General features: G+C 30.6%; 1 long non-coding RNA gene and 2 pseudogenes across 3 annotated transcripts; 2 read left to right on the top strand and 1 right to left on the bottom strand.

Moving 5' to 3' along the window:
• Window positions 1-1,723: 1,723 nt before the first annotated feature.
• Window positions 1,724-26,336, top strand: LOC111309129 (BRASSINOSTEROID INSENSITIVE 1-associated receptor kinase 1-like; annotated as a pseudogene). The gene is made up of 12 exons (XR_016330427.1): window positions 1,724-1,826; window positions 2,479-2,611; window positions 2,709-2,780; window positions 3,294-3,437; window positions 22,651-22,722; window positions 22,829-22,900; window positions 23,043-23,119; window positions 23,746-23,871; window positions 23,953-24,265; window positions 24,644-25,038; window positions 25,649-25,894; window positions 25,926-26,336. The product of XR_016330427.1 is annotated as a BRASSINOSTEROID INSENSITIVE 1-associated receptor kinase 1-like (transcript).
• A 342-nt stretch (window positions 26,337-26,678) lies between these two features.
• On the bottom strand, window positions 26,679-28,188 carry LOC149519945 (uncharacterized). The gene is made up of 2 exons (XR_016330429.1): window positions 28,066-28,188; window positions 26,679-27,935 (listed from the first exon to the last, which is right to left on the bottom strand). It is a non-coding gene; the product is annotated as an uncharacterized LOC149519945 (long non-coding RNA).
• A 22,545-nt stretch (window positions 28,189-50,733) lies between these two features.
• On the top strand, window positions 50,734-56,825 carry LOC111309132 (BRASSINOSTEROID INSENSITIVE 1-associated receptor kinase 1-like; annotated as a pseudogene). The gene is made up of 10 exons (XR_016332082.1): window positions 50,734-50,912; window positions 51,003-51,074; window positions 51,588-51,731; window positions 53,398-53,469; window positions 53,575-53,643; window positions 53,778-53,857; window positions 54,330-54,455; window positions 54,537-54,872; window positions 55,260-55,654; window positions 56,269-56,825. The product of XR_016332082.1 is annotated as a BRASSINOSTEROID INSENSITIVE 1-associated receptor kinase 1-like (transcript).
• Window positions 56,826-61,321: the final 4,496 nt, after the last annotated feature.

Raw genomic sequence — 61,321 nt, 5'->3', positions numbered from 1 at the left:
TAAAGGAGATTATTTAAAGTGTTTTTGTTTTAAAATGACTTAAATAAACCAAATAAAAAAATTGAAATGTATTATTTAAGGTATTTTTTGTTTAAAAATACTTTAAAAAATTTGTTGATATATTTTAAAAATGATTATTTAATACATTTTTTAACTAAAAAGTTATGTCATGTATTTGCTTTTTTTTTAAATTTTTTAAATTATTTTTATATATTTAATAAATATTTTAAAGATTTTAATTTTTTGTGTGACTTTCTTGATTTCTAAAATATATCACATCTCAAGTCATTTATTTATTTGTTTATTTATTTATTTATTTATTTTTAATATTTGATAAATATTTTTTAATATTATAAAATTTTGTAATGATCTCTATTTTATATTACTGATTAAAAAATATTTTTATTATCTATATTTCATTATTTAATTAATTTTATATTTATATATGTGTATTTTATTAATTAAATTATTATTTTATAACTTACTTTAAAATATCAACATTTTTAACTTGATTTGAATTTTTATAAAGCAGTTCGCTGATCTTTATTTTCTCTTTTCTTTTTTTTGCTAAATTTTTTAATTTTTAATTAAATGAGTAAATTTTTAATACCTTAATTTAATATATTAACATTTTAAGCTAAAATGAAATGTCATGTTTTAACCTAATAAATTCTATTTTCTTTTCTTTGTTTTCATTTTTCATTTTTTTATTTTTTTCTTTTGTTTTTATGATTTTTCAAGTTAAATTAATTTTACAATAAAAATGAGGATACTATAAATGTCTAAGTGACATTTTTAATTTTTAATTAAATAAATTTTAAAATAAAAAATGTCAATCGATAAAGATATTAAATAATTCTAATTCAATGAATTTTTATTTATCACAATCTAATAAGTAATAATTTTTTTAATCATAAATAGAGTTGAAACGAAATTTAATTTTTTTTAGAAAGAAACAAGATCATGAATGCCTGTTTAGGATATTTTTTCTCAATCATTTTTATGAATATATAAAAGCGTATATATATATATATATATATATATATATATATATATTAGAATGAGGATATCCATCAACACCATTTATAAACTTTTTTTTTGTATTTTTTAATTAAATAAATTTTGTAAAATAAATAAAATCAATTAAAATATTCACATATTCTCTATTTGTTTTTTTATCTTTCATTTTTTATTTTTTTAATTATGTAATTTTTCAATAAATATAAAATTTCCAAAAAGAAAGACAAAAAAAAAAAATTCTATTCTAACCTAATATTTTCGTAGTTGAAAAATCTCTACTCCAAATGTCAAAAACTCCTCAGTCTTCTCTTTCCCTTCTTTTTCCTTCTTTACCCCTTACCAAGCACAATTTCTCTCCCTCTCTCCCCCTCATTCTCTGCAATTTCCTCCAAAATTCAGAGAGAAAAGAAAAAAAAAAAGCATAATTTTGTTGTGTCAGACAAATAGACAGAAAGAAAGATAGCCAAGAATTTTCTGGAATCTTTGATCGAACCTTTTTTTATTCCTTTTTCCCTTTTAGCATTTTAGTTCAGAGAAGAGTCTTTTTGAAGTTTATTGTTTGTTTTCGTTTTGTTTTTGTGCTCCTTGACTTGATCAACGACCAATAGGTGTGTGATTCTGGATGCCCGTTTTAGACCGCATTGATGGCTCAACGGTTCGTCAAAGTGGAAGATTGATGACGATTTTGGGGATTTAGCTATTTAAATCGAAAGTGGAAAAAAAATTGATGGAGCGATTCATCTCAGTTTGTTTATGGTTGATTTTGGTGTTGTATTTGGTTTTCAGATCTGCGGGAAATGCTGAAGGTTCGTTTTTTTTTTTTTTTTTTACTGGGAAAAGAGTGAATGAAATGATTGAGGTTATATAATCATATTATTAAAAAAATTAATTATTTATTGTACTAACTAAATAGTAAATATTTATTTTAATAAATTAATTAATTAATTTATAATAAATAATTAATTTTTTAATAATACGATGATGCGATATAATTTAAATGAAAATATATATATTGAAATCATGAAATTATTTTATATAATTTTTTTTCTTTTTTTTTAGTTTTTTATTTTTGCATTTTGATTTTTTTATGAGATTCAAATTAGAAGAAATTAGTAGCAATTTTGGATTGGTTTAGAAGTGGCATAAGGCTTGACTGCTTGTTTTAAATTTCAATTAGCCTCAGTGCACTAAGTGACTTGACTGAAGGGATAGTTGCACGCTTCGTAATGATTAATTTCTGCAAAAATTTTGGATATGAACGTTCTAATTCTCCATACTTAGTTAGGTGAAATTAGCCAATGCTTTTTCTTCATCAATGTCCGACGTCTGGATAGTATTATGTTTATTGTGATGAACCTTTCAACTTAAGCTGGAGTTTTGGCCCATCCCCTACAGTTTAAATGGTTTCATAATATGATTTGATCTCCATCGGAGTTCTCGGTTTATGTAATGAAACAGTTGATGCTTTAAATGCTTTGAAGACCAATTTGATTGACCCAAATAATGTGTTGCGAAGTTGGGACTCAACCCTTGTTAATCCTTGCACATGGTTTTATGTCACATGTAATAGTGAAAAAAGTGTAACAAGAGTGTAAGTTTTCTTATGATGTACCTTTTTGCTACTGCAGTTGATGTTACTTTCGAGTTTCTAGTTTGGCTTAATAAATGCTTTTCCTTCGTCAATCTAGTGATCTTGGGAATGCGAATCTTTCTGGTCAATTGGTTCCACAGATCGGGCAGCTTATGAATTTGCAGTATCTGTAAGTGGATAGCTTTGGCCCTGGTGATTACATGCTGCCTTACATTGTTAGAATTATTTTAAGCAGCAAAAGATAAATAAATAAACAAAGGAAAAACAGAACACCAGCATGCTTTGCCAAATAATTAATGACTTTTTTTATTGTTTAGGGCTTCCTTTAGATTCTTTTCCAAGATTTGGTTGTAGTAGATAAGTTTCATTGGGAATCATTTTTCTTAAATTTGTAACTGTGTAAAATCAAATAATCATAACTTGCTAGAAAAATACCTGAGTTTAAACTCATGGTGAAATTCTGGCACTCAACCTTAGAAAAAGTAAAAATATTTGAGAGCTCAGATTTTGTGTGCTTTTTTCGCTATGCACTGGTTTTTATTGGTTATGCTTAATCATGAAGATGGTTGCATTCCATTGGATTTGGTTGCACATTTCATACAAAGATACTTGAATTACGTGCTTCTATTGAACTACCTTTGTGACTTTGTCCAAGAATCACTAAGTCAATTTTTTATGACAGGGGGCTTTATCGCAATAACATATCTGGAATAATCCCAGAGGAGCTTGGAAATTTGATAAACTTGGTGAGCTTGGATCTTTCCTTGAATGCTTTAACCGGGAACATTCCAACTTCTCTGGGCAAGCTTCCAAAACTACGTATCCTGTACGAACACATTTTACATTTTCATGTGGTTAATTTATCTAATTTCTTTGTTCTCTTGCTTTCTAGTCATGTGTTTTAGTACATGTAGACAGCTTTTACGTGTTGATATATTGCTTGCTGAATTGTGTAGACGTTCAATTTGATCCAAGTTTGGATTAATTGAACTTAGTTTAAATGGGTAAGATGAGCCCATTTTCATTATTATTATTATTATTATTATTATTATTATTATTATTATTATTTTTGATTTATTTGTTCTTAATTTTGTTTTAATTATTATTGCTTTTTATATATGATTTTTGTTCTAGAAGAAACTTTTTTACAATGAATTTGGGAGTTAGTAGAGTTTGGATTGGATTCAAAGATTAAATTTCAATCTCAGATGAAATTAGGATTGATCAAAAACTCTTTTGATTAATCCTTATAAATAAATGTTGGAACATACAAAAAATACATTGAAAACACACAGAGAGAAAAGAAACGCAAAAAAGGTGTTTAGAAGGTTCAGAAGTGATTTTAAGATTTTTTTAGGAATTTTTAACGAATTTTTTTTTGAAATTTTTTTGAAATTTTTAGATTTCAGTCAACTTTTTCGATGAATTTTGAAGTTTCTGGCGTGTTTTTTCATATTTTGGTTCTTTTTTTTCAAAATCCGATGAAAACTCAACCAGATTCTAGGTTCTATTAGAGAGAGAAGGAGAAAAAAAAAGGAAGAGAGAGAAAGGAGGAATGGAGGTGTCCGAGGGAAAAATCGGATTGTAGCATTTTATACTTGTGTAAAATGACGTCATTTTGGCGTTAAAAAGATCCAGGATCCGCGCATTTTTCATTTGGGCAACCCGACACGATCGCAACCCACGTCTGACTCAAGTGCCAGCCGACCCTTGAAGTCGAGTAGAGCCGAGTCGCGCATTCTCAAGCGACATTTTTTAGCCATTTTTTTTCTTGGAGCCGAGCCGAATCCCGGTCGCGTTAAGGTTTTATTTATTTATTTATTATTATTATTTCTAAATTAGAATTATTTGGTATTTCTTATTTTTTTTAAATTTAAATTTTTTTTATTTTTCTTTTTAATGATTTTTCTAAAATAAAATTTTCAAAAAAAATATTTTTGAGAAAAAATTGAAAGTATCAATTTTTCTTGAAAATAAAATAAAAAAATATTTTTGAAGGAAAGTTGAATGTATCAATTTCTTTTGAACATCAAAATAAAAAATAGGCTTTTGGAAAAAAGTTGAAAGTATCAATTTTCTTTAAAAATAAAGTTTTTAAAATAAAAATTTTCAAAAAATATTTTTGAAAAAAGTTAAAAGTATCAATTTTTTTTAAAAATAAAATTTATAAAATAAAAATTATCAAGAAAAATATTTTAAGGAAAAGTTGAAAGTATTAATTTTTTTTGAAATTAAAATTTCAAAAAAAAATATTTTACGAAAAAGTTGAAACTATCAATTTTCTTTAAAATAAAAAATTTTCAAATGCTTTAAAAAAAAGTTGAAAGTATCAATATTTCTTGTACACAAACAATGAGTTTTTAAATGAAAAGAAAAGGATTTATATCAAAAGCTGAATCATTATTTCTTTCTTTTTATTTTATTTTATTTTTTTTTCTTGAAATTTTTTTAATGTTAAATAATTTGACGATGGAGTTTGTGCAAGTGAAACAATAGTTTTTTTTTTGAATACTTTTGAAGGAAGGAGATTTTTCTTAATTTTTTATCAAAAATATTGGAGTTAATTAAGAATAATTTTTAATAGTTAATTACTTGATAAAATTTTTAAGGCTTATCGGATAACACGAAATCAAGTTCGTACCATCATTCGATGGGCGTTGTGAGGGTGCTATAACTTTTTTTACAGGTAATTGTACTCTCGAATCATATTCTGGTTAATAGATCCGAACATATTTTTTTAGAGACCCTTAAGCTTAGAGGTTCTTTAAAAGGATAAATTCCTTAGATGAGTAATTGCACATAAATAAAAAAGATTGATGACGATTCTTTAAGTCAATGTCTAGCGATAGCTCTTCAGATCTATTTGTTATGAAGTTTGACGACTCTACTGGGGACATCCGAGAGTCAGGCAGCAAATAAATTCGTGTTATCTAAAAGCTTAATAAAATTAAACCTTTTGTATAGATTTTTTATTCATTCATATTTATTTACTTTGTTAATTCTGTCATTCATAAGCATGTGCATAACATGAACTCTATACTCGAGCTTCGTCCTTTTAGGAGAGAGTAAAGTACCTATTACTTTCGTGAGGTTTTAATGCCTCCGCAGTGACTAACGAAATACTCTTACTCAAATTGAATATTTTTCACTTGTAGCCTATAATGGGTAAGGATTGGGGTGCCTTACTAGTCTGTAATGGATAATAATGTCAGGAGCAATTTGGAAACCTTTAGATTTTAACATCGAATCACATATAGTGAAACCTATAAGTGCCAACCTATATATAGAGCCATCTCCTTCCCTTTAGAATTGATCAAAAGCATATGATTCATACATCTTATTGTGTGTGACGTTTTAATTTATTTATTTATTTATTTATTTATTTTTCTTTATTTGATGTACTAACCTCTTCTCTTATTTATGTTTGCATGATCTATATTTATATCATAAAGTTGCATAAAGAACATTGGCTTGAAAGATGGTCTTCAACAACGAGTTTTTCATGGACTCCACAGAACGACTAGTTTGTTCTCGTCTGTATTAGCTCCTTGTGAGTCACCCAACGAAGTCAAGGTCCAGCAAAAAAAGATTCAACTAAAGATGAGGGATTGTTTATCAATCGGTTATACTTTTACCTTGTCTTAAGAGACATCTATCCTCCTCAAACAAAACAATCTAAAAGATTTGATAGATATATGGAAGAAGATGAGTGCATCAAGACAAGAGGAGTTTTGTTAGAGACATATGCATATACCACACCTTCTTGCAGTAAATGTCGACAATCAACTAATTAGAGTTGTAGCGCAATTCTGAGATCCTACATACAAGTGTTTCATATTCAATGAAGTTGATATGACGCCAATCATCGAAGAATATTCGACTTTGTTGGGTTTGCACCTCAAGGCTCTTGACAAGATATATGTAAAAAAACATAAGTTAGGATTTCGTAAGAATTTGGCTCATCTCATAGGGATAGACAAAGAGATTATGGATTTTCATACAAACAAAAAACCAGAACAGGTTTGCCTACCTTGAAAGTTTTTTTATGATTTTTTAATACAACATGCTGATGAAGAGCGGGGGTTAGATGTATTTGCCTTAGTCATATACGGAATGATGATATTTTCAAAGGTTTTAGGTTATATTAAAATAGCAGTGATTGACTTGTTCGAAAGTGTAATCAATGGTTGTAACCCTTCAATGGTAATATTAGCAAAAACTATAAGATCTTTGAGTTAGTCGTTGAAATGACGTTTTATAGGTTGCATATAGTTATTGTACTTATGGATGAAAAGTCACTTTGAGTGGAGAAAATGTATTTTCTCAAAGCTTTATGTCTGCAATCGAGCTTCGATCAAAGAATTTTGTAAAAGTGGGTGGTTAGAACAAAAGTATAAAAAAGAGTAGGTAGCTTTCTTACAAAAATTGACAAGTGCCGAAGTAAGAGGGTTAGTCCCATGGATGAATCGTGAACCTATGCTGTATCATTGTAGAGATAACTCTGTAGTCTCACTTTTGGGTTTATAGAGAGCAACAAGTTATGCGTCATTTCTAGTTATGAGGCAGTTTGGGGTAGAACAGTTTATTCCCATGACGCATAAGCTTCGTCAATTATATTTTTCTTACAGTGAGCCAAAAACAATTCAGAGGATCAATGAGATGATTAAAGCATGAAAAAACTTCTGTGAAGTGAGTCCTGGACCATTCATTGATAAGATCACTTAGGGGTATTTGGTTTGGAGAGCAAGATAAAGACAGAAAATGACATTCACTTATGAAAGCTTTCAACCGTCAACAAGAGAAAAGCTTGAAGAAACACTATCAGAATTGAAGCTTACGACAAAAGAATTCGAGTCTGAAAAAGATAGGCTAAAGCAAGAGATTCAGAAGCTTCAAGAGGTAAAAGATCAGTGGAAAGATAGAGCTAAAAAACAAGAAGTTAAAGTCTGCAAGATCATTAGAGAATGTGACAGCTGTTGAAGACCTAGCGAAGCTGCACCAAGAACATAAATGGTTATGTGTGAAGGTAAAAGCCAAAGAGATAACAATTGCTGAGTTGACAGATGAAAATAAGCGATTAAAACAATAATATGTTGAATTAGAGGAAAAAAGTACCTAAATACAAATAAAAAATAACATATTGAACAGCTACTTAAGCAGGTTGAAACAAAGGTTGAATGAACAAGAAGACTACATTACTGCATTGGTTAGAGAGCATTTTGGTGTGATAAAAAGGAAAACCTAGGAAGGTAGAAGTACATTGAGCACTTAACGTCTCAAATTTACAAAAAGGTATGTGGGTAAAAAAGAGGTAGATGGGGTAAGGCATTGAAACAAGTGGTGGCTCCAATAGGAGAACATGGGCAACGTCTCCTAAATTTCATCGAGGAAGCCAAAGCTTAGTATGAGCAGATCAAACGATTTTATGGTTATAACTCTAGGATGATAGATTTTATGTAAATAAAAGTTCTTTGGAATAAATGAAATCTTTTGGTTAAACACTGTCTTAAGGCAAATGTTCTTTTCATGCATACATTTTCATTCATTGTATTCTCATTCAATAAATTTAACAAAGTAACCATAAGATAGTTATATAAACTTGCTAATTCTAAGATATGATATTTAAGGTTTAAGGATAGCTCCATCCAGTAAGAATCCTACCCACAAATATAACACAAGAGTCAGAGTCAGACAAATTGAACAAGAAAATTTTCATCGATTTAAGAAATTGGAAAAAATAGAGGAAAAGATTGAGAATGAGTTGAGTAAGATTTTGGATGTTCTTAACAAGTTGAACAAAGAAAAAAGAAAAGAAGAGAACATAAGCCAACAGGGCCCTCAATCATAAAAAGACCCTCTATATCCTTCAGGTTTTGGTCTACAACAAGTCTAGCCTACATAGGATATATCGTTACAGCAGTTTACATATCTTGTATACCCTGAAATGCCATCAGCTTTGAACCCAGAGCATTACCATAGCTATATGAACCCTGTCTTTACTGAAAAGGTAGTAGAATCGATCCAAGTTCTTGATTTAGATGACTTGAAAAAGAAAGAAAAAAAAATCAAAAGTGGTGGAATCTCATGAAGATTCGACGATTAGTATGCTTGAATAAAGGTTATGGGCTGTAAAAGGAATTAGTTTTTATGGTTCTGTCGATGCTGCTGGGTTGTGCTTAGTCCTAGATATGGTCATTTCATAAAAGTTCAAAGTACTAAAATTTAAGCAATATGATAGTACAAAGTGCCTAAAAATTCATGTCACCATGTGTTGTCGGAAGATGGTAGACAATGTCCATAATGAAAACTTATTAATGCATGTTTTTTAAGATAGCCTAATAAGTTTTGCTGCTAGGTGGTATGTACAAGTGGATAGAACTCGCATCCATTCTTAGAGCGATATGACCCATAACTTCATTAGTCAATATCGACATATCATGGATTTGGCTTCTGATCGTTTATCTTTACAGAACATGGAGAAAAAGGTAAATTAGTCTTTTAAAGAATATGCCCAGAGGTGGATGGATGTAGCTTCTCAAGTGCAACCTTTTCTAACTGAAAGAAAAATTATAGTATTGTTCGTTAGCATTTTGAAATCATCTTATTATGAAAGATGATAAGGAATACAACCAAGAATTTTATCGATATAATGATTTCAAGAGAAATTATTGAGAGTGCTATTAAGAATGGTAAGTTAAAAGAAAGAGAGGCATTAAGTAAAAGAGCCCTAAAGAAAAAAGAGATTGAAACTCAAGCCGTGAGCTTTGATAGACAATAATTCAGGAGTTATCAATCGTACCCACCATAAGGATACCTTCCATATTATCCTGCTGTGAATAACACTTCTCTTTACCTATACCAACAATTTTCACAATCATCTTATCCCCAAATATATCAACCTTTTTTTAGGCCTCAAAATACCACATACAGTCCTAACATTTAACCTACCTTAAGACCTCAGACCCGTTCAGCTAACCCAATGGGTGTATTACGAGAGCAACGAAATACTCACGAAAAGCTTGTATTTTACCTAATTTCCATGACTTATATAGAGTTATATCGTGAGTTTTATAATAGTCATCTGATTACTCCTAGCAAATTAAAGCCACTCAAGTTGTCTTACCCTAAGTAGTATGATCTCACATTTCATTGTGACTATAACTATGGGATTGTTGGTCATTCCATAAAAAAATACACTATCTTGAAACATTAAGTGCAACGGTTGATCAAAGATGGGATGATTAACTTTGATACAGGAGGGGTAGTTACACCAAATGTTAGTGGTAATCCTTTATCTAATCACATGTGAATGCTCTAAGTAAGGAACATGAGCGTCATTTGAAGAGAAAAGTTACAGATATTAAGACACTTTTCAGTCAGTTATTTGATGCTTTGTGAAAAGCTGACATGATACAACTAATAAGTTCATACTGTTGTCGTGGGGATATATAGCAGGCACTAATTATAAATATCATAGTGGGATAATTGGTCATTTTATCGAAGCTTGTGAGTAGTTTCATCAAGAGGTACAAAACCTCTTGGATTCATACTAGATTAAACTCTATGAAGAGAGAAAAGACTCAAAAAATGTTGAAACATCTATGACTGACAAGCTTATAAAATTATTTTCAAAGTCGGTAATAATTCACTATAGGAACAAGCCAAAGTCTGTCATAAACAAACTCATTCTCAGGTCGATAACTTTTAAAATTCTGACTCCATTCTCATATAAAGATGATAAAGATGCACCGTAAAAATATGGCTGTGATATAGTAATTCAGGGGCAAGCGGAGAATGCTTCTAAGATCGATGCCTCCAATATAACTGGTGTAAGAGGCATTACCCGAAGTGAAAGATGCTTCAATCAAAAAATATTGGAAAAAGCTAGAAGAGAGAAAGCCAAGGTGGGAGAAGAACAAAATAACCCCGAAATGGAACCTAAGGAGGATCATCCGAAACCAATGTCAGAAAAGGAAGCTTATGAATTTTTAAAACTGATAAAACATAGTGAATATTTAGTTGTTGAACAATTGAATAAAATGCCAATACGAATCTCATTATTATCATTGCTATTGAACTCAGAACCACATCGAAATGCTCTATTGAAAGTGTTAAACCAGGCATATATGACGCATAATGTGTCTATTGAATATGTGAATCATTTACCCGAAAATTTGGCTATGCCAAATTATATATCATTTAGTGATTATGAGATTCTTCCAGAGGGAAGGGGAAGTGCCAAGGCTCTGTATATCACGATCAAATATAAGAGCCATATCATAGCTAAGCTCTTTAATGATAATGACTCTGCTATTAATGTCATGCCTATGTCAATTTTGGTAAGGTTATTTATCGACTACTCTTATATGAAGGATAATCAAATGGTTGTGTGAGCTTTTGATGGGATCGGAAAAAAAGTTCTGAGAGATCGATATGCCTTTGTAAATTAGATGTGCACTTTTAATGTGAAATTTCAAGTGATGGATATCTCTTCATCTTACAGCTGTTTGCTAAGAAAGTTATAAATTCACATGGTAGGTGTTGTGCCCTCTACCTTACACCAAAATATCAAGTTTAATGTAAAAGGTCAATTGCTAATGGTATTTAGAGAAGAAGACATGCTAGTGACACAGTCATTGAATGCCCCATATGTGGAAACTGCTGAGAAAGCGATGGAATGCTTTTATCGATCTTTCGAGTTAGTCAACTCTGTAGGTGAAAGATTTAAAAATCAACCATTTTCAAAGATAGTAATATGTCAAGTCATCAATAAGGGCTAGTATCCAGGAGTACGGCTAGGCAAGAATTTACAGGGGATAAGAAAGCCCCCAACAGTGTTGGACAACAGTGAAAGGCTAGGTCTAAGCTATGAAGCAAAAAAATGGGAGATCAAGAGAAGACCAGCAGATAAAATAGTAAGATTAATGATCATCCCACACTTGTACGAGACTTTTAGACTGAGAGGATTCATGTACCCAAATATAAAAGAAAGTATGGAAGAGGTTTTTACCCAGTTAACCATTCATGCTATTGAAGATAAAACAAGGCTTGAACAAAAAGGATGGGTATGCCATTGTCCACCAGATTATGAGCTGAACAATTAAAGTACCATTGAAATACCTTTTATCCTTGAGATTAACTCAATGTAATTGTACATTCTAATAGCTATTGTTCAAGGTATTAGGGTGATCTTTTTTGTTTGGGCCATTTATCTTTTACTATTTTAATAAAAATTAGGAAGGATGTATTTTCATTCATTTTTTCTTGTGCCTTCATTATTGCCATTTTTCCATTTTCCAAATACATCTTGCCCACATCTCTTATTTTATTCAATTTCAAGTCTTTAAATGAACAAGAAGATAATTATGATAACGATCAAGAGGTTAATTTTGAAAATTCAATTAACACTGATGAACTTGATAATGAAGATAATTCTAAAGAGTATGTTATACCTTCGGACCTAATGAGATTGATTGAATAAAAAAGTAAGTCAATTGAACCTCATTAGAAGATAACTAACTTGGTGAATCTAAGAGATGAGAAGAATAGGAAAAAGGTCAAAATTGGCATTTCACTTTCATCAGGAGATAGGTAACGTTTGAAAAATCTACTTTAAAAATTTATAGATGTGTTTGCTTGGTCCTACCAGAATATGTCAGGGCTGAGTACAGAGATAGTATAGCATAGACTGCCTCTAAAGCTAGAATATAAGCCAGTCTAACAGAAACAGAGGTGAATGAAGCTTGAAATGCCACTAAAGATCAAAAAAAGGTGAAGAAGCAGTTTAATGTAGGTTTTTTACAAGTGATCAAGTATCCAGAGTAGGTAGCCAATATAGTACCAATTTTTAAGAAAGATGAAAAGGTAAGAATGTGTGTAGACTGTAGATATTGATTTTGTTTGGGTCTACTATTTTCATTTCAATTTAATATTAATAATTTTAATAATAATAATACAATATATGTAAAAAAATATAATAAAAAAAGAGACAGAAACCAGAAGGCTGGTACGATGTTGCTGTTGCCTCTGTCCAGCCTTTGACCAGCCTCTTGTCTAGCCACCAGACCAGACAGCCCCCTTCCCACGCTTACGACCACCATCTATCCTTTTATTTGAAGCTTTTTAAAACTCCCAGACTCTTTCCCTTTAGACTCTTTCTCGGACACCCTTTTGGCACCAAACACCTAGCTTTTTCCCACCAGACACACTATCCTCAAACACTCTCTCCTCTTAGACATATCCTCTAACACAAACTCAGATACCCAAAACCCCTCATCACCTATACTCAAACCATTAACCATTACCAGAAAACCACATCAAACACCCTCTCATCCCACGTACCCTACAATGCTACCTCTAACCCAAACAGAAAGCAAACGATCCCTAAACACACAAATAGAGAAACAAAAACAAAGCCACATAATCTTTACCTAAGTGGCGAGGAACCCAGCACCGGCTACCTACAAAAATAAAAAATCATCATCCACTTCAATTTTTTTAAAAAAAAATAAAAAACTTTAAACCTCTATCTACGTCGATCGAGGGCATTTTCGACCAAGAGGAAATCAGATCTGGAAAGATCACGGCGAACAGAGCTTCTTGGAGGATTTTAAAGTTTTTCGACCACCGATGACCACCATAGGTAGTGGCCCAGACGGCGATCGACACGACAGCGTGACACCGACGGTCGATCACCGGTGGATCGCCCGAGCTCTCTCTAGAGTTCTGAAATTTTTTTTTTTGGGAACAGGAGAAAACTGAGCTAAAAAAAAAACTTTGGCTTTATGTAAAAAAAAACCCAAAACGATGCCGTTTCGAACCAGGGAGAATCCACGCGTTCCCGTGACCCGGGGTCTGTGTAACTCAACCCGACGATCCGCTTTAGCCAGTCTTGAACCGGTTCAGATGAATCGCCAGTGAACCTATCGAACCGGTCTGAATCGTTGGATCGCCCGAACCGCTGATTGAACTATCGAACCAGTCAGATCGATTCAAACCAACATTGATCGGGCCGTTGACAGGTCCGATTCAAGTAAAATTTTTTTTTTTAATTTTTAATTTTTTATATATTATTATTTTTGTTATTTTAAGTTTTTATATTTATGCACGATAAATGTTTTAATTTATTAGGATAAATATTTAATTATTTTTTTTAATAATAATAAAATGAAAATAATATGGGATAATAACTAAAAAATATTAAAAATGCTTAAATAATAATAATAATAAAGTATTTTTTTATTTTTTCTGCTTAGATGTTGGAGGAAATTAAATCATATTTTAAAAATAATAATTTCGCGTAGATGTTGAGGAATTATTATTATAAAAAAAATACTAAATAAGTTAATAATATTTTTGATAATAAGTTTTCATAAAAAAAGAATTTTTTTTTAAAAAATATTTTTATAAAAAAATTAAGTTTCTTAAATTAATTTTTAAAAAATTATAAAAATTGAATTTGCTCCGAAAGTCCGTCTAGATGTTGGAGATTTTTAGAAAAGTTCGCGTTTTCTTTAAACCTTAAAATCCAAACCTTAAATTTTAAAACTGAAAAATTGAAACCTTAAAATTAAACCCCAAACCTCCAAACCCTAAACTTAAACCCTAGACCTTATCCTAAATCTATTTCAAAATTTTAAGGATACATGTGAAAATCTCACATGAAATGGTTTGTTCCCGAATGCTACCTAAATGATGGGGTATATAGGAAACTCCACTTCATTAAATTTTTCACACGAGTTCTTAATTCACATTAATAATAAGATTAACAAATAAAAAGTATAATAGTAAATTAGATTTTTAAATATAAACAGTCACACCTAAGCTCTGCCTAGATGTTGGAGAGTCAAGGTGGTCTCATTATACTTAAGAACCCAACTTTTAAATTGCATTTCATTTTACATGACATTCATTAGGATATATATAAATTAGCGTGTTATCATCGATAATTATCTGCATTATTCTCTCTTTAATTTTTATTTACTATTTGATGATAAAATATTTTATAAATAAAAAAAAGAATAATACATTTTTTAAAAAAAAATTTGTGATATTATAAAATAAAATAAAAATAACATTTCGAAAGAAATAATTCTTGGTACTCTGTCTAGAGGTTGAAGAGTTACGAACAATTATTTTCTATAAAGATTGTTATTTCATTTTAAGGATTATCGTGTTAAATCTTAAGCGAAAAGAGTTATTTTAAATTTTGCCTAGATGTTGGAGAATTTTAAAATAATTCTTTAACTTTAAGATTTTTTCAATATTCTTAAATAAAGAGCTTTAACAAAATTTTATTTTTTCAAATGAAGGAAATTAGTGTTAAATTTTAAATTGAAACTATTTTTACCCAACACCGAAAATAATGCATAGTTAAATGATATCAATTTATGGGCATTGTGAGGGTGTTAATTTTTTTCTACACGTAATCAACTCTCAAATTCAACCTGATTTTTTTCGTAGATCAAAATTTATCTTTTTGAAAAACTTGAAACTCGTTTTTATAGTTTTATTAAAAAAATAAGTTTTTGGGTGATCAATCACACCTTAACAAAGACTGGTGGTGACTCTTTCATTTATTTCGATTTTAAAACTCCTTTACGTCTGACGATATCAAAACTGTTATGACATAGACTATCATGATTTAAATAGGGCTAGCCCAAAATATAGCTTTTTTTTACCTCATATTCACACACTAGTAGATAACACGGTTAAACATTTAATGTTTTCCTTTTATGGATGAATTTTCAGGGTATAATCAGATAAAAATGGCTGTAGATGATATGAAAAAGATCATTTTCGTGATCATGTGGAGAACTTTTTGCTATAAAGTCATGGCTTTTGGTTTAAAGAATGTCGGGGCAACATACCAAAGACCATGGTGACACTTTTTCATGACATGATGCATAAAGAGATTGAGGTGTATGTAGACAATATGATTGCAAAATCTCATGAAAATGAAGATTACGTCACCAACCTTAAAAAGTTATTTGAAAGGTTGAAAAAATTTTAACTTAAGTTGAACCCAAATCAAGTGCATATTCGGGGTAAAGTTAGAGAAGTTACTAGGTTTTATGGTCAGTGAAAGAGGGATTGAAGTCTATCCAAACAAAATACGAGCCATTCAAAATTTGTCGCCTCTGAGTACACCAAAAGAAGTTTGAGATTTTTTGGGAAGATTGAACTACATTTCGCAATTCATATTTCAGCTTACTTATAAATATGACCCCATTTTTAAGCTTCTCTGTAAGAATAACCTTAGAAAATGGAACGAAAAATGCCAAGTGGCTTTTGATAAAATTAAGTAATACCTGTCAAATCCCTTAATGTTGGTGCCACCTGTTTCAAAGAAACCCTTAATTTTATACCTGACAGTGTGTGAGAATTTAATGGAATGTGTGCTGGGATAGTAAGATGAATACGATAAAAAAGAGAGAGCTATTTATTATCTGAGTAAAAAATTCATAGAATATGAGTCCAAGTATTCTTCTTTAGAGAAAATATGTTATGTATTAGCTTGGACTGTCAAAAGATTCAGAAAATATATGCTTTACCACATCACTTAGCTTATAGTAAAATTGAATCTAATTAAATACATCTTCAAGAAGCCTTCTTTGTCTAAGAGAATTGTTAGGTGGCAAGTAATGCTCTCAAAATATGATATTATATATGTAAACCAAAAAAAAAAAAAAAGAGTGCTATAACTGAGTTTTTCATAAATTGTGCTACTGAAGAATATAAACCAATGAGATTAGAGTTTTTCGATGAAGATTTTATGGTTATTCCCAATTAGAGAAGGGGGAGCATGAAGAAAAATATTGGAAGATGTACTTTGATGGAGCTGCTAATGCATTGGGACATGGAATTAACGTAATTCTGATTTTTTTAGAAGAATAATACTATCTTATAACAGCAAGATTAAATTTTAATTGCACAAATAACATTACTAAATTTGAAGCATGTGTTATGGGTTTACAAGCTACTATAGATAAAAAAGTTAAAGAATTAAAAGTGTTTAGAAACTTTGCTCTAGTTATATATCAATTGAAAGGAGAATGGAAGACGAGAGATTCAAAACTCGTTTTATATCATAAGTATATTTTAAAATTAATAAAAAAGTTTGAAGATATTCAGGTTGATCATTTACCTCAAGAGAAGAATATGATTGTCGATACCTTGGCTATTATGGTTGCAATGATTTGAATTAATGATAATATTGACATTCAACCTATCAAGTTAAATGTCAAAGATGTGCCAGCTCATTACTCTAATTTAGAAGAAGAGAAGAATGGGAAGCCTTGGTTTTATGATATATTACAGTATATTAAGAACCAATAATACCTAGTCCATGCAACGGAGAATGATAAAATAATCATCCGAAGATTAGCTATGAGCTTTTTTTTGAATGAAGATGTTCTATACAAAAGAAATTATGATCAAGTATTGTTTAAATACGTAAAATTGAGGCAAAAAAATCATTGAAGAGGTACATGATGAAATATATGGGAGACATGTTAGTAAACATATGATGGCAAGACAGATCATGAGAACAGGGTACTATTGGTTGACAATAGAGAGCGATTGTATTGATTATGCTCATAAATGTCACAAATGCCAAATATATGCTAATAAGATCCATGCTCTGTCATCTGTTTTACATGTTTTGGCACTACCTTAGCCATTCTTGATGTGGGGTATGGATATCATTGGTCTTATTACTCCAAAGGCTTCTAATTGGCATATGTTTATTTTCGTAATAATAGATTACTTCATGAAATGGGTAGAGGCAACATCATTTGCAAATGTAACACGATCTATGATTTGCAAGTTCATAAAAAGAGATATCATTTTCAGATATGGATTGTCGAAAAGAATCATTTTAGATAATGCTAATAATCTGAATAGTAAGATGATGCAAAAAATATGTGCCCAATACAATATCAAGCATCATAATTCGATGTCATACTATTCGAAAATGAATAGGACAATGAAGGCAGCTAACAAGAATATAAAAAAAATTCTTAAGAAAATGATTGAGACCTCTAAAGATTGGTATGAGAAGTTATCATTTGCACTGCATGCATATCGAATATCAGTACGTACCTCTATTGGGGCAATTTTATATTTTTTTATTTATGGGATGGAAGCTGTATTACCAGTAGAAGTAGAGATCTCATCCTTGAGGATTCTAAAAGAAGTTGAACTGGAAGAGGCTAAATGGATTCAAGAACGCTATGAACAGTTAATTTCATAGAAGAAAAGAAATTGACAGCATTGTACCAAAGTGAGCTATATCAAAGAAGAATGATGAGAGTTCATAACAAAAAAGTTCAATCTTGTTGTTTTCGATAAGGCGAGTTGGTTTTAAAAAGAATTCTTCCAAGTCAACACAATAATAAAAGAAAATGGACTCCGAATGGCCAAAGTTTTCTTGGCCAAAGTTTACCAACATTTTTGCTAATAAAAAATATTCTACTTCATTTTTTGTGTCATTTTTGTTGACTATTTCCTAACTATTCTTATTCTTTTCTCCCTAATACCTTACAATGGAAGAAATGTGTGAATGCATTCTTACTTTTTAAGTTTGAAATAATGATTGATAAATGAATAATAGCATTAAAGATTTCTACATTACATTGGAAAGGTCGAAAGTGATAATGACAAATTTGAGATGTTTAGTTCCTGATAAGAATATTGAATTTGGAAAGAGATTTCTTGTAGAAAGAATGTGAGAATTAAATGAAAGTGATGATTGAGAGTTACGCTGACTTGCTCATCGAAGAATAAAGGGTTCGAGGCTTAAGAAAAGGGCTTGAGAAACTTGAGTACCACAACTGAATGGGAATTAATTAGCAAGCATTTGCATAGCATGCATTGAATTTCGCATGCATTGTATTTCGTATAGCATATTCTGCATTTAAGAAAGTATAGTGCATAAATTCAAAAGGTAGGGGTATTTCAAGATCCCACATAGAGAAAACAGATGTGAAAATTTTTCGATGTAAAAGTTTTAAATTTGAAAAAAAGCTTGTGAGGTAAGATTTTAATTTTTGAAAAAGGATATCTCTCGGTATTAGGATCGATTTGTAAGACCCTTGGGCATAATTTTTTAAAATTTCTTCAAACATGATCTTTCACTCTTCTGGACATGATTGTCAAGATGCAATTTATTTTTTCAAAGTTGTGGTGCCTCTGTTTAGATGAGCAATTTATTTTTCTAAAGTGGTGGTGCCTCTGTTTAGAGGAGCAATTTATTTATTTTTTAAGTTGTTGAGCCTCTGTTTAAAGGAGTTTTGTTTATTTTTTTCAAAGTCGTTGAGCTTATGTTTAGAGGAGCTTAATTTATCTTTTCAAAGTTGTTGAGCCTCTATTTAGAAGAGTTTTATTTATTTTTTTAAAGTTATTGAGCCTCTGTTTAGAGGAGCTTTGTTTATTTTTTTAAAGTCGTTGAGCCTCTACTTAGAAGAGCCTTGATCAAAATTTTAACAAAAAAAAAAAGTCGAGTTGTATCTTGAATGGGTGTCTATGTCTTTGTACAATTCATGTTTCACAGAAAATATGCAAAGAGGGGCAACTGTAGACACCCAATTTGGTCTAGACTCGGAGCAATTGGGTTTGGTCCAAATGGGTAAGATGGGCCCATTTTTATTTTATTATTATTATTATTTTGGTTTATTTGTTTTGAATTTTGTTTTAATTATTATTGCTTTTTATATATGATTTTTTTCTAGAATAAACTTTTTTGCTATGAATTTAGGGGCTGGTAGAGTTTAGATTGGATTCAAAGATTGAATCCCAATCTCAGATGAAATTAGGATTGATCAGAAACTCTTCTGATCAATCTCTATAAATAGATGCTAGAACATATAGAAAATACATCGAAAACACAGAGAAAAAAAAACACAAAAAAGGGTGTTTAGAAGGTTCAAAAGTGATTTTAAGATATTTTAGGAATTTTTGGCAAATTTTTTTTTGGAAAATTTGCCAAATTTCCATATTTCGACCAACCTTAAAGCGAAATTTGAAGTTTCCAGTGTGTTTTTCCAAATTATAACTTTTTTTTTTCAGAATTCGATAAAAATTCAACTGGATTCTAGTTCTGTTTGAAAGAGAAAAAGAGAAAAGAGGGGATGAGAGAGAGAAGGAAGAGAGGCATCTGAGGGAAAAATCGAATTTCAGCCTTTTATACCATGAAAATGACATCATTTTGGCGTTAAAAAGACCTAAGATCCGCGCACTTTTCATTCGGGCAACTCAACCCAATCGTAACCGCGTTTGACCTGAGTGCCAGTCGACCCCTGGAGCCGAGCCGCGTACTCCCGAACTGTGTTTTCAAGCCGTTTTTCTTCCTATAGCCAAGTCGAATCCCAACCGCTGAGCCGAGCCGCGTTAAGGTTTTGTATTTATTTTATTTATTTATTTATTTTTATTATTATTATTATTTCTAAATTAAAATTATTTGGTATTCCTTAATTTTTTTAAGTTTTATTTTATTTTATTTTTCTTTTTAATGATTTTTCTAAAATAAAATTTTCAAAAAAATATATTTTTAAAGAAAAGTTGAAAGTACCAAATTTTTTTGAAAATAAAATAAAATAATATTTTTAAAGGAAAGTTAAATGTATCAATTTCCTTTGAACACCAAAATAAAAAATAGGTTTTTAGAGGAAAGTTGAAAGCATCAATTTTCTTTAAAAATAAAAAGGTTAAAAAATATATTTTTAGGAAAAAGTTAAAAGCATCAATTTTTCTTAAAAATAAAGTTTCTAAAATAAAAATTTTCAAAATGTATTTTGGGATAAAGTTGAAAGTATCAATTTCCCTTGAAAATAAAAAGGTTTAAAAAAAATATTTTAGAGAAAAGTTGAAAGTATCAATTTTTCTCGAAATTAAAATTTAAAAAATATATATATTTTAAGAAAAAGTTGAAAGTGTCAATTTTCTTTAAAATAAAAAATTTTCAAACGCTTTAAGGAAAAATTAAAAATATCAAATTTTCTTATACACAAGCAATGAGTTTTTAAATGAAAAGAAAATGATTTATATCAAAAGCTAAATCATTATTCCTTTATTTTATTTTATTTTATTTTTTTTCTTGAAATTTTTTTTAATGTTAAATAATCTGACGATGGAGTCTCTGCAAGTGAAATAATAGTTTTCTTGCATACTCTTGAGGTGAGGAGATTTTTCTTAATTTTCAACCAAAAGTATTGGAGTTAATTAAGAATAATTTTCAATAGTTAATTATTTTGTAAAATTTTTAAAGCTCATCGGATAACACAAAATCAAGCTTATACCATCCTTCGGTGGGCATTATGAGGATGTTATAATTTTCTCCACACGTAACCGTACTCCTGAATTTTGTTTTGGTTAAAAGACCCGAACCTATTCTTTTAGGGACCCTTAAGTTTAGGTGTTCTTTAAAAGAATAGATTCTTTAGGTGGCCAATTGCACCTAAACAAAAAAAATTTATGGCGACTCTCTAAGTCAATGTCTAACGATAGATTCCCAAATCTATGGATTGGTAAATGGTTTTATTATTAGAAATGTATGTGCTTTATAATATGTTATGTTGCGTATTTCCTCTTCTCTTCCTACGCATGCAGAATGTTCTTTTAGTAGGTTTTTATAGGACAGAATTGATTGGGATACTGAAATTTAGTTCATGTCTTTCAACCCTTCCTCCAACTCAGAACATTTTAGCAATACAGAGAAGAAGAAGGAATTATTTAGGCTCCGTTTAGTTATCCTTTTTGCTATTTGCTTTAAAAAAGCAAAAAGCGCATTTAGATGCAAAAGCAAATAAAAATTTGAAGGATTGTAGACAAAACATATAGTTCTTTTAGATGACAAAATGCATGACCCCACTTCTATATAGACCAATTATATTATAATTGGTTTCACATTTTAAGCTATTTTGTCCATTTAAAATCTATTATGATATTGTGTTTTATCTTTTGCTTTTGTTTAGAAATTTTTAAAAAATAAAAAGCAAATAGCAAAAATATCAAATGGAATCTTAATTTCACAACTTTAGAGCCCTCCAAGAATTTATCAGTATGCATCATTATAGAAGTCTACTAAATCTAAAAAAAAGGGTATAATAATATGTATTTGCATAGACTTAGCTAATCATAATTGGATTAGGACTGCTGAAATTATTAGGTTAGGAATAAAAACCTAAAACTACCAATGACACTTTCCCTGAACTGAGAGGACTTTTTGATTGCTGAAAAACCCATTGGTTTAGTTGTGAACTTCCAGAAAGGATAGCTTTTATCTAACGAACTTGCAAATGGACCATCATGGTACCAAAGACTAGCTAAGGTCCAAAATACCAAATCCCTTCCACTGTGGTGGTTGGTATTAACTCCGAAGTTCTCTGTTGTATTCCTTTCTTCTCTTCTTTATTCATGATCTTGTTTGGACATCAAGTGTAACAACCAACGGGAGGAAAACATTAAACTAAGTGAATTCTAGGTGATGACATTGTAATCCCCCAAATCCCTCGTTGGGTATATGTGAGACTTATACCAACGCTTGTGAGATGCCTTTTCTGGACAAAACCATGACATTCTGGCTCACAGTGGATCATATAACTCACAAAAACTAGCCCGTTGTGGGCTCTCATTTTTGCGCTAGTGAGATCTTGGTATTGTGGGGTGGGTGTTAATTGTGATTGTGATGTGTTGCCTTGACGAGGACATCAAGAATTTGAGTGGTTGGGCTGTGATACCCATCCTACATCTGATGTGAGTGTCATTATTAAAACCCATATAAGGATACAAGTCAATTATTATTAGCTACAGGAGCTTAATCTTTTGGGGGCCATTTGGTTTGGGTTAAAAAGTTGTTGAGCTAGTTATGCTTGGATGATATGGGCTATATAGATATAGAAATAGTTTCTTTAGTGCAATAAACTTTTTCTTTTAATTATATCTGTGCTAATATTATTCACTAAGCATGACTTTTTATCTGTTACATTTCTAGTCATCTCATCAATATGCAATATAATTAATGCTTTCTTTCTGTAGAAAAGGCGTCTCAAAAACAACAAATCGTCTGGACAAATTCCTAGGTCCTTAACTACCGTTAAGTCACTGCAAGTGCTGTGAGTGGCGCTGTCAGATTTTTTTTTTATTTTCGCATTAGCCAGTTCAACCTTAAATTCTAGAACAACATATTAGTTGTGTGAGATGTTATATTATGTGATGCAGGGATCTTTCAAACAATCAGCTAGTAGGTGATATTCCAGTTAATGGTTCCTTTTCAGTATTAACTCCTATCAGGTTTTTCTCCTATGCTATCTCATTTTTCTCTCACCCTATCACCTCTGACTCCTGACCATCACCACCACTGCTTTTTCCCATTTTTTTTATATTTAATACTCTCAGGCCAGTCTCTTAAATTGCTGCATCTTTTTTTTCACAGTTTTGCTAATAATCGACTGAATAATCTTCCACCTGCTCCACCACCTCCTATCTCACCTACAGCTTCAACTCCATCAGGTTTTTTCTTGATTTTATTATTATTATTATCACTGCTAATAACTGTAAACTGTGCCTAACTTCGGGGCCTGCTTCTTTTTTATTAGTATTTATTCTTTTTCTGGAGGTATTCCTTGGAATTCTCCTCTGCATTAACAACTGTTTTGGTATTACCATGTCTCTGTAACATACTAAGAATTGTTGTAGGTTGAGTATATTACACCCTGAACTTCCTTATATCTGCGTCTCTTTTTTAAGAATTTACTTTCAAGAATTGCTGTAGGTTGAGTATATTACATCCTGAACTTCCTTACATCTGGGTCTCTTTTTTAAGAATTTACCTTCAAGAATTGCTGTAGGTTGAGTATATTACATCCTGAACTTCCTTATATCTGGATCTCTTTTTTAAGAATTTACCTTTGAGTTCAGATCAAAAATCTGATGATGTACCTAGGAACGGCTTTAGGTTCCTTAGTGGGCAAGAACATGAGCTCCACCTCTAACACCCCCAGCCCAGAAGTTCTCTCAGTTGAAATGTTGCCTCCTGCATTGGTGTTGTTGCCTGCTGAAATTGCTAGTAATAGTTATGAGTTTTAGCGTTACAGGTGTCTTGGCAGTATCTATATTTATCTAACTTATACTGGCAGGTAATATTGCCACTGGTGCTATTGCTGGAGTTGCTGCTGGAGCTATCCTGCTTTTTGCTGCTCCTGGAATTTTACTTGCTTGGTGGCGTAGAAGGAAACCACAGGATCATTTCTTTAATGTACCTGGTTAGTGATTTTTCAAAAGATAGTTTTAATTGATACCATGCCGTTGTATGCATGTCTTCACTTTTCTAATTTTCTTTATAGTTGAGGAGGTCCTAGAAGTTCATTTGGGAAAACTTCAAAGGTTTTCTTTGCATGAACTACAAGTGGCAACAGATTACTTTAGCAACAAAAACATTTTGGGTAGAGGTGGATTTGGTAAAGTTTATAAAGGTCGCTTAGCTGATGGTTCTCTAGTGGCTGTAAAAAGACTTGCAAAGACTAAAGCTGGAGAGTTGCAGTTCCAAACAGAGGTAGAAATGATAAGTATGGCTCCGTGGCTTTTGCTTGACCCCTACAGAACAGCTGCTAGTCTATCCCTTTATGGTTAATGGTAGTGTTGCATCCTGTTTAAGAGGTACCGGCTGTTGTTTCCTTAATTATTTCTTTAGTCATGTTATGCATTGCATTTATATTATGTGTGTTATTTATTTTATATATTTTTTCTGGTTACCAATTCATTTCAGATGTAAACTATTTATTCTTGTGTGAGCTTCATATATCAATATCTGCTCTATCGTTTCTGCTGTTTGAGAAGAAATTTTGAACTACCGATCACATATCCTAATCTTGTTCTAAAACATTTTGACTTTCTTATGATAATTTCATACATTTGGAAAATGTGGATTGTCTTTGAATCCAAGTAGAATTTTGAGAAATTCATGGAATCCAATTACTTTGTGATCTCTTCTTGTTACAATGGACCATCTATTCATCTGATTTTTACATTCTCTAGAGCGCCCGGAGTCTCAATCACCACTCGATTGGGCTACAAGGAAACAGATTGCACTGGGAGCTGCAAGGGGACTTGCATATTTGCATGATCATTGTGATCCTAAGATTATACACCGTGATGTGACGGCTGCAAACATATTGTTGGATGAGGAATTAGAAGCAGTAGTTGGAGACTTTGGGCTGGCCAAACTGATGGACTATAAAGATACTCATATGACAACTGCTGTTCGGGGCACAATTGGTCATATAGCTCCTGAATACCTATCAACTGGAACGTCATCAGAGAAAACTGATGTTTTTGGGTATGGTGTCATGCTTCTTGAACTCATTACAGGACAGAAGGCTTTCGATATTGCTCGGCTTGCAAATGATGATGATGTCATGTTGCTTGACTGGGTATGTACTGTTTTTCCTATTACATGTGTCTCTATTGTGGTGCATTTCACAGTTTGACTTTTGTCATTCTTGTCAAGTGTTGGAATTATTCAATTCTTGTTTCACTTGGTTGGCCAAAAGCAATAGATAAAAGTACAGTATAGCAGAACTACCCTTATAACAGAGTGAAGCTCTATTTTATTTTCCTTGCAAGGTGAAAACGCAAAAGCAGAAAAGTAGAAATAGTTGAAACTTGAAATTGTTTTCTCTACAAGGTGAAGAGGGAAAAAGAAAATATAAAATAGTTGTTGGGTGATGCTATCTTTTCTTTTCTTTAAGTTGCTAGCAGTCAAGATACGTTGGGTTTCCTAAGATCCATTCTGTTCACTAATTTTGGGTATGCTTATTTTTAAATGAAGTTGGTTTAAAACAAATGGCTTTTGGAAGCCTATGTAATTAACTACTACAATCTTGACATTGATCTTTGCTGCATTTTTTTTTTTAATGCCATTAAGATTCACATCTTTGTCAACCGCAATTATGTCAAATTCAAGTGAAGCTTATCAATGGTACAAATGGTTTCTGTTTCTTGTTTTTCCCCTTCAACTTGACAGCAATGCTGAAATTTCAGGTAAAAGGGCTTGTGAAAGACAGGAGGTTGGAAAGGCTGGTTGATTTGGATCTTCAGGGTAATTACATAGTTGAAGAAGTGGAACAGCTAATCCAGGTGGCTCTTTTGTGCACTCAAGGCTCCCCAATGAAACGAACTAAGATGTCTGAAGTCATCATGATGCTGGAGGGTGCTGGCTTGGTTGAAAGATGGGAAGAGTGGCAGAAAGAAGAAATGTTTGGCCAAGAGCATAACCATAACGGCTTGGCTGAAAGATGGGAAGAGTGGGAGGAGGAAGAAATGTTCAGCTAATTGGAAAATTGCAGACTCCACATCTCACATCCCTCCAGATGAATTGTCTGGTCCTAGATGACCACTTCAGCAAATAGAAGGTCTTCAGGCAGAGTTGGTTTTGTATTTTAGATTTGCATTGTTCACATTTGCGCATATAGTTTTTCATTTTGGTTTCTTTTTCGGCCCCGTTTATCCTGTTTTTGTAATTTACATACCACAGTAAAACTATTTTCTATCATCTCCTGAATTACAGCTAATTTTCAAAAAGAACAAGATGCAACATTTACAAAAAGGCCCATTGTGAGGGAAAAAAAACCTTTTCTTTTTCTTTTTTTTTTAATCTGTAAGTGAGGATTATGGTAGTCACATAAGTTGCACTTGAATATTTATTTATAAAGAATAATTATATTGAATATGTAGTTGTGTGTTGTACAAATTTTTAAAATTAACTCGATGGCCAAAAAAAATTTAAACTTTAAAGCATTTAAACTTTGTTTCATTGAAAAATATATTAGATTGACATAAAATTTATTATTTTTAGATAATAATTATATATCAAGATTATCATCTCTTTGTTTATCTTTTTACATGTAAAAGTGTAAATTTTAAAAATATTAAAAATGATTGATCTAAATATTTTTAAAATTTTAAATTAATAAATTTATCTTGAAACATATAACTTTTATTAATTTATTTAAGTTTAATTTAATCAATTAAAATTAAAAATAGACATAAGTGATTAAAAAGCCCATTCCCGTTGAAAGAAATCCCATCAACATTAGGTTAGCATCATCTTCGGAAACATATACACAAAAGAAAAAGAACACAAGAAAAAGCGAAACGACAGAAAGAAATATAAAAGCAAAAAGCGAAACGACGTAAACAGGAAGAATAACAAAGCCAAAATTTATATATATATATATATATATATATATAATATATATATATGTGTGTATATATACATATAACAACTTTACCCTGCCAATGGCTTCAAAGAGAGAAGTGTTGAAGGATGCTACCGTCAAGATGACCTGAGGAAAGCTTGTAGCTCCTGGAGCCAAGCTGCTAACTTGGTACCGGGACCGACGTTGGAGACTCCGTGTAGAGCCTCGGACCACCATTCATATTTTGGTATTCCAAGCCGACTAACGCTCCCAGCACCATTCATATTTTGCACCAAGTCAGCCACCCTCGTATCTGTCCCCAACGATGCGTTACAAAAACCATAACTTGCAACCTCTGGATTTGTAGTAGTATCACAGGCAAAAGCAGGTGATATTTGAACAAAAAACCCGAACCGAGATCAATGAAAAACAATGCAAAGAAATCAAGAAGCGGAGGAAAACAGAGACCTTTGGTGCTCTGTTTTCAAAAACAGAGGAGAAGAAGGAGGTCATTTTGACCATCCCTTTTGATCCTCGTTACTACTAACTGAAAAATACAAATAATAAAAATAAAGGGACTAAAATCTAGATGAAACTTCAGCATGAAAAGTTGGTTAAGCTTTGGTATTTTTATAAAGGGGAGAGTAGTTAAAAACAAACGTTGTTGTAGTAGCCCGCGATGGAAAATTGGTGGAGACGCATTAAATTTTCTTTGGGAGAGTGTTTTTTGCCAGAAGGGAAACCAACCCAAAATTTTGAGAGAATCTAAGAATTTCTTTTTTTTTTTTGACGAACACTTTGAAAGAGGCTATTCGGGTCCATGATGGATTCATCTTTCTTCTGACTCGACTCGAGGCTGTTTTATTTGGGAAAACTAAAATGCATGGTTGTTTGATTTGTCAGTGTTAAGAAACTTTTATAAAGGATTTCAAAGAGTGTATCAAGTAAGGTTAGAGCATCGAAAGTCGAGATTTTAGGACTGTTTTTCTCGCTTCTCTGTAACTCACGTGAGGGATTTTGGGATCATATCTCGGCTCCGTTTTAACTTTAGTTTCAGCCAGAAGTTGACAACACAGTCATGCCTTGGTTGATTTGCATACTTGCTTTTGAACCCTTCTCTTAGAGAACCCCTACACTTAAGCGATTATATTTGATAAACATCAATGAAGTAGAAATTTTTGATTAAAACCTTCAATTATTCCTTATAAGATTTATATTAAGGTTAAAATTTACCACATTGGCGTTTAAAAAGAAGTTTACCTTATTAGAAAAGAGATTCTTCGGAGGCCATTGGAGCCGGGCCGAGTGGGGGATTTGTGAGGAAGAAGACAATCCCCAGATAAAATCTGAAAGAACCGAAGCCTGACTTTCAATTTGCCCCATTTTTTGTAACCTGGGTGAATATCAGTAGCTCTGTTGTGATTGGTCTGTCTGTGAGCCAATGCAGAAAAATCAATTTTCCTAATTTTTTACTCCAAATCCGTCTACGTAACACAAACTACTTATTGCAAAGATCCTCGAATCAAAAGTATAATGTTCACAAAATAACTTTGAATTATTACAAAAAATTTAATATAATACATAAATTTTTAAAATTTTTAATGTGAAATTTGATTTATGAATTTCTTAATTAATATAATCTTACTTTTAATATCAATAATTACAAATTATGATATATGCTAAACAATTAACTTTCAAAATATTATATTAATTAATAAATTCATAATTTATGTATCATATTAAAAAACTTTTAAATTTATATATTATATTAAATATTTTATTACAATTTATGAGTTATTCATAATAATAAATTAAATCAAAATTCGCACGAAACACAATGTATATTTTAATTAATTAATGTAATTATTTTTAAAAATTAATATCTAACAAATATAAAATTTAAAAATTACCAACAACAACAACTTTTTTTATCCCAAAGATTTCTTTTGTTAAAAAAAATATGTACATATGTGTTATTTAAACATTGTTTTTTATTGTGTCAAATGAGTGAAATAACTCATAATACAATACGATTTAGCACAAAATGAGTCATGCTTGACAATTGATACAGTCCATTATTAAGTAGTTGGACTGAATCAAATATGACACATATACGTATGTCATGCTAGGTCAAAAGATTTCAAGCTTATGAGTCAATATGGTATGCCCCTAAGTCTAAATTAATTTTATTAATATTTTTAATCTAATGATGAAATTATATTTATTTTTTATTTTTTATTAATAATTAAAAAATATATTAAATAAATTTACTTATAAAATATTTAAATTATTGTCACATGAATTTATAATCCTTTCATTTTGAGTACAAAAATATATGATATCTCATTTTTCTTGAAAACTATATTACTAATAAATTTAAACTCATCAAAAAATAAACTATTAAAAGTAAAAAAAAAAATTACCACTTGATCTATTAGTAATATATATAGCTAAGACACTTAAATCAAGCCAATGCGACCTGTTAAAAATAATATTATAGTATTACAATTTTTTTTTACATTAAAAAGATAAAACTTTAATACAAATAAAAAAATAATTTAAAATTAAATTCTTGATATTCTCTCTAACATCTTTAATCACTAAATTAAAACTTAAAAATATCATATTATGATTCACTAATATATCTAATATTCAATTAAATTATATCAATTCAATACTATCCATTCGATATCTCTATTTTATATGAAAATGGAAAGGTATCGTTTACACATGCTGGTTAAGAATTATTTAATTATTATTTAAATATTTTGAATTTATTACACTATTTTTACCAAATTTAATAAAAACAATATCTTAAATACACATTTTTATTTAAATATCGTTTTATTCATTGATATTAAATATTATTTAATATTTAAAAAAATAACTGCGAACTTCAAAAAAAAAATTAACTGCGGGACCCGCATTGTAACAGAGGAGGCACGTGGGTCCAGCTGCAAGGGAAAAACAGGTAGATCATAAGTGTTTGGCACTAAGGTTTACAGCACGTGAATCGCGTGTTGAATGGGCGCGTGGGGATGTTCTAAAAGGGTGAGCCTTGCAAGTTGCAACTTGGTTTGAGAGTATCATGTGATGGGTACAAAAGGCTACGTCTACGTACAGGCGTACGTATATTATTGTTCATGGATGTATTTTGAATTGTTTGCATCGTAAATCTAATGGATTCTTCAAATTAAACAACGATGACTTTAACCCCGGAACTTCATTTAACTTAACGGTAATGCAATTTTGGATTCGAATCTTATAGACTGTCTTTTATTAATGTTAATTTTCGTACGTAATTTTTAGAATATATGAGATGTTTTACCCTGCTTGAAATATTATTTAAAAAAAATTTTTTTTTTAAAATTTTACGTATAAAAAACAAAACAATTTGTTTTGATTTCATATCTAATTTCATCTTTAAATATATTGTAATCTGAAGTGAGCATTTATATTTATTTATTTATTATATTTAAAATCTTAAAATTTAAACTTTATTATTAAATTTAATATTTTATTAATAAATCATACCATTAATAATTTATATTATTTTTTATGTTCAACAATTTAATTAGCAGCTACTTATAATTATTTTTTAAAAATCTCTTGTGACATGGCCTTTGACCCTTTGTTCGTCGAAGTAAATAAAAATCAATAGCAAAGAAAGAAAAATGCAAAAACAGGCATCATGCATGTATAGAGTCTGCAGAGATGATTGAGATTAACAGTGGAGGGGTTGTATTTTCCCTGGACTATTGCATATGAGAAAAGCTGTGGAGCAGATGCAGCGAAGAACTTTTCAATATTATTTTCCAACTTGGCCGGCACTTTTTATCTCTATTCATTCCTCCTAGATTTCCCGCCAAGCAACTCTTGCGAAAAAAATGTACTAAATCCTAATTATGAATCATAATGAATATTTATATATATATATCAAAATTATATTTTATTTTTTTAATATCTAAAATTTTTATTTTTATATTATAAAATTATTTTTTATAATTTTTTTACTTTTTAATATTAAAAATTATGAAACTTCAATTTTATAAAAAAAATAAAATTTAATATTAAATAAATTAAAGTTAACTTTTTCTTTAATTTCGCAAAAATTAATATAGGAAAAATATTTTAAGAATGACGGGGTTGCTGCTGGATATGGACTACATATGGACTGATATTGTTAAGCAGGGAATAATAATAAGAAGAAGAAAAAGGGGTTTTAGATGTTGGTATGTTCCCATCAGAAAAAAGGGACCATTGTTAGGTATGTACAGACTGTCCTGCAAATGAATGCAAAGAACTTTCCAATCAAGGTATCACTTTATACCTACAAGCATGGGTCAAGATGACTAGATCTATAAAACCATTTTCTACAAACAATATGCTTTAAAAGGACCCCATTTTTTTTTGTTTTTTTTTTTTGCATTAGACAAAAATTAGCTAGCACGTACATGGATATTAAATCATGCATGTTTCAACTTATATTAAAGTAAAAGTAAGCGGGATCAATTGTAGCAACAGGTCCTATTTTGCTTTGGAAATCAATTAGCACCATGCACTTAATTATATTGATCTTTTGGCCTTAAAGCTTGGGCACTTTTTATTACGTACTTGTCATGCAAACCTGGTTCGCATTAAGCCTACATCAACACAACCAATCGTTTCAATGGGTTAATGCCTGATTAGTAGAGCAATAAAGGCGTACATATCCAATTCCTCCAAACTTTACGTTTTTTCATTTTAGACATATTTCACAAACTTTGTCCTTGGTGTTTTTTTCTTCATTTCATGTATAACTGAATTGAGTATGCAGCGTCAGTTGAGTCAATTACTTACTAAAAGGGTAAACCATAAAATTAATTAATATTAATACTAACATTTCTTTATCGATCTCTGTATCTCAATCTGCTGTCTAAATGAAAAATAATGTAGTCTGGTATAGTAAAACCTAAAATTTAGTCTGATTGATTTATTTAATCATTCTTACAAGTAACACTTAGCATAAGTCTAAGTTTAAATTTTAACATTTTTTTTTATTTCCAAGTTATAGCTTCTTTTATAAAAAAAATTTAATATGACTTTAGCCTTGTTTAATAATAGTAAAGTGTTAAAAAATGCATAGAGCCGATTGAGTTTAACTAATTAGTATTCACTTAGGATTGTAGTGTGACGAAATATTCCATACGGATAGTGGGTCTTAATCAAATGTATTAGGAAAAATGAATGGTATTGGGAACCATTCTCTACTCGAGGACAAACGATTTCATTATAACATTCATCAACCATATTATAGTATAAGTAAAGCAGCCATATCTTGTTTTATTGGCATATCTATCAAACATATATATAATTTTTCGGGCTAATTACAAGTATGAAAACAGACAATGATATATATATATATATACATTTTAATTTATTATATATTTTGGTACATAGGCATATCGATCACACACGGCATAATCTGCTGCCAGATTTGTCGTAACGATTTTGGGACCGTCAGACGTAAAAATGAGATGTTTTAAAATTGAAAAAAAATAAAAAAAAAGAGTCACCACCAAGCTTTGTTAGGGTGTGATTGACCACCAAAAAGTTTATCTTTTTAATAAAACTATAAAAACGAGTTTAGAGTTTATCAAAAGATAAATTTCGGTCTGTGAAAAATCAAGTTGGGTCCAGGAGTCGGTTACGCATGGAAAAGGATTAGCACCCCCAGAACGCTCATAAATTGGTACCATTTAATTATGCGCTATTTTCGACATTGGATAAAAATTGTTTTAATTTGAAATTTAACATTAATTTCCTTCATTTGAAAAAAATATTTTTTGCTAAAATTTTTATTTAGGAATATTGAGAAAATCCTTAAGTTAAAGAATTATCTTAAAATTCTCCAACATCTAAGCAGAATTTGAAATAACTCTTTTCGCTTAAGATTTAACACAACAATCCTTAAAATGAAATAACGCTCTTTATAAAAAATTGTTGGTGACTCTCCAACATCTAGGCAGAGTACCAAGAATTATTTTTTTGGAATGTTATTTTTATTTTATTTTGTAATATTTCAAAAAGATTTTTTTTAGTATTATTCCTTTTTTATTAAAAAATATTTTATCAGTAAATTAAAGAGAGAATACTGCAATCAATTATCAATGATAACATGCTAACGTATATCATGCTAATGAATGTCATGTAAAATGAAATGCAATTTAAGAGTTGGATTCTTAAATATAATGAGATCACATCAACTCTCCAACATCTAGACAGTTTAGGTGCGACTGTTTATATTTAGGATCCCAATTTTATTATACTTTTATTTATTAATCTTATTATTAATGCGATTTAAGAAATCGTGTGAAAAGACTTCACGAAATAAAATTTTCTAAATACCCCATCATCTAGGCGGTATTCGAGAACAAATTGCTTCAAATAGAATTTTCACACGTGTCCTTAGGATTTTTTTAAGACTTTGGATTTCAAGGATTTTGGATTTTAGGGGGTTTTGAATTTAAGAAGATTTTGAAAATTAAAAATTAGTGTTTAAGGTTTAAGCAAAACACGAACATCTCTAAAAAATTTTCATCATCTAGGCGAACTTCTGGAGCAGGTTCAGTTTTTTTATAATTTTTTGAAAATTAATTAAAAAAAATTCTTATGTTTATTTTATGAAAAATTATTAACAATAATTCCTCAACATCTAAGCAGAATTATTTTTTTAGAAAAATATTTTTATTCCCTCCAACATCTAGGCAGAAAAAATAATAAAAATTATTATTATTTTTTAAGCATTTTAATATATTTTTAATTATTATTTATTTTTAATTTTCTTATTATTAAAACAATTAAACATTTATTCCACCAAATTTAAGAATTTATCATGCATAAATATAAAAATATATTTAAAATAACAAAAATAATAATATATATAAAAAATTTAGAAAATTCAAAAAAAAAAATTTTACTTGAACCGGACCGGTCAACGGTCCGATCAACGACCGGTTCGACTGGACCGAAAAGGGATCGGTTCGACGTGCGGTTCGGCTGAACGGTCTACGGTTCAGTTCGATTCAAATCGGTTCAATTGGATCGGTCAACAGCTGTTGGAAGAGCGGGTCAACGGGTCGGGTTGCACGGATCCCGAGTCGAATGCGACTCCACACGCGGATCTCCCTGACCTAAAACGGTGTCGTTTTGGCTTGTTGCTTCCTATATAAAGTCAAAAAAAAAATTTTTTTCAAGTCATTTTCTTTGTTTCAGAAAAAAAACGGGGAGAGAGAGGGAGAGAGAGAGATCGGGGGAGAGCTCCAGCCCGTTGCCGTTCGGTCGTCGAACTACCGCGTCGGCCGCCGCCTGGTTTGCTGTTGACGGTGGTCGCTGGTGATCGAAAAACGTCAAAATGCTTCCAGAAACTCCTTGCAAAGAGATTTTTCCAAATCTGACGTCCGTTTTACCAGAAACGGCCCCGATCAACGTAGATCGGGGCTCAAAGTTTCTGTTTCCTTTCTCTTTCTCTCTTTTTTTTATTTTTATGAAAAAGACACTGATGATTTCTTTGCTTGTTTACAAGGCTTTCTGGCGCTGAGGTTCTTCCCTACGGGGAGGACTGTTTGACTTTTTTTTTTGTTTCTGTTTTTGTGTTTCTGTTTTTGTGGCTGGTGTGGGTTGAAGGATTTTTTTTGGTGTTTTTGGGTGTCCGAAAGGGTATTGTAGGCAGTGTGTCTGAAGGTGAAGAACTATCTGAAAGATTTCGAGAAGGGATCTCCGAGAGAGAAGTTGAAGGGGGTTCGAAAAGGCCTTAAGGGGGTTCGAGAGGGTTTCCTCCTCTTTCTCGTTAGAGTGCCCAAAGACGTTTAATGAGGAAGATGGCTGAGGATTTTAAAGGGTTTCAATTTAGGGGGATCTAAGTGGCTGTAGAGTAGTTGGTTGGTGGCTGTAGGGTGGCTAGTCGGGAGGCTGGTCGGGTAGTTGATCGGGGGGCTGGCGACAGCGGTGCCGTTCCAACTTTCTGATTTCTATCTTACTTTGTTTCTTTTGTTTGTTTACTTTATTAATAATTAATTAAAATAGTAGACCCGGACAAAATCGATGTCTACAGCTGCCCCTCTTTGCACATTACTGAGAATCAGGAATAGGGCAAAGACAAAGATAATAATTTTGTTCGAAAATAAATCGTGATCTTTTAAAAAGACTTCTCTCAGTAGAGGCTCAACAACTTTAAAATTCTCTTGAAAAAGTTTCTCTTAACAGAGGCTCCACAACTTTAAAATTCTCATCTTGGAAAAGCTCCTCTCAGCAGAGGCTTAATAACTTCAAAATTTTCATCTTGAAAAAGCTCCTCTCAGCAGAGGCTCAATAACTTTAAAATTTCATCTGGAAAAGCTCCTCTCAGCAGAGGTTTCACAACTTTAAAATCCTCTTAAAAAAAACTCCTCTCAGCAGAGGCTCCACAACTTTAATATTATCTTAAAAAAAGTTCCTCTCAGCAGAGGCTCCACAACTTTAAGATTCTCTTGAAAAAAGCTCCTCTCAGCAGAGGCTCCACAACTTTAAAATTCTCTTGAAAAAAGCTCCTCTCAGCAGAGGCTCCACAACTTTAAAATCTCATCTAAAAAAGCTTAAATTTTCATCTTAGAAAAGCTCCTCTCAGCAGAGGCTCAACAACTTTAAAATCTCATCTAGAAAAGCTCTTCTCAACAGAGGCTCCACAACTTTAAAAACTTGCATCTTTTTCAAATTTGATGCCACAAGTCAAAAAATAGTGAATCGATCGAGATAACATCGCGAATTGATTTTATGCCCGAAGGTATTACAAATCATGCCCGGAGGTCTTACAGAATCAATTGAAATAACACCACAAGTCAAAAGATAAAAAATTTATCGGGATAACACCGCGAATCAAATTTATGCCCAGAGGTCTTAGAAGTCATGCTCGGAGGTCTTAGACATCATGCCCGAAGGTCTTACAGAATCATGCCCGGAGGTCTTATAGAATTATTCGAAGGTCTTAAAAATCATACCCGGAGGTCTTAGAAGTCATGCCTGAAGGTCTTACAGAATCATGCCCGGAGGTCTTATAGAATTATTCGAAGCTCTTAAAAATCATGCCCGGAGGTCTTACAGAATTGACTGGGATAACAAGTTAAAATCATAGAATTGATCGGGATAACATTACGAATCAAATTTATATCAAAGGTCTTAGAAATCATGCCCGAAAGTCTTAAAAATTATGCCCGAAGGTCTTACAAAATTATCTGAAGGTCTTAAAATCATGTCCGGAGGTCTTACAGAATTACCTGAAGGTCTTAAAAATCATGCCCGAAGGTCTTATAGAATCATGTCCGGAGGTCTTACAGAATCTCAAAATCTTTGAATGCTCCTTATAATCAGAGGCAATGAAACTTTAAAAATTTAAAAATCTTTTAAAACATGACTTTCGTCTTATCAGAGATTTTTAAGACTTTAAAGGTCTTTTCTAAGAAAGGTTCCCTTTAAACAGAGGCTTTAAAATCTTGATTGAAATTGGTTCCTTTTAAACAGAAGTTTTAAAATTTTGATTGAGAACGGTTTCTCTTAAACAGAGACTTTAAAATTTTAAAAACATGCCCCTTTTTTATTTTTTTAATATTTACAAAGTTGATAAATGCAAACATGATATAAATGTCTATTCTCATCAAATGATGCTGATGCAAATGTTAATGCCAACGTAAGAATGCAAATGCTTGATACATTTGACTTTTTTACAATGCAAATGACAATGTCCTTTTTATGTAGATGCCCCTACAAATACCTTTTCTTAAGATGCAGATGTCATGATGCAAATGTAAATTCTTCTTATGGTGTGAATGCAAATGTCTTATACAAGTGATGCAAATACGAATATTTTTCTTGTGATGCAGATACTATGATGCAAATGCAAAAACTCTTCTTGCCCCACTTTTTTTGTGAAAAATTTTTGTTTTTGTTTTTATTTTTTTTTTTTGAAAAAAAAAATTTTGTTTAAATTTTCATTGTTTTACTTTCACCCAAAAAATGATCTTAGTATTATGTGCAAAATGCTCCAATAATCTTGAAATTTTTCAAAAGTGATCAAAAATTACCCCACAAAAAGTTTCTTTGCAATTGAATGAAAAGATTTAAAACTCAAGACTTTTGAATCTCTTAAAAATTGATGATTACTATTTGAAAGGCTCATAAGTGAGGTAATTGACAATTCAATTTTTTCACTGGTGACATATCTCATGTAAAGCTCGATGGGGGTTGCAAGGATTTCTCTTGGGTTCCCAAAAAAGATAATTTTTTTTTAAAACACTTCTTTTTATTGAAAACATGATACTCCAATGTGAGTCAAAACTAGTCATTACTCTTCAAACAAGATTTGAGAATAAGATAAGGCTTTTTTTTTAAGAAAGGTCTTTAATGGGTACTGATCTTTCAAAAGGTTTTGTATCAAAACTTTTTATTTCAGATAGAACCTTGAAACTCTGAAATTCATTTTGGGGCCTCAAAAAATGACTTTAGCTCTAAACTGCCCTTTTGGGGTTTTCACCTTAGAGCTATATATATATATATATATATATATATATATTTTTTATCAATGAAGAATTCAACAAGTATATACAAATTCAGGGATATTGCTCTTCAATCCAAGTATCCATATTTGATTAAAATGGACTTTTCAAGGTGTGTAATGTAGGTCGAGGTTAAGGGTTCTGAAAAAATGGATAAATAGGCTCAAATATATTATTCAGGGTGATTAGGCCAAGGATTCTGATAAGCACTCTCTGACTTTCTTCTTTTACCTTTTTTTTTTTTTGAAACATTTGACTTTAATTTCAGCAACTTCACGCACCCCTTTTTTTTGCCTTGAATTCTTATTTTCAAGGTATATATATTTTTTTTTCTTTTTTTTTTTGAATTCTAATTGAAGCTTCAGATTCTTATCTCTAAGGTTTTTTTGTTTTGCCTTAGAAATACTTAACTTTATCTTTGGTTATTCACTTTCTTGAATCTTGAAATTTTGATCGAAGCTTTGTTCACTTTTTACCCCCAAACTTTCACCTCCGAAGGGCATGTTAGATGCTTCTAATATCGGATACTTTTCTTGAAGTTAATTTTGAATGTATCTTAATTTTTTCCCTTAATGTAAAAAATGATCCTTGACTAGGGTTTATTTTGGAATAAAAAAAATTAATAGGCTCAAATGGGTAACAAATGGATAATTTTTATATACGAGAAGGATAGAGAAAGATGGCCATTCATCATTTCAAACATGATCACTTGGGTAGAAGAGCAAATCACTGAATATGTCCCTTTTATTTTTATTTTTTTATTTTTTTTGTTTTTTTTTATTTTTTTTTATTTTTTATGCCCCATCATTTTTACTCAAGGTTCTAACGATGATTAAGCTGAATAGGATTGATCGCATAGCTCAAAAAGGCTCTTTGGGCTTTAAATTTTTTTTTTGGCATTTTCGTAGTGAAAGAAAGAGAAAAGGTATGAAGGTATGAAATAAATTATCTTAGGCAGAAAGGGATTTTTTTTTAATATGTGCCTTAAGACATGGAACAAAGGTTATTTAAGAAGAAAGCTCACGTGTTTTTGTATCTATGGTCATAGCAAAATTTTGACACACATTGGACTATCAATTAGAAAATTTAAAAGAATATCTAATTTTTAAAATTCAAAACAAACTTTCAAAATTAATCTATTTTGTTCTTTGCCAAGGAAAAGACTATCGGCTCTTTAAGGTCTGAACTCAAACTCACATTCTCTGAAAGGTTATGGTTGATTAATCCAATCACTTAAAGACATGAAAGTATTTGAAAAGGTGTTGAGGTATTTGATGAGCTTTTTCCTAATAGTAATCACCATTTCCTTTAAGAATTCTTCCATCTTTATTACAAAATAAAACTTTTTTTCTTTTTTTTTTAAAGTTATTTATGTGGGATTTTTTGCATAAAAAGAAAATTTCATGAAAAAGATCCAAAGTATTCAATTCTTCCAAAATAAGTTAAATAACTCCTAGAGACACAATGCACATGTCATACATACATAGTAAAAAAAAAATCATCATATCTTGATTTTCACAACTTGACACCTCCCTCTTCATCTCAACTTTTCACATTTGACAATTGAATGGAGTCAACAACTTCCATTATTCTATTACCTCCGGAGTCAGAATACCATTCTTGATAAGATCTTCAATCTTTTCTTCCAACTGCTTGCATTTTTCAGTTGAGTGACCAATTGTCCCCATATGGTAATCACACTTATCATTGGGATTGTAACTCCTTGCTGATGGATTTGGTGTTGTTTTCAGAGGCACAGGAGTGAGATATCGACCTTCTATTAGCAAAGGTAAAAGGTGAGAAATAGAGATGGGTAATTTCTCTTGATCATTCCTTGGTCTCTTTCGATTCTTTGTTGGTCGAGTGGTAGATTCAAATGTGGGAACAAGATCATGAATGACCACTTGAGGATGAGAGTTTGCTGGAAAGCTCAAATGCTAGCTTGATTGGCAAAGATATGGATTTTGAAAGATATGGCTTATGGCAAGGTGATGGGGTTGATAAGCAAGATAAGGATTGTACGGGATAAAGCTATTAGGTAGATGCCCCTCCAGTGTGACTGCTTGCACCTTTTTTTTATTTTGTTCTGATGTACTTTCTTCTTCAATATCTATCGTATCTTTTAACTTAATCCTACCACTCTTAATTGCATTTTCTATAATTTCACCAGAAATCACCATGTCCGAAAAAATTTTGGAGAGATTTTCAATCATTCTTTCATAATAGAAAGTGTCCAAAGAATTGACAAACAGAACAATAATTTTTTTCTCTGATAAAGATGGTTGTATTTGAGCTGCTATGTCTCTCCATCTATGTGCATATTCTTTGAATGTTTCAGTTGATTTTTTTTTATGTTCTGCAAGGATAACCTATCTGGCATCATATCTTCAACATGCTTGTATTGTGCTAGGAAAGCCCTAGCCAATTCATTTCAAGAGTGAATCTTATTTCAATCTAACTGAGCATACCATTTTACTGCAAGTCCAGTGAGATTATCTTGAAAGCAATAGATCAATAATTTATCATTATGAGTGTAACCTGTCATCTTTCGATAGTACATGGTAATGTGTATTAAAGGGTATTTCGTTCCATTGTACTTATCAAAATTTGAGGCTTTAAATTTTGATGGAATAACAAGATCAGGTACTAGACTAAGTTTACTGGCACCAACATTCTCGTACACATCATGGCTTTCAATTACTTTCAGTCTCTCTTCTAACAGATCATACTTATCTTTCATCACTATATCTTCTGATGGATCTGACACCTTTTTTAATTTTTTTAATCTTTTATGATCATCCACATTGGGCACAGTAGTGAAGTCGTGAGGAGTATGCCCAGGATTGATATTTGTCTGAACTGATGGTAACTTAGCAAAATGGCCAACATTAGGTTGATCAGTTGTTAGAGGTGTTTATGACATATGGGGATCTTGAACATATGTGAACCCAGATGGATACAATGGTGTCTTGATAGCTGTTTCCTCCCTTGTCCTATGCATCTCAACAACTTCTTTTTTTTTGTCAATTCCACTATCATCTGTTTTAAATCTGCCAGTTGTCTATTCACGTTTTGTTGCATTCTTGTAACTGTTTCACCGATCTCTCTTTGGGCCTTTTTTACTCTGTCCATTCAACTGGCACTTTCATTTTCCATGATTATGGTACTGGCTCAAGTGCTATAAGTGTGCAAACTCAACTGTCCTTGTTTCTTAGAATAGCTATCCTTGAACCTTTTATTAATTATCAAAAGTCAGAAATGCATGGCATGAATTCTATTATATATAAAAAAAATTGCTTCGAAGGTTATAACAAGTATATTTTCAATTATCATTCATTATCCTTAGCTGGCATGAAAAATAATGAATTCAAGCAAATGATGCATGATATGCAAGTCAAATTTTATTACTTTGGTGAAGGGAAACTTGAATTCCATCCTATGTTCAAAATGGGTCATCTAGATATATCCCTTCTGTCTCAAAAGTTTGGTGAAAACATACTTGCAACCATCATTATTTTTTACACTTTTTTAGGCACGCCAATAGAATAGACAAATGCATCAATCTAGGTTTAAAAAAAGTTTTCATTCATTTCCAAAAGTATCAAGTTTTTTTTATTTTTCATCTATTGTTGATATCCTTCATACATCAAACTTTAAAGTAATGTAGCATGATTCCATTGCTTCATCATGAGTATGCCTTCGCTCAACATGTGATCATTCAAGTTGAGTATTCACACTTGATCCAAATGGACTTTTCAAGGTTGTAATGTAAGCCAAGGTGAAGGGTCATAAAAAATGGATATAATAGGCTCAAAACATGTATTAAAAAGGTTTAAAACCAAAGGATCATTTGATGCAGCTTGGCATTTTGCCCTCACATCATTTTTTTCTCACACAAAGGATTCTCATTACTTTGCCCCAAGTCATGTGTGGCATTTATTTTTTCTTTTCTTTTTTTTTTTTGAGACCTTTTGTGAAAAATTTTTTTTTTCAAAAATTGTCCCCCAGTATAGAGAGTGATTCTTGGTTAGGGTTTTTCAAAAAAGAAATCGTAACAGGCTCAAAGGGGTAGCAATAAATGGTTTTTCAAATGGTAAAAGAAAGATGGCCATTTTTCATCTTAATTGTGAATACCTTTCTTGAACATCATCTATTGAACAAAGCTCATGAATCTGTATAAAAGATTACACATCTTCAAGACATATCTATTTCAACTCTGATAATAGCTTATTTTTGCTCAAATCATCTTCTCATATTAATATGGATAAGTTCTCAAAATTAAATCTCAGAATTATTGTTTATCATTGTCTAAATATTCATCATCTGAAATCTAAGAATGGGAGTATAAAATTATGAAAGGTAACAGAGCATGGAGTAATGGTCAAGTGAAAGAGAAAAATGTAATGAAATGCATTAACTTGCCTTTATTAAAATGATAACAAGTGAAGTCACATTGCAAAAAGAAATCTAACATTATTTGAAAAGAAATCCTAAAATGACAGAAAAAACTTCAACCAGCCTTATCTCCATTTTTTAAAATTGTCGTCCTATGCGATCAGGTGAAAAATCTCTATTGACATCTTGCCCTTCAATTCATTGTGACTCTCCGGACCCTTTCTGTTCTTAACTTTCACTCAGAGTGCTAACATTAGATGTTGTTGCTTTTCCTTGATCAAAACTTACCATTCCATCATTGATCAACCGTTGCACCTTATACTTTAAAATAGTGCAATTTTTAGTAGAATGGCCAGTAATTCCATAGTGATAGTCGCAGTGGGCTATAAGATCATACCACTTTGGGTAGGGTGGTTTAAGCGGCTCCATATGATTGGGGGTAATCAAATGGCTATTATAGAGTTCTTGAAATAACTCTATATAAGTCATAGGGATTGGATCAAATATAAGTTTTTCTCGAGTAGTTCGTTGTTCTCATGAACCACTTGTTGGGTTAATAGGGAGAACTTGGGTTCTTACAGGAGCTTGAATGTTGAGACTGTATGTAAGATCTTGAGGGCTAAAAGTTGATCGATAAGTGGATGAATAAGGTGGTTGTGGAACTAGCTGGTATGGGTAGGATGAGGCATTGTTCACAGCAGGATAGTATGGAGAGTAACCTGGGGATGGATAGGGTTGATAACCCCTGAATTGTTGTCTATCAAAGCTCACAGCTTGAGCTTCAGCTTTCTTCTTTTCTGATGCCTTCTTGGTTTCTCCTCCTTTTAACTTACCATTTTTTATGGCACTTTCAATAATTTCTCCAGAGATTACCATGTCAGTAAAATTTTTTGTTGCATTCCCTATCATCTTTTCATAATAGAGAGGTTTTAAAGTGCTAACAAACAGCACTGTGGTCTCTTTCTTCGTCAGTGGAGGTTGTACCTGTGAAGTTATATCTCTTCATCTTTGGGCATATTTTTTAAAAGATTCATTTGTCTTTTTCTCTAGATTCTGTAAAGACAAACGATCAGGAGCCAAATCGATAATGTGTTGATATTGACTGATGAAGTCATGAGCCATATCGCTTCAAGAGCGAATGTGGGTCCTATCCAATTGAACATACCACCTGGCAGCAAAACCAGTAAAGTTATCCTGAAAGACATGCATCAAAAGTTTTTCATCATGTGCATGAGCTGTCATCTTTCTGTAATACATGGTGATGTGGGTTTTGGGGCACTTTGTACCGTCATATTTTTCAAATTTCGATACTTTAAACTTATGGAGGATAACTACATCAGGAACTAGGCAGAGCCCAGCAGCATCAACTGACCCATAAAAGCTAAATCCTTCCACAGCCCGTAGCCTCTGCTCTAGCATGCTAATTTTGGAGCTTTCCTCAGCTTTCACCCTTATCTTTTCTTTCTTTTTCTCTTTTACATCATCTAGATCAGGAATTGGTTATGCTACCTTTTCAGTGAAGACAGGATTTATATAGCTATTATACTGCCCTGGGTTGAAAGCTGATGGCATTCCAGGACATGTTGGATATGCAAAATGTTATGGTGGGACCTCTTGGGTAGACTGGGCTTGAGGTGGGCCAAAACTTGAAGGGTACAAAGGGTCAGCCACTTCTTGCTGGCTTGTACTTCCTTCAACTCATTTTCCTTTATTCATGTTATTAAGGGCATCCAGAATCTTGCTTAGTTCACTTTCAATCTTTTCCTGAGCTTTTTCTAGCTTTTCAAATCTATGAGAACTTTTCTCTTCCATTTGCCTTGCTCTAGATCTTGTGTTGTATGGATGAGCAGGGTTTTCACTAGATGGAGCTATCCTCGGACCTTGAGTACCATGATTAGAAATGTTATGCTGTGCCTTATGTATGATGCTTTGATACACAAATGAAATGTACATTTTTCTGAATGAAATCTAGTATGAAATGAATGTAAATGATTGTGTTAAAACATAATCATGAAAATAATGCAGATGCATACAATCAGACAAACAACATAGTTAGTCCCATGGATGAAATGAAAGTGATGCTGATGCATAATTTTACATATGATAAAAATAATACACAAAGTTAAACAATCAAAATGATTAGACAAACACCCTTTTTGTGTCCTAATTTTAGGGTATATCTATCATTGGGTAGAAAGGGCTCTATCTTAGGTGTAGGCACTCTTAAGGTTCACTACATGCGGTTTTAAGGTCAGAGTCTAAAGGTCCTCAAATTGTTCTTACATCTTTGTCCATCACAGACTAGTAAGGCACCCTAATCCTTACCCATTACAGGCTACAAGCGAAAAAAGTTCAATTTGAGTGGAAGTATTTCGCTAGCCACTGCAGAGGCATTAAACCTCACGAAAGTAATAGGTACTTTACTCCCTCCTAGAGGGACAGAGCTCGGGTGTAGAGTTCATGTTATGCACATGCACATGAATGACATAATTAACAAAGCAAATAAACATGAATGAATAATAACACCTATATACAGAAGGGTTCAATTTTATTCGGCTTTTGGATAACACAAATTATTTGCTGGCCTGACTCTCAAGGTCCCCAGTGGAGTCGCCAAGCTGTCATAACGTCTAGATCCTGAGATCTATCGCTAGACATTGACTTTTAGAGAGTCGCCACCAATCTTTTTTATTTAGGTGCGATTGGCCACCTAAAGAATCTGTCTTTTCAGGGGACACCTAAGTTTAAGGGTCCCTAAAAGAATAGGTTCAGGTCTGCTAACCAGAACAGGGTTCGGGAGTTCGATTACGTGTGAGAAAGGTTATAGCACCCTCACAACGTCCATCAAAAGATGGTACCAGCTGAAATTTATGTTATCCAATGAGCCTTAAAATTTTACCAAGTAATTAATTATTGGAAATTATTCTCAATTAACTCTAATACTTTTAGCAAAAAATTGAGAAAATTCCCTCACCTCAAGAGTATGTAAGAAAAACTACTGTTTCACTTGCAGAGGCTCCGTCGTCGGATTATTTAAAGAAAAATCAAAATCAAAATAGAAAGGAAGGAAAGAATGATTGTTCTTGTGTAGGGAAAATTGATACTTTCAACTTTTTCTCAAAAATATTTTTTGGAAATTTATTTTTAAGGAAAATTGATACTTTCAACTTTTCCCCAAAAATATTTTTTTTCAAATTTTGATTTTTAAGGAAAATTGATACTCTCAACTTTTTCTCAAAAATATTTTTTTTGAAACTTTGATTTCCAAGGAAGTTTGATATTTTCAACTTTTCCTCAAAAATCTTTTTTTTTTAAATTTATTTTTAAGAAAAATTGATACTTTCAACTTTTCTCCAAAAATATTTTTTTTATTTTTATTTAAAGAAAATAGAACAAAATAAAAGTGAAAATAAATAAAGATAAAAAAATAAAGAAAAGTAAAACAAAAATAAAAATAAGATAAAGATAAAAAATATTAAATAAATCTAATCTAATAAATAAAATAAAAAAAATTTCAAAAAAAAAACCTGAAGCGGCTCGGCTATCGGCTCGGCTCGACTCAAGGAAGAAAAAACGGCTCGGGGGAGCGGCTCGGAAGCTCGGCTCAGCTCGGCTTGGCTCGGAGGGGGACGGCACGAGCGGGTCAGAAAATGGGTCGATGCTCGGGTCGGGTCGGATCTCGGCAAAACGCACGGATCCTCTGGGTTACTTAAGGCCAAAACGACATCGTTTTGAGAAGGTATAAAAGGCACTTCCCTCTGTTTTTCGGCAGAACGCTCCTCCCCCCTCTCTCTCTTCTTCCTTTTTCCTCTCCTTTCTCTCTAAAAAGGTTGAAGAACACCGGTGAAATTTCCGTCGGATTCTGAAAAATGTCACCGAAATCTGGAAATTTCACCGGAAGTTGGTCGGAAGTTGACCGGAAGATCACAGGTTTCTGGGATTCTTCGTCGAAAACTGGGCTGGTCACCGAAAACTTCAAGGTTGGATGGAATTTTCACCGAAAAATTCAAACTTCGTCAAAAAATTCACCGAAATCTGGAATTTCCAGAAATTCCCAGAAAAAAAAATCGCCAAAAATTCTAAAACATTTCTGCTAGCTCCCAGAACACTCTTAAACTTTTCTTAGCTTCCTATACGCCTCATTTTCTCTCAAATCAGTAGCTCTGCTCACTGTTTTCTGTGTGTTTAGCATCTGTTCCAGGGGTCCTTTATATAGGGATTGATCAGGAGTTTCTGATCAATCCCAATTCCTCTTTGGACGGGGATTCAATCTTTGAATCCAATCTGGACTCTTCTGATTGAATCCACATTCCCAGTAGGATTCTTCAGCTTCAATCTCAACTTTCTAAAATAAAAATCAAATAAATATAAAAATAATAATAATAGATAATTAGAACAGATAAATAAAAAAAGATATATTATAGGATAAATAAAAAAATAGATATATAATTAGATAAATAAAAATATAAAAATAAATAAAATATAAAATAATAATAATAATAAATAAATTATAATATAATAATAAATATATAACTAAATAAAATACATAGGAATATTAATAGAAAAAAATAAATAAATAAATAAATAAAGATATACATATATTAATACATAATAATAATAATAATAATAATAAATAATAAAATACATAAAATACAAAAGAAAAGAAAAGAAAAGAAAAAACAATAATAATACAAAGTAAAAATTACATTGGGCTTACCCATTTAGGTCAGGCCCAATTGATCTGGGTCAGAACCCAATTGAGTGTCTACAAATGCAGATAATAATGCAATGTGTATGAAAAAAATTTTAATGAAATTAGAAGAGAGAAAAACAAAAACGACTATCATGCTTAGGTTTGAAAAAACTAGTAATTAATAGAAAAGAAAATGGGGCCTTGGAATAAATTTGATGATGGGACAAAATTTTGGTGTTTATAAGTCAAGATCTAGAGATTCCGGCCACTAATGATGAAGCTGATTTTTGGAAACTTGTTAAGCATGGAAAGGTAATTAGGATGTTTCCATTTCTCTCCTAAGCCCAAAAGGCAACTAAAACTCACATGGGCAACATTGATTGATTCCCATTCACAAAGTAATCATCTAACCAATGGCAAAATCATTGTACGTTGGGCATTTTTGGTGGTGGTTGGTCAGTCTCTATTTTCTTTTTCTTTTTCTTTTTCTTTTCTTGACTCTATCCTAAGCTTTATGTGGATGCATTGAAGAATAATAATGCTAAAGGATTTGAAAAATATGTAGAAAAAGAGAGATCACGAGAGCCTGAATTCATGACTCAGATTAATTCACAAGGGTAGGACTATTTTGTCTGTGTCCCCCGAGTGTGTGCCTGGCTGACGGCTATAGTCCAATACATAATTACTGACTTGGCAATGAAGCTACACTGCTACTTGATCAGCTGTCTCATAGCCCCCACCAGTTTTTTCTTTCCGCCTTGTGGGGGCTCCCACTTAGTTGATATTGTGGGACTTTGGGATTTTTCCTATCATTCCTAGTTGCTTCTAATGAACCTGTGACTGATACATCATGGGAGTTTATCTGCTCTATTTATGATGTAAACATCATGACAAAACCCTGGAGAAACATTTATATTCTAGTAGTAGTACAAATAATAAAATCCGGTGGGATTATGGTGGATTCATTGGTGGTATAGCCCTTCAAGACCCTTCCCATTATCTTTTGGGGGATGGTGGAGTAGATATAGGAGTGAGGTCTAACCCTAATCAAGAAAAGAGAATCTTCCCGTATATGAAGTGTGAACAGATAAAACTACATTTATCAGAGACCACTGCAGGTACATTCATTCCCCTGATTCCCCGTGAACGAAAGAGAGTTGAGAAAGTTCTAAGGATCCAAGGCTGACCACTGCCCAATGGGCCTCTGCAGCTCTAAATTCCCCAGCTGATAATCTTTTTTTTATATGGTCTAAGTAAGCAAAGGCTCCTAAAAGTCTTAGGCTTGGAGCTGGAACGGTCCGAATTTCTTTTAAGTGATGAAGAAAAGCCTAACTGCGGTTAGATGAAACCATCTCACCTGTAAAGCCCTTTTAGTTAGAACCGGATCATAATAGTCATTCATTTTCTTGGATCACTTAATTTGCCAATTTACCAGCCACATTGTTTCCCTTTTCTTCCCACGTGGCACAACTTATCTTCTTGCCGTTTTTTCCTTTTTCTATTTTTTTATTCAGATTTTTAAAAAAAATTTCTCAATTTTTTAAAAATTTTATAAATATATTTTTCAAATTTTCAAATTTTTAGACGGCACCCATTTTTCCAGTTTTTTTTTTCTTTTTATAATTTTTTTCTTTTTTTAAAATTCATCATTAGGTCAATTTTATTTCTGCATGAAATTTAACTCGAATGCTACATAACAGTCCTCAATGGTTTTTTTAATTAAATTAATTTTATGAAAAAATGAGACTATTAAAAATGTCCACTTGACACTTCTAAGGTTGTAAGCGAATTGGACATTAATAAATAACATATATTTATATTTACTCGTTTATTTTTAAAGATATTTATATTTAATTCGTATTTATTAAAATAATTACTCTATTTATTTTTATTTATTTATTTAAATAATAAATTATTCGTACTCGTTTAATTAAATTAAATAAATTTATTCATAAATATTAAATAAATATATTTACGAACTCATTTGTATTAAATGAATTTCGATTTATCTCAATTAATAAGAGATAATTTTTTTTAAAATCAAAATCATAAGAGGTTGAGGTTTTTTACACCATTCTCTCATTTTATTATGCCATGTGCCACAAGCTCCTCAATTTCTTTTGTTTTTGTTTTTTATTTTTTAAATTGTTCTGTCTTCTTTATTCAGATTTTTTTATTTTTTTAAAAATTTTATAAATATATTTTTTAAGATTTCAATTATTTTTGGTTGGACCCGTTTTACCACATTTTTTCTTTTTCTTTTTACAATTTTTTTTAAATCTATCCATTAGATAATTTTTTTTATACAAAGCTTAATTCGTGTGTCATGTGTCACTACTGTTTGTTAAATTATATAAAATTTTAAAATATTTTTATTTATTTATTTTTGTTTTTTTATATTTAATAAAATTTTCATTTAAAATTTTAAAAGTGGGACTTACTTGATACTATTTTTTTCTTTTTTACCTTTTTTTCTTTTGCTTTTTTTTCTTTTATTACATTTTATAAATACTTTTTTAGATTTTAAATTTTTTTACTTACTCACATGATACAAAAGTTATGCCATGTATTTGCTATTTTTTTCATTTTTTTATATATTTAATAAATATTTTAAATTAAATTTTTTTTGTGTAGATAGGGTATGTCACATATCAAATCATTTATTTTTTTAATTAATTATTTTCTTTTTTCTTTTTTTAATATTTGATAAATATTTTTTAATATTATAAAGTTTTATCGTGATCTCCATTTGATATTACTGATTAAAACAATATTTTAATTATCTATATTTTATTATATATTTAATTTTATATTTATATATATGTATTTTATTAATTAAGTTATTATTTTATAACTTACTTTAAGATATTAATATTTTTAACTTGATTTGGATGTTTATATAGCAGTCTCGATGATTTTTTTTTCTTTTTTTTTTCTATGTTTATTTCTTTTTTTTTTCCTAAATTTTTTATTTGTAAATTAATTGGGTAAATTTTTAATATCTTAGTTTAATATAGTAATATTTTAAGCTCAAATGGAATGTCATGTTCTAACCCAATGAACTCTATTTTATTTTCTTTTTATTTTTTTATTTTTTCTTTTATGTTTTTCTTTTGTTTTTATGGTTTTTTAAGTTAAATTAATTTATGAAAAAAAATGAGGACAATAGAAATGGCCACGTGACACTCTCAATTTTTAATTAGATAAAATAAAAAATGTTAATCGATAAAGATGTTAAAATAATTCTTATTTAACAAATTTCAATCTATCCTAATCTAATAAGGAATAATTTTTTTGAATCAAAAATTGAATTCAAATGAAATTTAATTTTTTTTAAAGAAATGAGATCATGGAAACGTGTTTAGGATACTTTTTCTCAAGCATTGTTATGAATATATGAAATTATATATATTTATATATTTCTTTAAATGAGAATATCCATCTAGCACCATTTATAATTTTTTTTATTTTTTAATTAAATAAAATTTATAAAAAATAACATCAATTACAATATTCACATATTACCCCTATTTGATTTCTTTATTTTTTATTTTTTATTTTTTTAATTATGTAAATTTTACAATAAAAATTGATAATAAAAATAAAAATAAAAATTACAAAAAGAAAGAAAGAAAAAAACTCTATTCTAATATAATATTTTCGTAGTTGAAAAATCTATATACTTATATATTAGGAAAAGACGGAATGAAACAATTGAGGTTATATAATCCTATTATTAAAAAAAATTAATTATTTGTTATACTAACTAAATAGTAAATATTTATTTTAATAAATAAATTAACTATTTTATAATAAATAAATAATTTTTAATAATTTGATTATGTGATATAATTTAAATAATATATATATATATATATATTGAAATGATGAAATTATTTTATATAAATTTTTTCATTTTTATTAGTTTTTTATTTTTGTATTCTGATTTTTTTATGAGATTCAAATTAGAAGAAATTAGTAGCAATTTTGGATTGGTTTAGAAGTGGCAAAAGGCTTGACTGCTTGTTTTAAATTTCAATTAGCCTCAGTGCACTAAGTGACTTGACTGACGGGATAGTTGCACGCTTCGTAATGATTAATTTCTGCAAAAATTTTGGATTTGATTTACGTTCTAATTCTCCATATTCAGTTAGGTGAAATTAACCAACGCTTTTTCTTCATCAATGTCCAACGTTAGTATTACGTTTATTGTGATGAACCTTTCAACTTATGGTGGAGTTTTGGCCCATCCCAACAGTTTAAATTGTTTCATAATATGATTTAATATCCATTGGAGTTTTCGGTTTATGTAATGAAACAGGTGATGCTTTGAATTCTTTGAAGACCAATTTGATTGACCCAAATAATGTGTTGCAAAGTTGGGGCTCAACCCTTGTTAATCCCTGCACATGGTTTCATGTCACATGTAATAGTGAAAAAAGTGTAACAAGAATGTAAGTTTTCTTATGATATAACTTTTTGCTACTGCAGTTGATGTTACTTTCGAGTATCTAGTTTGGCTTAATAAATGCTTTTCAATTTAGTGATCTTGGGAATTCGGGTCTATCTGGTCAATTGGTTCCACAGATCGGGCAGCTTATGAATTTGCAGTATCTGTAAGTGGATAGCTTTTGCCCTGGTGATTACATGCTGCTCCACATTGATAGAATTCTTTTAAGCAGCAAAAGGTAAATAAATAAATAAAGGAAAAACAGAACACCGGCATGCTTTGCCAAATAATTAATGACTTGTTTTATTATTTAGGGCTTCCTTTAGATTCTTTTCCAAGATTTGGTTGTAGTAGATAAGTTTCATTGGGAATCATTTTTCTTAAATTTGTAACTGTATAAAATCGAATAATCATAACTTGCTGGAAAAATACCTGAGTTTAAACTCAGGGTGAAACTCCAGCACTCAACCTTAGAAAAAATAAAAATATTTGAGAGCACAGATTTTGTGTGCTTTTTTCTCCATGTTCTGGTTTTGATTGGTTAGGCTTAATCATGAAGATGGTTGCATTCCATTGGATTTGGTTGCACATTTCACACAAAGATACTTGAATTATGCGCTTCTATCGAACTTCCTTTGTGACTTTGTCCAAGAATTACTAAGTCAATTTTTTAGCACAGGGGGCTTTATGGTAATAACATATCTGGGATAATCCCAGATGAGCTTGGAAATTTGATAAACTTGGTGAGCTTGGATCTTTACTTGAATGCTTTAACTGGGAACATTCCAACTACTCTGCGCAAGCTTTCAAAACTACGTATCCTGTACGAACTTATTTTACATTTTTTATGTGGTTAATTTATCTAATTTCTTTGTTCTCTTGCTTTCTAGTCATATGTGTTTTAGTATATCTAAACACTTTTACGCGTTAATATATTGCTTGCTGAATTGGATTGGTAAATGGTTTTACTATTAGAAATGTATATGCTTTATAATATGTTATGTTATGTATTTCCTCTTCTCTTCCTACGCATGCAGAATGTTCTTTTAGTAGGTTTTTATAGGACAGAGTGGATAGGAGGTAAACCTATTGGGATACTGAAATTTAATTCATGTCTTTCAACCCTTCCCCCAACTCAGAACATTTTAGCAATACAGAGAAGACGAAGGAATTATTTAGGCCCCGTTTAGTTAGCTTTTTTGCTATTTGCTTTTAAAAACAAAAAGCGCATTTAGATGCAAAAGCGATTAAAAATTTGAAGGATTGTAGAGTGCAGACAAAATATATAGATATTTTAGATGATAAAATGCATGACCCTACTTCTATATAGACCAATTATATTATAATTGGTTTCACATTTTAAGCTATTTTGTCCATTTAAAATCTATTATGATATTGCGTTTTCTGTTTTGCTTTTGCTTAGAGATTTTTAAAAAATAAAAAGCAAATAGCAAAAATATCAATCCAATGGAATCTTAATTTCATAACTTTAGAGCCCTCCAAGAATTTATCAGTATGCATCATTCTAGAAGTCTACTAAATTTTAAAAAAAAAGGAGATAATAATATTTGCATAGGCTTAGCTAAACATAATTGGATTAGGACTGCTAAACCTATTAGGTCAGGAATAAAAACCTAAAACTACCAATGACACTTTCCCTGAACTGAGAGGACTTTTTAATTGCTGAAAAACCCATTGGTTTAGTTGTGAGCTTCCAGAAAGGATAACTTTTATCTAACAAACTTACAAATGGACCATCATGTTACCAAAGACTAGCTAAGATCCAAAATACAAAATCCCTTCCACTGTGGTTGTTGGTGTTAACTCCGAAGTTCTGTACTGTATTCCTGTCTTCTCTTCTTTATTCATGATCTTGCTTGGACATCAACTGTAACAACCAACGGGAGGAAAACATTAAACTGAGTGAATTCTTGGTGATGACATTGTAATCCCCCAAATCCCTCCTTAGGTAGACGTGAGACTTATACCTTCGCTTGTGATATGCCTTTTGTGGATAAAACCATGACATTCTGGCTCACAGTGGATCATAACTCACAGAAACTAGCCCGTTGTGGGCTCTCATTTTGCGCTAGTGAGATCTTGGCATTGTGGGGTGGGTGTTAATTGTGATCGTGATATGTTGCCTTGACGTGGACATCAAGAACTTGAGTGGTTGGGCTGTGATACCAATCCTACATCTGATGTGAGCGTCATTGTTAAAACCCATATAAGGATCCAAGTCAATTATTATTAGCTCTGGAGCTTAATCTTTTGGGGGCCACATGGTTTGGGTTAAAAAGTTGTCGGGCCAGTTATGCTTGGGTGATATGGGCTATATAGATACAAAAGTGGTTTCTTTAGTGCCATAGACTTTTTCTTTTAATTATATCCGTGCTAATGTTATTCACTAAGCATGAGTTTTTATCCGTTACATTTCTAGTCATCTCATCAATATGCAATATAATTAATGCTTTCTTTCTGTGGAATAGGCGTCTCAACAACAACAAATTGTCTGGACAAATTCCTAGGACCTTAACTACTGTTAAGTCACTGCAAGTGCTGTGAGTGGTGCCGTCTGATTTTTTTTGTTTTTCGCATTAGCCAGTTCAACCTTAACTTCTAGAACAACGTATTAATTGTGTGAGATGTTATATTATGTGATGCAGGGATCTTTCAAACAATCAGCTAGTAGGTGATATTCCAGTTAATGGTTCCTTTTCAGCATTAACTCCTATCCTATGCTATCTCATTTTGCTCTGCTCTCACCCTATCACCCCTGACTCCTGACCCTCATCACCACTGCTTTTTCCCATTTTTTTATATTTAATACTCTCAGGCCAGTCTCTTAAATTGCTGCATCTTTTTTTCACAGTTTTGCTAATAATCGACTGAATAATCTTCCACCTGCTCCAACACCTCCTATCTCACCTACAGCTTCAACTCCATCAGGTTTTTTCTTGATTTTATTATTATTATCACTGCTAATAACTCTAAACTGTGCCTAACTTCGGGGTCTGCTTCTCTTTTATTAGTATTTATTCTTTTTCTTGAGGTATTCCTTGGAATTCTCCTTTGCATTAACAACTGTTTTGGTATTACCATGTTTCTGTAACATACTAAGAATCGCTGTAGGTTGAGTATATAACATCCTGAACTTCCTTACATCTGGGTCTAATTTTTAAGAATTTACCTTTGAGTTCAGATCTAAAATCTGATGATGTACCTAGGAACGGCTTTATGTTCCTTAGTGGGCTAGAACATGAGCTCCACCTCTAATACCCCCAGCCCAGAAGTTCTCTCAGTTGAAATGTTGCCTCCTGGATTGGTGTTGTTACCAGCCGAAAATGCTAGTAATAGTTATGAGTATTCGCGTTACAGGTGTCTTGGCAGTATCTATATTTTATCTAACTTATACTGGCAGTTAATAGTGCCAGTGGTGCTATTGCTGGAGTTGCTGCTGGAGCTACGCTGTTTTTTGCTGCTCCTGCAATTTTACTTGCTTGGAGGCGTAGAAGGAAACCACAGGATCATTTCTTTAATGTACCTGGTTAGTGATTTTTCAAAAGATAGTTTTAATTGATACCATGCCGTCGTATGCATGTCTTCACTTTTCTAATTTTCTTTATGGTTGAGGAGGTCCTAGAAGTTCATTTGGGAAAACTTCAAAGGTTTTCTTTGCATGAACTACAAGTGGCAACAGATAACTTTAGCAACAAAAACATTCTGGGTAGAGGTGGTTTTGGTAAAGTTTATACAGGTCGCTTGGCTGATGGTTCTCTAGTGGCAGTAAAAAGACTTAAAAAGACTAAAGCTGGAGAGTTGCAGTTCCAAACAGAGGTAGAAATGATAAGTATGGCTGTGCATCGGAATTTGCTGCGTCTCCGTGGCTTTTGCATGACCCCTACAGAACAGCTGCAAGTCTATCCTTTTATGGTTAATGGTGGTGTTGCATCCTGTTTAAGAGGTACCGGCTGCTGTTTCCTTAATTATTTCTTTAGTCATGTTTCCTGTTTATGCATTGCATTTATATTATGTGTGTTATTTATTTTATATATTTTCTTCTGGTTACCAATTCATTTCAGATGTAAACTATTTATTCTTGTGTGAGCTTCATATATCAATTTCTGCTCTATAGTTTCTGCAGTTTGAGAAGAAATTTTGAACTACCGGTCACATATCCTAATCTTGTTCCAAAACATTTGGACTTTCTTTTGATAATTTCATACATTTGGTAAATGTGGATTGTCTTTGAATCCAAGTGGAATTTTGAGAAATTCATGGAATCCAAATACTTTGTGATCTCTTCTTGTTACAATGGACCATCTATTCATCTGATTTTTACATTCTCTAGAGCGTCCGGAGTCTCAATCACCACTTGATTGGGCTACAAGGAAACAGATTGCGCTGGGAGCTGCAAGGGGGCTTGCATATTGGCATGATCATTGTGATCCTAAGATTATACACCGTGATGTGAAGGCTGCAAATATATTGTTGGATGAGGAATTTGAAGCAGTAGTTCGAGACTTTGGGCTGGCCAAACTGATGGACTATAAAGATACTCATGTGACAACTGCTGTTCGTAGCACAATTGGTCATATAGCTCCTGAATACCTATCAACTGGAAAGTCATCAGAGAAAACTGATGTTTTTGGGTATGGTGTTATGCTTCTTGAACTCATTACATGACAGAAGGCTTTCAATCTTGCTCGGCTTGCAAATGATGATGATGTCATGTTGCTTGACTGGGTATGTACTGTTTTTCCTATTACATGTGTCTCAATCGTGGTGCATTTCACAGTTTGACTTTTGTCATTCTTGTCTAGTGTTGGAATTATTCATTTCTTGTTTCACTTGGTTGGCCAAAAGCAATAGATAAAAAGTACAGTATAGCAGAACTACCCTTATAACACAGTGAAGCTCTATTTTATTTTCCTTGCAAGGTGAAAATGCAAAAGCAGAAAAGTAGAAATAGTTGAAACTTGAAAATGTTTTCTCTACAAGGTGAAGAGGGAAAAAGAAAATATAAAGTAGTTGTTGGGTGATGCTATCTTTTCTTTTCTTGAAGTTGCTAGCAGTCAAGATACGTGGGGGTTCCTAAGATCCTTTTTGTTCACTAATTTTGGGTATGCTTGTTTTTAAATGAAGTTGGTTTAAAACAAATGGTTTTTGGAAGCCTATGTAATTAACTACTACATTCTTGACATTGATCTTTGTTGCAATTTTTTTTTTTTTTATGCCATTGAGACTCACATCTTTGTCAACCGCAATTATGTCAAATTCAAGTAAAGCTTATCGACGGTACAAATGGTTTCTGTTTCTTTTTTTTCCCCTTCAAGTTGACAGCAATCCTGAAATTTCAGGTAAAATGGCTTGTGAAAGACAGGAGGTTGGAAAGGCTGGTTGATTTGGATCTTGAGGATAATTACATAGTTGAAGAAGTGGAACAGCTAATCCAGGTGGCTCTTTTGTGCACTCAAGGCTTCCCAATGAAACGACCTAAGATGTCTGAAGTCATCATGATGCTGGAGGGTGATGGCTTGGTCGAAAGATGGGAAGAGTGGCAGAAAGAATTGTTTGGCCAAGAGCTTAACCATAACGGCTTGGACGGCTTGGCTGAAAGATGGGAAGAGTGGGAGGAGGAAGAAACGTTCAGCCAAGAGTTTAACCATACCCACCACCTGAATGCTAATTGGATAATTGCAGACTCCACATCTCACATCTCTCCAGATGAATTGTCTGGTCCTAGATGACCACTTCTGCAAATAGAAGGTCTTCAGGCAGAGTTGGTTTTGTATTTTAGATTCGCATTGTTCACATTTGCGCATATAGTTTTTCATTTTGGTTTCTTTTTTGGCCCCGTTTATCCTGTTTTTGTAATTTACATACCACAGTAAATTATTTTCCATCATTTCCTGAATTACAGCTAATTTTCAAAAAGAACAAGATTCGACATTTACCAAAAGGCCCATTGTGAGGGATAAAGGCCTTTTCCTTTTTGGTTTTTTTATCAGTAAGCGAGGATTGTGGTCGCCGCATAAGTTGCACTTGAATATTTATTTATAAAGAATAATTATATTGAATATGTAGTTGTATGTTGTACAAAATTTTAAAATTAACTCGATGGCCAAAAAAATATTTAAACTTTATAACATTTAAACTTTGTTTCAGTGAAAAATATATTATATTGACATAAAATTTATTATTTTCAGATAATAATTATATATCACGATTATCTATCTTTTTATACGTAAAAAAGTAAATTTTAAAATATTAAAAGTGATTGATTTAAATATTTTTTTAATTTTTAAATTAATAAATTTATCATTAAACATATTTAAGTTTAATTTAATCAATTAAAATTAAAAATAGAGTCTATGTGATATTAAATTACTTAAAATTTTTATTTAAATTTTAAATACCTATAGTAAATTTTTTTATAAATTTTAATTTAAATGAAAATTTTTTAATTATTAAACTCCTTTTTATAATTAAACTTAAAAAGTGCTAAAAGTGATAAACAAAAATACCCTTAATAAAATTTTAAGTCAAAAAGATATTAAAAGTGATTAATTAAAATATCATTGGTAAATTTTTTATAAATTTTAATTAAATAAATTTTTTACTATTAAACCTTTTTTTTATAATTAGATACATATTAAGACAATTATATGGAGTTCGTTTATTTATTGTTATAAAAACAATTGCATATGAAGCTTATGTTGATAAATAAATTCATTAAAAAAAGTCATAATTCATTGAATCATATATGTATATTAATGATTTTATTATTTATATATTTTATGAGTTGATCATTATAATATAATTGAATCCTTTTAGTTCATTTGAAATAATTTTTTAATATATATCATTTTTATAATTTAGTCTAACCTCTATAATTAAATTCTCTTTTGTATTTTTTTCTCTAGAATTTATAATTGTTATTATTATAAACAAAAACTAATATAAAATCAAATGTAAATTAATTGCACACTCTACACCAACAATTAGCACTAAATGATTTTTGAAACACTTCAGTTGGACGTCCCACATATAGAATTAGACAATTCAAGAAGTGGTAGAGGTATTACTTGCTCAAGACAAAATTGTCATAATAATTATTCACCTCCATTAATTTCTATTTCAAGATGATTTAATCTTTGTAAGTTGTATTAAACTGTTTGCTTTTTGGTCATCTAAATGGTTGAACGACCTAATATGAATTATTTTGTAAAAAATTATCAAATGAAGTAAGATTAATTATTTTTTGTAAAATTATTTCAAGGTGTGACAAAATTCATTAAAATCATTTTTTAAACGTATTCATGCCAAAGTTACATTCATTTATAAAAATTTATGTTGTCACTGCTGAAAATAAAATCATTATAAATTGTATAGGTGCTATATAACAAGTTGTTATTGTAAGAATTAAAAAAATTTTAAGAAAAAAAAAACATAACAAGTACCAAGGTTAGGAATTTATTTCATTTTATTTTTTAAAATTATTTATTTTAAATTTTAATGTACTAGAACGTACAATTACATTCAATAGATATAATACCAATGAAAAATTATCTTAAACCAAAAAAAAAAAAATAAGACGGAAAATTAATTGATTATGAATAGTTCTATTTTCTCCACATTACAAACAAAGTTAGTGTTTTTGATATTTCAATTAAGAATATACAAATATATTGATTTCAATTTTTTTTAGGATTAGTAGAAACTTTTTTATTAGGAAAAATATTGTATACTCATTTATTTTCTTCATTATATTAGTTGAGAAATTAAGGTTACCATATTAGGTGATATTTGTTTAAAAGCATTAAAATTCATTAAATTAATTATTACTATTACATTTAATATAAAAATATTATTATAAATTATAATTTAACTAAACTTAAAAGTTAAAAGTATTCATTAAAGAAATTCATTTTATAAATTGTTATTTAATTGTGTATCTAGTATTTCAATTATTTTAAATTTTGACTTTTCATAATCTTTAGTAGAATTTTAAATTTAAGATCAACGATAAATTAGGTTGAATTAAGTTTTATTATCTACTTATATTATTGTATACTCAGTTATTCACATATGCATATCAACAAATTTAACTTAATAATTAGTGCATATTTTTCTGTTTTAAAAACTAGATTCAAAATCATATTAAATCTAAATAAAAAAAAATATAATCAGTTACTTATAATTACAATTTCACTTTAGAAATATTCTTAAAAATTAATTAACTAATTCAACCACAAAGATAATAAAAATAAGACATTGAAAATGAAAGAAAAAAATAAACTTAAATACAAAACTTTTAAATTGTTACAAAAAATTAATTAGAAATATTGCATTATGTTTGAGTGATTATTCAATTTGATTTATGAATATATTAAATTATTTTGGGTTTTAAATAACTTTTAAATTGTTGACTTTGTAAAATTAATTGAAATAAAATTAAGTTAGTTTATTTTTATAATTCTGTGTATTATATTAATGTTTAATTATATTAAAATTTAAAATATTAAAAAAATTGTATACTCAATTTAAGTTTTGAATCGTTTAAGTTTGAGTTAATTAATCATATTATTTTTATGTATGCTTTTTGACACCGATAATAAATTTTAAAGTAAAATGAGAACATAATATAGTGAAAATTTAAGAACAAAAGTTATGGATATAATAATGATAATTTTAAAAGAAAATCTTTATTCTCAAGTATTGTAAAGATTAAAAGATGTATCTTCTTTTAAAGATTTTAAAATTCATATTGCATAAATATTAATTTGGATAATTAAGTTTATAATCGTTCATTTGTTGATTAAGTTATTGCTAAACGAGTTAAAGAAAACAATTCAAATATTTCATTTGAAATAGATATCATTGTTTATACTCATTTAATAATACAACATATAGTTAAATATTATTTTGATTGTTATGATACCTTACAATATTTTTTACTCTTTTCAAGTAAAAAAGTTTGTTGGTATCAAAATATCAAAAAAATAATTTTGAATGATGGTCTTAAAAATAACGCAACAATTAGAAATATATCATTTTTTTCATTTAGTAGAAGAAAATTGGGAAGGAAAATACAAAAGTAATTATTGTGAATTTAATTTTTTAAAATTTATTGTCTATTTTTTATAAATTTTGTTTAGTAAAATTTTCCATTACTTTTATCTTATATATAATAATATTTTTATTCAAAATTATATACTTAAATATAGAAATATAAAATAAAGTTTATTACTTTTTTTGTTGTATAACACTTCAATTTTCTTATATTTTATATGCAATTATACTTCACTAACAGTTATAAAAATACATTCATTAATAATTCAATTAAATATTCATTAAAGCTTATTTTAATATGTACTATTTTGTCATGAACTAAAATTTTTTTAAAATATCTTTAAAATATTGATTTAATATATATTGTATATATTTAATTAATTTAAGTTTTGATATTTTTATTAGCATAAAAAGTTATGATTTTAACTTATTATTACGTATTAAACTACGGATAACAAATTAAGAGCATTTACTCGTTACTTTTCGAGGCATCTATACTTAAAACTTTTTCTTTATTTCTTTCTGTATCTTACAAATTATACCATCTAACATATATTATGATTATATTCTTTCTTGATATACGCAAATCAATGATAATATAGTAGTAAATAATTGATAATTTAGTAATTAATCATTAAAATTTTAAAAGTAACTAGTATAACTTAGTAATAATTATCGATAACTTAATGTTAATAGGTGATAACTTAATACTAAATAAAAAATAACTAAATAATAAATTAGTGATAACTTAATAGTAAATACATGATAATTTAGAAGTTAATAATTGATAATTTAGTAGTAAATCGATAATAACGTAACAATAAATATATAATAATTTAGTAGCAAATCAATTATAATATAGTTGTAACTGTAAAACATTATAGCAATAAATCAATGATAACTTATTATAAAATATGTGATAACTTGGTAGTTTATTATTGATAACTTAGTGGTAAATTAATGATAATTTAATAATAAATTACTAATAATTTAATAGTAAATATGTTTATGTTTAATACTAATTAATTGATAGTACATAGTAAAACATAAATAATTTATGGGTAAATCAATGATAACATAGTAATAAATAATTGATAATTTAATACTTAATTATTGAAAACATAAAAGTAAATTAATCTAACTTAATAGTAAATTATCGATAACTTAATAATTAATCAGTGATAACTTAATATTAAATCATAGATAATTTAATATAATTCAGTAATAACTTGATAGTGAATCATGAATAATTTAGTAATAAATAATAGAAAAGTAAGCAGTAAATCAATGATAATATAATAGTAAATACATAATAATATAATAGTAAATTATTAATAA

This window comes from Durio zibethinus, chromosome 2 (assembly GCF_047325235.1).
Source record: "Durio zibethinus cultivar Kanyao isolate XHJ-2024 chromosome 2, ASM4732523v1, whole genome shotgun sequence".
Lineage (NCBI taxonomy): Eukaryota > Viridiplantae > Streptophyta > Magnoliopsida > Malvales > Malvaceae > Durio > Durio zibethinus.
The sequence above is the reverse complement of the archived record's forward strand: the minus strand, read 5'-3'. Positions and strand labels throughout refer to the sequence as shown.